We start from the raw sequence: 72,089 nt of genomic DNA on the forward strand, positions 1-72,089 counted from the left end.
GTGTCCTTGACTGGATGATCACTGTAATACAAGTCCTGGGTGACATACATTGCATGGCATCTCATCAGCCTTCCCATGTCAACTGTGGCTCAGTACTGCGTTGCACACATGTTTAGTGTCTGACAATCTGTGTGGCTCACAGGCCTCAGCCTGTTCAATGGCCAATGACTCTGTCCGACTGTTGTTGTGTCTTCTTCACACGTGGGCGGCCTCCAGAGTTTTCATCATGTGTCCTGCTTACTGTCCCATCATCATTTGCAGTGTTGTCACTTGAATCACATTAAGCTGTTGATCACTGTGTATTGACAGGCAGTCAACACTGCCTGTCAATACACAGGTGTATGGTCAGCCTTTTGATACCATGCTAGGCATCCCTGCTTTTGTACTGGGGTGGAGGGGTGCTTGGCTTCTAGATATGGTACACATTGAATGCACAATGCACATGATGCCTGAATTTGACCTTGCACTGCCTTCACATTTCCTGGCACACACCATGGAGTCCTTGTACATGTAGGTAGTGAGTGGCGTACATATTTTCTGCACTGCATAGACCCACTTCCATGGAAACTGCCACCTTTCAACAGGTCTGATCACAGAAGCAATTCAAAGTTGACCCAGCATGCATGCCAGGTTATATGTTGTGTGTCACATGTCTGCCTAATGCGTTTGTTGTCCGTGTGTGTGTGTGTGTTGTGTGCTTCTGACATGTGTAGTGACCTTTTTTCTCTCTATTTTTCAGGTGATGACGCAATGGAGGCGGAGGATGGTGTTGTCATGCCGGACACAGGGTTGTTACCACTACATCAACCCGGCACAAGTTGGGGTCGTGGGGTCGTAGGCCACGAAAACCCCCAAGTGCTACAGTCCATCTTGTCTCTGGCTGCCTATGAGTCCAGCCTTGATGACGACTCTGACGTCCATGTTGAGTTGGATGAGCATCAAGTCCATGTGTCAGGGGTGAGTGATTCTGATGTGGACACTCCTCTGTCTGTGACACCTGCACTGAGGGATCAGACAGTCTTGGTTCCTCCGCCCGTGGTGGATCGGGACACAGGGTCACCCTCCACACCAGTCACTGATGTGCCTGGAACATCACATCGACGGGGGTATGTAGTCATGTAGCCACGGGCGGTGCCAACACAGCGAGGACCCCCGGTCCTTGGGTCCCGCAGGGGTCAAGCCCGGCAACGCGGTCGACACGCGCAACCACAGTATACTGAGTGGGAGCAAGACATGACTGCCAATTCAGAACGGCAGGGGGCAGCAATGGAGAACATCGCTGAGAGCATGGAGCGTGTGGCCCGATCTGTGCTCCACCCTGCTAGGCAGGTGCTTCGCAAGCAGCAGGCGGCACGGTCCACGGCCCGCTAGCTCAGGCTGGGCATGGCGGCCTCAGACAGGGCACGCCAGGCTGAAATGTCGTCTCTGCGTCAAGCAATTGCTGCTCACGCAGAGGCGCACGTGGATGCCCTGAGGGAGGAGTATGCTTCCCTCAAATCCACTCTGGGTGTCCTTATGATGTCCCAGAGGCAGAGGAGAGGTTTGCACAGCTTGAGCGTACCATCTCGGCTGAGCTACAGGCTTGCCGGGAGGTGCAGCAGTTGTCCAGCCAGGCCTTGCAGGATGAACTCTGTGTTAAACGTGCTACCTTGCAAGAGGAAGCACGTGTATCACGTGAGGTTCTGCATGCAGACCTACGTCACATCGCCACACAGAACCAGGCTCACCCATCCGGCAGACTTGCTGCCGACGAGGGGCAAGCTGCGGCTAGGCATGGCCAGGCTACTGTGCCACGTCCTCCTTTCCAGGATGAGCCAGACTCGGACGACCATCTATCTCCCACATAGGTCGGCTGTGCAGGCGTTGAGCCCATGGAGGTTTTTTTTTTGGCTCAGCATCATCGCATGTGGGTGTTGAGCAGCACCCTGTACCTCCCCCTCCTGGGTGCCTCCCCTCCCCCCCCGGGTCGTATGTGCCCGTTTTTGATTTTTCTTTCAGTTTAGTTAGTTAAGTTTCTGTTTGATAGTTACTTTCATTAGGTAATGAAGTTTTTTCATAGTTAGTGTAATTAGTTAATATAGTTTAAAATTGCTTGTCTATTGTGCTTTCATGTGACGGTGCGGTGCTTTGTGGCTTTTGAAGGCATCCACTGTCTGTTCCAGCTGGGCCCTTCAGGCTTGTCTTGTGTATGTGTTTGCTGCTTGGGGTCCTTGACTCACATATGCCACTTCTGCCTCCCTTATCCATGGGCTCGCAAGGATGGTTCGGTGTGACAACCTATTACACAAGGGCTTTGGACTGTCATATCTGTGGCATGTCTGGTGCTGTGTGACTTGTGTTGACACCCCTGGTGGGGATGATTGCGGTGTTATTGTCCACTGTTCAGCTTTTGCTAGATGGGGTGTTTCATGATTAATGTGTACATTCATTGCAATGCATTGTGTAGTATGTTTTTTATCTTTACTGTACACGTGCTTGTTGCAATTCATGCCGTAGATAGTGTGTTCCACACTTTTGATGTGAAAGACGGACTGATGGTGTGATTTCTGATGTAAGTCTCTGACATGGTCCAGTAATGAGATGCCTGAAGAGACACACACAGATGACTTTAATGCATTAATCATGTGTTTCATGCCCTTTCTGCAGGGGGATGAGCCTCCAGAGCACCTTTGCCAGCAGACATGGCCCATTGGACGCTTGAATTCTGGACACGTTTGTTGGTGCCCACATGCACATGTGTGCACATGCAGAGGCACAGGGATTGCAGACCTACATCCTAGAACTGCTGACGTGTTCCAAGGAACTCCAGGCAAGGTGAGCAGCACAGGGGGGCCACAACACAGCAAAGCTTGCACCAGGCGAGTTGCACATGCAGGCTTAGTCACAGCACTGAGGGTGAGCTTGGACGAATATTGGTGTTGAAGCACACACTGCAGCTCAGATGTGTTGGTGGACTGATGGCTGTTGATTGTAAGGTTGACTGGGACACCTGCAGGGGCAGTGGCACATACCCTCCGGTACACCAAGGTCCATTGAGGCACTTGCATCAACCATGTAGCCTTCCGAAACATGGAAAGGGGCAGCTCACAGGGACATACAGCTAGGGACATACTCGGGTGCAGTGCATTTCATTTCCATGTACATGCACTGCCAACTTTGTTTCGGTCATGGTGGAACACGACTTGTTCTGAAGTCATGCCTTGTTATATGGGTCTGTCTGCTTACCCAGGGAACATTGCATGTTGTGTGAATTGTGACACATTGGTGTTCCATTTGCCACGTACCCACCGGCGGCTGACTTACTGCATTGACTGTGTATGACCCATCACAGGGGTAATGATATATATGGGTTCGAAGCATCTACACCAGATTGTCTGTTTGTAGAGTAGTTTGTTGCTATGGGGCATGTTTGGTGGTGTGTTTTTGTGTAATGGGCACGTACAGATTATTGACTGTGGCTCTCTTTGCAGCATTGCAGTGCTCCTGTAACCGGACCTGAGTGTGCGCAGGCAGGAGGCCATCACTCAAAACCAGAGCTAAGTGTCTTGTTGTTTTTCTTTCAAACTGCTCTGCATAGGCTTGCTGGGGTTGGTGCACTTTTGCATGGATGAATGTGTAATTCAATTTGGTATTTTTTTTTCCCCTTATCAACCGGAGTCCTATCCAATTTTAAACCCTGTACCCTCTACCCGGTGTTCCTGCTTCCTGTACCTATCCAAGCAACGTTCCCTAACCCTCTTTCCCCGCTGGGGTTGCAGATGCCTGTGTAAGCCCCAAACTTGCAGGCGCCAAAACCCTAGAGGGGGTGGTTGGTTCGTGCCACGCCTAAGCCTGGACTACAGAAGGCCATGACAATGATGTCCAAGTTTGTTCGGATTGTGTATGTGTTCATGCAGGTAGTACATTTTCGTGCATTCCCTACTTTCATGTGTCATTCCTCCTACCCTCTCATGCCACTCATTCCAGTTATCCAGTGTGCCAACACCTGTCCCGACTGCATATCCCTGACCCTCAATCCCCACCAGGGTCTCAGAGGCCTGTGTGAGTTTGACCTTGCAGGCACCCGGGACACGGTGGGGGTGGTTGTTTCGTGACACTCCCACGCCTGTACACGGCACCTGTGACAGTACACATCCATTCATGATGCATCATTCTATGTTATGTACCACACATGGTTCACATCCTGTTGTGACATTGTTTTACTGTGCTACCTTGGTTGTTACATCATTGTGGTAGTACTTGACCTTTGTGAGGTACTGCTACGTCAAGTCATCTACTGGTTTGTTTTTCTGGCTTGGATTTTGTGATTTTGCGAATGAGGGTGGACTCTGAGGGTGCAGGCACCTTTTTACACACAAGGTGGGAGATGGTGACGAAGGGGAAGGGTGATCCTGTGGCCAGGTGAAATTGAGGGTTGAAAGCTCCATGAACCAGGTGCAGTTGTTCAGTGGGTCATGTCATTTGTGGGGGGGGGGGTTGTTGTTGATAGTTGCCTTGCCCTGCAGTGTGATGGGAACCCTGACATTGTAATGGTGGTATCATATGTACATGTTGTGTTCTGCTGATCAATGCCTGTTCATGTGTTGTGTTTTCCTTTCAGGTGTGAGGGGATAGTTGTGGTTTGACATGCTGGGGTGTACACATGGTGAATGTTCACATGTGATGTGTAGAGGACAATGATGGTCACTTGATTGCACATGCATATGTTGAGTGCATGTCCTTACTGACCCACACACTTGCACTATGATGCACTACATGTACAACCACCCTTGCATATCCACGTGTACAATGTTTGCCTTCTGCTGCCCACTGTGTCCCTGCAGCACATGTTCTGTGACCAATTATGGATCCTGTACATGCCTAATTTGCTTTTTGATGTGGTCTGTCGCTTAGATGTGATGCTCAGGGTGTGCATCACACACAATGGCTGTTCACTGTGCTGTGCGCTGAGCAGTGTGTTGCAGGAGTTGGACACAGCACACAGAAGCTGCAGTGTTGATTTTGCAATGCACAATGTGCATGTAGACAGGCATGCATTGTTATGTTACGTCTACAACTCTTGTAATGCATTTGGAAATGACTTATTTTGGGTGGGAGGTTGTTGGTCAGTCATTTCATCTGATTCCATGTCTGATGCCACTGTACATTTTTGACATGGCAATGTGTACCTTATTGGTACTGTGTTGGTGTATGGGTATTGCCTGCCATGTCATGTTGTGGTTTGGGAGGGTTTGAGTGACATAACAGTGATGGCCATGGCCTGTTTTGCAGGTGTGTGTGATCTCTCTCCGCAGCAGGGGCCTCCCTCTGGAACAGCCTTCCTGCTTCACTGGAACTTAAGGAGAACCATCTCCGGTTCCGGAAGCACCTCAAGACCTTCCTCTTTGCTTCTGCTTTCTCTCTGCCTCTCCCTTGCAAAATTCTTCACTGGAACTGCACTGGATCTGCAACTGGGCCACTCTCACCGACCTCGGTCCCTGGCCCAGCCACTCTCCACTTGCACTGCCTCCCTGGCAACCCCTGCACTGCGGGACTGCCTCTCTATCCCTACAGCCCCCCTTCCCAGCACTTGTCTGCACTTACCTTTGCAGTTGCCACCAGCTGGCCTATTTATTTGTTTTTTAGTCTACTTACCCTGTACTGCACTCCCCCCCTTCCCCTTGCACTTTTCCCTTCCCCCTACCCCTGCACTTGCACAATCTAAATGACACCTGGCCTAGTAGTATTGTTGTCTGTCTTCCCTTGTTCCCCCTCCCTGCCTCATCGCACCTTGAAATACTTGTGTGTAGGCACGTTACAAATGCCATATCATGTCATGTCATATGTGTGCCTTTTGGTCACACAGGATAGCTTGTGTTTAAGTAGCTAGGGATGCAGACAATGTGGCACTTCCATGGCAACTATCTCAGGGTGGTAGGGTTGTGACAGTTGACTGTCTCTTTGTCATCATCGATTGTCACCTGGTGTGTGCCAGGCCTGTGTGCACTCCGCAGGGGTGGGAGTTTAGGTGAAAAATGTGGCCACAAGCTGGGTCCGGACTTTCTCGCCACATGCCCTGTCCCCTCCCATGGGCAGCGCCTGTGCCTGTGGTTGGGGATGTGGGGGCACCACCATGTCCACCGGGATACCCTGCCGTGTTGCAACATTGTGCAGGACACATGCTGCCACAATGATTCTGCACACTACTGGGGGTGCATAGAGTAGCTGCCCGCCAGAGTGGTCAAGGGAGCAGAAACGTGACTTGAGCACTCCGAATGTGCGCTCCACTATGGCCCTGGTTGCAATATGGGCGGCGTTGTATCTTACCTGGGGTGGTGTGGTGGGGTTCCGGATTGGCGTCATCATGTGGTTGCTCAGAGGGTAGGCACTGTCCCCTGGGGAGGTGTAAATGGTTGTGATTATTGGGGTTTGTGTATTTGTGTGTTTGTGTGTGACATGCATGCATGTGCAAGGGCATTTGTACTCACCTAGGAGCCATGTGGCGCCATGCTGCCCAGCTTCCAGGGCCCGGCTCAGGGCGGACATTCTGTATATGAAACTGTCATGGGTGGAGCCAGGGTAGTTTGCATAGACAGAGGTGATGATTCCCTTTGCATCGCATACCACCTGTACATTGATGGAATGCCAGTGCTTGTGGTTTCGGTAGATGTGCTCAGTGGCCCTAGGTGGATGTAGGGCCACATGGGTGCAATCTATGGCACCAAGCACTTTGGGGAAGTGTGCCACACTGAAAAAATCCAGGACAACGGCCTGCCTTTCTGCGGGTGTTCTGGGCATGTATATGTGCCTGCGGACTAAGGGGCGCGCTGTCATGATTGCCAGTACCTGGTGTAGGCAGCGTGACTGAGTGGCCTGTGAGACCCCCCCCCACTATGGCAGTAGTCCGCTGAAATGACCCAGTGGCCAAAAAAGCAGGACATTGAGCACCTTCTCCAAGGGGCTCAATGCTTGGGAGCAAAGGGTGGGGGATGTAAGGTCATCTTCCCACTCCCTGACCAAGTCTAGGATGATATGGGGTGGAAACCTATACCTGCCGTAGACCTGGTCGTCAGGTATCCCAAAAAGGCTTGTCCGTGGTGCGAAAATGCATGCCCTGGCTATTCTCCTCCTCCTGCGGTGTCCCACGATCAGTGCTGCGACAAATGGGGCATTCATCGTAGCTGTATATACGTGTTTGTTGTTTGCGCGCACTTTTATACTGTGCGTGGGGACTCTTCCGCCTGCCTTCGTGTGGCAGACGCGTTGACGCCTGTGTGCGTCTTTTGCCGTGCGCGGGTTTCCCGTATTCGAATCCATGAATACGGGTTGTTCGCGTGCGTGTGGGCGTTCCGTGTAGTTCCTGCAGTACTTCCCCAGTTACGGCTTCTTTTTCACGCGTTATTCCCCATTCCGCGTGTTACGCCCACTGTTCTGCACACTTTGGTTGTGTGCGCCGCGCTATGTGCGCTTTTGCTGTTCGCGTATCGCACGCCGTTTGTGTCCGCGTGCGCCATGTCAGGATTTGGCGCACGGACAGTGGGAAACACGCGCAGCGTCTTCCTTGAATCGCACGCGTGCGCGTGCGCTGGGTTTCTCACGTTTGCGCCACCTTGCGCCTGCTTGCGCTGGGATTTTCGGCGCACGTTTGCTCCATGAATCGACCCCAATATGTCATACTAATGCTTCTAAGGTCCAATGCAAATGGTACCAAAAATAGATGTTAACTTACAGGCTTCACACACGGCCAAGTATCTCTTGGAAATAAAACCTTCACAACAGTAGGTATAATATACCGCAAAGGTGCTGCAATTACTTCAGGGCCCTACACTGCATATGTGAAAAAAGTATTTGGTTTGAATGTAACTATACCTAACTTTCCCAAAAATACAGGTTACAAGCCCATTTAACAAATGCCTTCTTAAAATTCCTTCAACCAAACATTACTTACTAAACTATAGCACAATTATAAGTTAGAATACGCCAGCAGGTATCTAACTACCTCATAATACTCGAAGAACACTTTTGAAACTCAATATAGTTAGAATATGCTAACAGGTATCTAACTACTTCAAAAACACCCTTCATTGCAAAGCACTTGAAAAACGCTATCTGTATTGCTATTTAACAAAACATCTTCTAACCTCTAATGTAGATACAATACGGCAACAGATATCTAAATATGTCAAACATTCCCTTAATAACAACATAGTTCAAACAAACATATTATCACCTTTACACTCACATAACTGTCATTGTTTATTTTGTATCCAGTACAGATTTTTTTATCCAATGACCCAATGATTATGTAATGGCAAAACAACTGCAGTGTGTCATACACTAATGTTGTACCAAACATTGTACTTAAAATGTACTGCTTATGAGGATCTACAAAAGAAAATGTATTTTGAAAACTGTATAGCACTACAGCTACAGTTTTTTTTTCCTAGCCATACTCATAATAATTGTACCTATAATTACAATACACATATTACTATTGTGGTGATTGTGCCCAGTGCACATATTCTGGGGGGTCATTGACCACAACACAATTACCTGTATAACAAGTACGTGTCGTAAACGGTCAACTAAAAACTCACCCCCACGCCCCTGCAATCGAAATAATGTCCTCAGACTCAGTGGCATTTCCGACTCCTTTTTTTACCTATAAAAACAGCTCTACATTACCTTCATTCCACTTTCTCTACCATTTCAATGGTCCTCTTCAGGCCATCAAATAACCCCAAATGTATTTTTCAAGCTGTCAGTTCATGGTGCTGTCTGCAAACTACCACAGTGTCCGCAGACAGCCACTGAACTTTTTTCAACCTACAAAAACAGCCCCATATCATCTTTTTTCCACTTCCCCACCTTTCCCCGCCCCACTTTCCACAAGCAAATGACCCAAAATGTGTTTTGCACACTTTCCCCCCACAGCACTGGTCGTGGTCAGCTGCGGCTGTCCACGGATCCAACATGGCGGGCGTTTCCAAAAATATGACGCACCTCACGCTTTGTATTGTCTAATCAGCAGGTGCGCCCAATATCCGTTGACCCCACGTCACCCCCTGGAACAATTGGAGGCCTGACCGCGGACCAAAAATGAAGTGGGTCTGCAGACAGAACCCAGATATCACTCATTTTATTTTACCTACATTTTGGTCATTTTTTAAAAAAAAACTACTGGACAGATTTACACCAAATACACCAAATTTACAAAAGCCCGCTTTTGGGACCAAGTTGCTGCTCCTGCAAATTTGGTGAAAATCCATCCAGCGGTTTGGGCTGTATGCCTGCGCAAAATTATTTTTCCATTGCATCTATGTGAAAAACCACACATTTTGGGACCCCCCATAACGTTAAACACCCCCTGCCCCCTTAAAAAAAACTCTTTACTTGTCTTGCAAAGTTTTGTGACGATTTGTCAAGGGGGGACAAAGTTATAAGCCGCCCAAAAAGTGCTCTTCCTATGGGTTGAGCAACTTAACCATAACTAGAGGCCCACTGCCGTAGGCCCTTTAATATCAGCATTTATACATGTTAACATGGTGCACTATTTCTGTCTGGGAATGATTTATACCTATTGAATATTGAATTGCTAACCGCCTTTGGTGGAAAAGTGCAGGTTGTTTATTACAAAACACAACCACAAATGCGTTTTTATAATGTTATTACATTTAATTCAGAGCACACATTATGGGCCTGATTTTCAAAACGTTTTCCAATGGGATTGCGGCATTGTAAAATATTTTTGTTAAACAGGCCCTGATAGTATACTGGCAAAAAAAACTGTGATTCAAATGGTTACGATTTTGACATAATGTGTGTGCATGTCTGTGTGAAAAAGCCTCACACTCATTAAACTGTAGCCTTTCAAAGCATAATGTCACCAGTCATATCCTATTAAATGAATAAGAAGATAAATGTTTGCTGCAGGCTACAGAAGAGATCCAAAGCGAAAAAAAAGCAAATACATAGTAAATCTGTCCATTTATATGTCTAAATTGTGAACGATGGCTTTAGCTGTTACTTTGTCAGTTTCTGTTGAATTTTCTTTCTTTAGAAAGCACTGAAAGTCAGCAGGAAGCGTGCCATCTTTGATGTAAACTGGACCCATTCAGGACAACAATTTTAAAGTTAATTACATTACATGTGCAGCGTTCTTTGATAGAGAGTGGAAAGCATCCAGTGAGCAAAAAGTGGGCTAAGAAAGTGTATTAATTAATCTATCAAAGAAACTCCTTTTCCTAGGGATGTGTTCAGAATGTACAAAGACATGAACGCATTCTTAAGGTGGACACGTGCCGAATAAGAGATATCAAAGAACATTTTATGAATCATAGGTGCCTTTAATATGTGTTGCAAAACTAAGGCGACCATTTTATTAGTTATATGTATGCAATTTTTTTTATAATACGATATTTGCTGACAATTGAGGGCCCCTTGCAAAACATACCTTGGTGAGCGGTATTTGTACCACTGGGCAATACAGACTGGCTTGAATGGTGAAACATATAATCTCACACCAGCCGCTGAGTGAAAATGTGCCTGCCAGGAGGTTGGTGGTATCTCCGTGGACCCGCTTGCATGCCCCCTGTCTCTGCAAGACTCGCATGTGACCGCCACAAAATCTGCAAATATTTACACCAGCTGTGAGCAGTCTAACCATCTTTATGGCTAGCACAACATGATGCTATTTGTCAAATTTGAGCTGATTGGTCACTTTTTGCAACATATTTGCCATTCGTTGCGGCTGTCAGTACACTTCATGAAATGTGCTATCCATCCTCAATACATATATATGTGGATCCATTGCACCTCACACCTTATGAGGAAAATGTATACTGCACATGCACAGGGCATGCATTGAAGCAATCAGAGCCAGAAAGGTGGGAGGTGCAAACAAGCTGCCCCAGGTGAGTCAACCTCTTCAACTGCCAAGAATACTGCATGCATATATCATTGGCGATACAGCTTCTGTTACTAGCCCCTAAAACATATGAACACTAAGAGGCAATTTTGAGAAGACAATGGGGCATGCTAAAATGAACATGTCACCCCATGCAATGTTGAGAGCCAGCATGCCTCCTAGCACATGCCTTTCACTCCAAATATTCTCCACCTCATCCAGTAAGAATGGCAGATACTAAATTCTGCAGGTCAAAATACCCAAATCATGTCTTACTATTGTAACCAGGCACATGTTATAATTACATTAGTAAACAAAAGTCCCCAAAATGCCAATACAAGTATGAACATCTGGAATGTTAATGATCGTTATTATCAGTCTGAGACACATAACCAACATGACTAAGTTGATTGCTCCTGTTGCACAATCCTGATCACCAAGGCACTGATGGGGGAACAGGTGTATCTTGAATCCTGTGAGCACTACATACGAGCAATATAAAACACAACGCACTCACCCAAGTAAAATACTTGCAACCTCTACAAAGTCAGGTGACTGCCATAGTAAAACTTTCTGTAATCATGCTCATTTGTAAGATATATATTGGTTAAAGTAACTCTATATTCGCTATGCAGGCAACCCCAATCTAATGATCGCTTCTTATACAGTCCCTCGCCACAGTTTTGTGCAAGTAACAGTCTGTTTTAGCAAACTCAAATGTATTTAATTAAAGAAATCAGAGGTGAAATCCTGACAAAGGTGGTCTCCAGCTTTATGCAGGGTAAGCCACCACAATGTTACTCAATCACAGGCAGCAGGCGCAAAGAAATGAAAATAATCGACCCGCTTGAAACTCACAATTTCTCATACACAAACATTGATTTGCATAATTGATTATCTATATGAAGTTCTAAATTACAATAGGTCTGCTAATTTCACTTCTGCTGCTTCTCAAACACAATTTTAACAATTCATTTGAATTAAACATTTACAAATTATACATAAAGTTACGCTTGGAAATTATGCAAAAACTATGCTTCCCCAGTGACACCAGTACATGCTGAAATCTTAAAACGCTTTCAGGATTCATTCTTCTCATGCAAATCTGGTCTTGCGGACTACTTACATGTGTGGGCAGTTTGCGTTGTGCTTACAAAACTTGCAAAAAAATTCTTCAGGTTTTGAGTTAGGGAAGGAATGTTTTAAATTTAGGATGCACACAAATTCAGCTCAGCCACCCCACCTTAGCAAATGCTTTTCAGATTATATTGAAGAAATATGAACACCCCTCTCATTTAAATTCACATATAAATCTCACTGTGCAATTTCAGAATGATGAGTTGAACAGGATTTAAATTCAAGCTATTTTAATGAGAGTAGAAATTACTCCTTTAAGCTTCTTTACATCCCAAAATATATCCTTAAGTATCTACGGCCTCCACAGGTTATTCATGAATTCTCTAACAGGCTATGAAGCACAGGCCCTCAGTTCACAGTCTGAACTGTCAACTATACCTGTGGAAACACAGGGGTCCAATTTTACTGGACTAGATTTTCAAAGTCAACCTGCACTTCTGTTGTGCAGAAGTTCTTCCAGTTTGACAGTGTGCTTACATCTTAGATGCAAATGGATTTCTTGAACAGAAATCCTACTTAACTATAGTGAGAATCAAAATACATTCCCCACAACAATACTCCTATATTCCATTGGAAATCAGCGCCCCCCTAGCACTCACTCCTGGGACTTATTATGGAAGAGGCTGAAGGGCAAATCCAATTTGCTTCAGGCGATTTGTATACTTACTTCAAGGTGATTATTTTAGTTCATGGAACCAGCATCAGATTGGTGTCTAGTTTCCCCTGGTTTCTGGTCCCCTCGGGTACAGGTGAAAACTGTTGCCACCTACGTCCATCTGCAGAATTGAAATAACATTGTCGTACATGGAACAGCCAAAGACCTCCTTTGTGAAATAGAGCCCATCCACAGTTAATATTTTGGAAGTGAAGTTTACTTAGAAAATTCAGTAATCTCTGCAAACATTAGCGAAAGCCTCACAAACACCAACCTCCTAACAAGCACATGCACAAAAGAAGATGTTTCAAGATGTTCCCAGCTCAGCACCCTTGTGATTGGACAGACAACATGTGGTCCTTTCCAGTCACCTTTTCCAATGTCAGAATGTTCACCTCTGTGCTCACATGTCCAAAATGCCCATGCTTTTGTCATAATTATGTCACATTATGTGATTGACCCAATCGTTCCATTCAGGAAAAGCTAAAGGGAATGGATCCCCTATCTCAGGTGAGAACGTGGCCTACTATTTCACAAATTGGGCAAAAGTGTCTCTTTTAGACATTACATTGTTTATATGACTTAAATACAATTCACAATACAATTAAAGTCACTCATCCAGAAAAGCAGCCCGTTCTATAACAAGAAAGTTAATAGATCTACTTAATTCTAATGAATCCAGAAATGTAATTACCATCCATTTGTCATTTTGATCAGTTCATACAGTTCATGTGAAAAATGAATAAATATTCAAAGGTAGTTATATTTTTGGAGTTAAATCATTGGCCAGAAAAGGCCAGAGTCATTGCTTATATATTTTTCACATATGTTCTTTTGAGTTTATTGAGTAGATTCTGTTTGATTAGAATCCTTTTCTATAAATATGTCTTTTCGCTTGTTTTATGTCCTTGTCTATAACTGCATTTACATATTTGTATGTCCTTGTCTGTAACTGCATTTACATATACATATGATATGTTGTCTTCAAATTAATTGTGTAAATCAACTAGATGTAAGGTTCCTACAAGGTTTTCTAAAAGGTATGTGTATATTTATTCTTTTTTACATGAACTGGTCATTCCATTGGGCCATTCTTCCAGTATGCACTCTTGCCCAATAAATGTATCTTTTGAGACATCACATAAAAATAATCTCTGTCAATCACTTAATTACAACAATATATACATTGTATTGATCAGAATATTTCTACCTCTGTGTTCAAGCTAAACAAAAACATGTTTTCAGTTTATCACTAATGTACTGGTTTTCTATATCATTCATTTGTTGCATGTGACAACACACATTTCACCACCATCCCTGCTTTTTCTAGGCTGCAACTGTCCTTAATGTTACAATAAAACCATATTCTTATAATGAAAATGGTGCTTTCCAAATCATATGGTATTCATTAATTGTTTCTTAAAATAAAATGTATTGCAAGAGAGGAAGAAGCCAGGCAGTAAGCAAACAAGTCAGATTTCAGGAACTGTATTGACTTTGAAGAGAGAAAGAAATAATCTGAGCTAATTAAACACAGATTCAAAGATAATGGATATTCAGATGGTGTACTCATGAGATCAGTAAAGAAAGCACTAAATCAATCCAAGGAACAACTTTTATTCACAAAGATAAGCGAGAACAAACAAACAATCAATGAGGAGGTTAACTTCATCACACAATATTATGTAGACAACAAACATGTATATCATTATCTATCAAACCATTGGAATTGTATTATTACTAGATCAGGAATTGTGTAATTATATTAAAGGCAAATCCTGGTTAATTTATACCAAAGCACCAACTCTGAAGAACAGTCCAATTTTTATGAAATATAAAAATGAAAGCCTTACAAATTGGTTTAGTAAAACAAAGCATCACACAGGATTGTATAGTTGTGGTAACAATAATATGTGCAGTTATGCCAAGAATAATACACACACTTTTGTAACTGTAAACAAATATGTAATGAGAGCCAAACAATGTATGAATTGCCAAAGCAAATTCATTAGAGTTAGAGAGCACATAAGTACATTTGGCAGCAAGGATGTTAAGTTTCCATTGGCATAGCAGTGGCAGAAATGTTTACAGAATGAAGATAAAGCAGTACTTCCATTTTTTGCAATTGAACAAGTGGTATCAAGAGGTAGTGATCGAGAACTTAAACTAAGACTGTTGGAAAAGCGCTTCATATGTTAACTTCCCACACATGTTAACGGACTCAATATGAATGATGACTCCTATGATTGTTTCTAACAGTGCATCTATACATATTGTGGTAACATAAGTAGTCTAATGTATTTTGTTCATCCATTATTTAATAATATCATAACCATATATTTCAATGATCTCACCTTTAGAGTAATTGAATCAAGTTAGTTAAAAGTATGACACAAAGTGTATGGGCATGTCAACGTGCCTCATAGAAATTTGGAATGTTATGTTGTTATGTCTCAGCACATTAAAAGATAACATGGTGAAAAAACATTTTCAAGACAACATGCATTTTAACAATGTTATAATGATTTTGACAACATAACATAATGTACACATTTAAATGGGGAATTTGAAGATGTCATTGGGCCTCATCACACGGACGGCGGTGGACCAAGGTGCTATTAGCACCTTGGTCCATGCCGGTAAAATACCGGCACCGCCTTGGAGGAAAGTGGAATTACCGCCCTATTCCGAGGTTGGTGGGGCGGTAATTCCCCCTTCCTCCATTGTCCTTCCCCATTCCCATTTTTGCCCCATAGTGCATAATGGGAATGGGGAAGGTGCTAATTACAGCACTGCAAATTGCGGTACCGTAATTAGCTCCCTGGTCCCTTTGCGGGTTGGTTTTTAACGCCTGCAAAAAGCAGGCGTTAAAGTCTCCAACCAGCAAAGGGACCTCGTAGTAAGGCAGTAAGGGTTAACGGTCACCGGTATCATTAACAGTGACCGTTAACCCTTACCGCCGTCCGTGTAATGAGGCCCATTGTCTTTTGAAATATAAACAAAAATATAACTTAGTATTTGTTTCCATTCCATTAACCTTACCAACCTTAACAATCCAAGTTATGAATAATGCATCATCATTATGCTAAGATTACTATGACTCATATATAGAACTATAATTATTACCATACAAAAGGGTGCCATGCAAGAAAGCATGATGACGTCATAGGCATTTCTACCGTCACATTATGACATCAATTGCTGTGACATCACTATGCTGTGATGCTATTATAAATACAAAATGCAGCCATTAACCATGTGGCTCTTGCATCGATGAAGCGGAGTGACACAGGAGAAAATGCTCCCCAAACTTAAGGTAAATGTACACCTTTAAACTAGAATAGTGAAAAATAGACAGGGAACTATCAGCGTTGCTAAAACATATGTTAGTATTCTTCTTTCTTGTTTTTCATTTTCATCTTTTCTTTTTTCAAAAGCAAAACATGTATCGACAAATGAGTCAACATAATATGAATTCATTTTAACCTTGATGCTAATGATAATATAACCTTAATATAAAACTTAGTTCAGTAGACTATCACACAAACTTTATTTTTTGGACAGTTTATTAATCTGATCCAAGCTATTAATACTAATATTACTATCCTTTCATTGTTGTAGAATTGAAAAAAAAAACAGAAGCTGTGTGCCTTCAGAAACGAGGACTCTTAATTCGACCCACAAGAGAAATAAATGGGAATGTGTACCTTAAAGGTATACCTTGCAATGCTTAGATTATTGTGGTGAATAATTACACAATATGGTGACTCTCTATTTTGATGATTTTATTATGCTTGTATAATAGATGCTTCAACGTTATAATGATCCTACTTCAGGTCAATCTGAGATATGGATCATTTAAAAATTGTCTATCAAAATTATTGATGCACTGGCCTCCATCCAATGATACTTATTTTAACCCAAGAAGCAAGTCTAACCATAACTAAGTGTGTTAAGCTGAGTTACATAAGAAGGTATAGGGCCTCATTACAAGGTGGGCGCAAAGGGATACCGGGCACCGTTAAGGACATCGGTGCCGGTAATCCCTTTGCGCCCTATTCCGAGGTCCCTTAGTGGGTCCCTTCCTTAACGCTTGGTTTTACCAGGCGTTATGGATGGGGCCCGTTAAGGAACTTCAGAGCTAATAACGTTACCGCAATTTGCGGTACCGTTATTAGCGCCTTCCCATTGAGCCCTATGGGGGCTCAAATGGGAATGGGGAATGGCTTTTTCAATTAGGATTTCCCGGTCCCGCCAAGGTCGGACTGGACCGGTAAGTCCCCATTGAACGGGACCAGACACGGTCCCGTTATTGGTGGTAGTCATGGCGATAGCGCCATGACTACCACCAACCTTGGAATGAGGGCCATAATCTTAGATATAATATGAATATTGAACAACTTTTGTTAACATCTTCAGCAAAAACATCTTAGCTAAATCTATTGTTGGGGGGACTTGTGATGTCTTGACACAATCAGGAAATCAATAATGCATGATGTGAACAACTTTAACAATACTAATTTAACAATGTGTTTCTCTGTAGTTCTATGTTTTTCCTTCTGCTCTGGAAACCTCTGTTTTGGTTCATTACTTTTTCAATGACCTTCTCTTAAAATATAATTAATTAATGTCATATGATTGGGAAAGGTCGCTTTTAATTCAAAGAATGTGATTTTTTGGAAAAGCATAGGACTGTTTCTGCTTTGAAAAAGCATGTATAGCGGTGAAACACATGTTGGCACATGTACAAATTGAATGATGTTTAAACCAGTACATTACACATCAACTAAAACATTTTTTGTATAGCTTGAAAACAGAATTAACATATTCTGATCAATCTAATTAATATACTGTCATTAATTAAATGATAGAACACAGATATATTTATTGGTTAGGAATGCATACCCCTGCAAGAAAACCCTTATTGTATTACTAATTGGCAATAGTTTGGAGTGCAAATTTCAGGAATTGGTGCCAATCTCTATCCCATTGACAATGAATAAATACTTGGTCCAAATGTGCATTAAACACCCTAGTAAGAAATCAAAATAAGTAAACTCTTTCCATTGGCTTGCCTCAGTCTTGAACACTCCATTTGAACACACACTCCCAATCTTCATTGATGGATTATATTGTATATAGTTTTGATATTAGCTTATTTCACTCCTACACTGCTGAAGGCCATGTTGGTTTTATTTCATTATTCATCCTGTCTTTGAGTTACCTGTATATTGGCTCCTGAGTGCCTGTTGGCCTGTTGTTTGACAAAAAGCTATTCACTGTGTGTTCATGTGCACATGTCCCCTGCCATATCCATTACCTTTGTACTCTCATGACAGAATGACCAGCCACTATTCTCACACTCCAACTAAGTATTCTTAGCATTCAGATACCTAGCATTCACTTGTGTCATTTGATCTGTTTGTTTGAATATGGCGCATTTAAGACAACAAGGCAGCAAACCCTCGAACAGGTTTGTACACAAGGGTTCCCCTACATTTACATGTGACAATCAAATTGACATTTCTGACACACATGAGCTTCTTGTCACGAATGGGCATTTTCATGCACAGTATTCTTCCCACAGAATGGCATATCCTACATTGTCAGACCATATTTCAGTCTATTTTAGTGATCCTGACACTGTGTACACAAGCTTTAGCAGCACAAAACAACACACTGTTAGGCTTACTTCTCAAGAATACCTCTGTTGTTGAACCACAAGTTTCCAGTTACACTTTGCAGATTGAATGGTATAATGACACCAACATAAAGAATGAAGGGGGGTCCATGCATAACTACTGTTTTCTACGCTCAGTGTGTAGTATACCCCTCTGTACAAGAACATACTGTACAATCCAATTTTAATAGTTTGATTTAGGGAAACACAGGCAAAGTTGGTAAAAGAAAGAAGAAATCACAGAACCTACAAGCAGTAAATGATACATCGCTAGTGCAGGACCCCGATTCAATGCTACCATACATTCCACTGTGCCTACTGATATCGATGTACAGTTAATGCATGCTATGCTTAAAGATAAGCTTCAGGAGTTAAGACAGGAATGCATTTCTTTACAAGAGGAAAATATCACCTTACAGTCTTTACTGAATACACCTCAGACCGTGTAAAAGGTGCCAAATTCACAGAGCCACATCCAGCTGCAAGGAAAACCTTGCCTAGAGCTTTCCCCGTGATCCTTGCTACAAAAGTACTTCCAGTGTCCTGTCTTCTCTATTCTTGATGAAGGAATTCAAAGACCAGGTTTTGGCTGCAGATCCTGAAGACCTCCTGCTGCAAAATCTTCTTCTATGCTGAGGGACTGTGCTGGCTCAGGTATTTACTTACCTTATGTCTCTTATTATTCCTCTGTAGTTTTGGGGTGTTTTCTGTGATTGGGAGTCCTCTTGTCCTGTGCACCCAGGCCCTTGCTGGAAACCTCCTAGGGTGTCTTCTCTGAAGCCCCTGGACCCTCAACTAACGTACTTGCTCTAACCGTCTTCCTTAGGAACTCTGACTTTTGCTACTTAAGAACCTATCCTGACACTGCCTGCTGGACACTAGACCCTAGTGACCACCCTTCTGCCACTGGGAACACTCATGCTCCAAGATTCCCTCACCTCAAAGATGAGTATCTTAACTTGTTTTCCTCATAAAAGACCTGTGATGCAATAAAGCAAAAGTGGTGCACACGTGTGGCAAAAATGAAATGTTCCTACTGTATTGTGCACTAGACAGTATGCATGTAAATAGTGTGACATGCCCATTTCACAGAAACTTAAAGGGAACACAGGACAATGTCGAGGGAGGAGCGGTAAGTGGGTGGATGGGGAGGGTGACCAATGGACTGAAGACATGCAGGGGTGGGGGAAGTGGAAGGAGAGGAGGAACTGGTGTGGCAAGGGATCCAAGGGTGTCTCTCGGATCATGGCAGCAGGGAGCTGGGAGCAGGGAGCAGGGAGCTGGAGGGGGTCACAGGGAGTCTGGTGGGGTAATATAGGCATTGGTTCCAGGGGAACACACAGTAAAGTCAGCTCCTGGGGGTGGGAAACATGTAGGGGTAAAGGGGAAAAAATGTTGGCAACATCAGAAAACGGGTTGAAGTGGAGATTTACAAGGCACGATCGGCACGTGATGACAAATGGAGGGCACCTGCCAGTGACGGTTGAACGATGCTAGACTGTATGCGGGGTATGCACCAGTCTGGCATCAGAGCTGCCAGAAGCATGGAAACTGCTTTCCTAAACATCCGTGAAGATCTGCTCACCAACCTTTACTCTAACATTCCCTCTGTCATCATCCTCCTCTATCTCTCTTCTGCCTTCGACACTGCCAACCATACCATCCTGCTCAGCCGTCTCCGTGAAAACCTGGGTATCACTGATCAGGCTCTGGCTTGGCTGACCTCTTTCCTCTCAGATCGACCCTCCCAGGTCCAACTTGGGTCCTTCCTTTCATCTATCTTCCTCTCTACCTGTGGTGTTCCCCAGGGGTCTAACCTCTCACCCTGGCTTTTCAACCAATACCTGGCAACTCTCGCCCACTGCATTGTCATTTTCTGGCCAAATTTCCAGTGCTACTCTGACGACACTCAACTCATTTTCAGGCTGCCCTCTGCCACCTCCTCTCCCTCTCTCATCTCTGATTGCCTAACTGCCATTCAAGATTGGTGTGCCGCCAATGATCTTTGTCTGAATGCCAGCAAGACAGAGATCGCCCTCATCTGCACACCTTCACCATCCTTTCCCCTCACTCTCTGGCCGGCCTCCCTTGGCCCTCCTCCTACCCCCACCTGCGAGGCTAAGAACCTCAGGGTCATCTTTGACTCCACCCTTTCCTTCTCCGCCCACATCTCTGAGGTCTCCAAAAAGTCAAATTTCCGACTGCACCTCCTCAGAGGTACTCTGCCTTTCTTCTCCTTCCCCCAGAAGCTCATGGTATCTCATGGTTCTCTCTAGATTGGACTATTGTAACAGCCTCTATCTAAATCTACCTGCCTCTACTCTCCGCCCTCTGCAACTAATCCAGAACAGGACTGCAAGACTTGTCCTTGGCCTCAAGCCCTGGGATCGTATCTCTCCAGCTCTGAAATCTCTCCACTGGCTCCCAGTTCATGCAAGGATTACATTCAAAACCCTCTGCATTGTCCACAAGGCTTTCTGGGGCCTGGGTCCAAAATACCTTCAGCTATCCCTCCGCAAATACCTCCCCTCTCAAGCTCTTTGCTCCTCTACCTAAGAAATGAGCTGGGGGTAGATCTCTGTCTTCCGCTGGGGCCTCCCTCTGGAACAGCCTCCCTGCCACTCTAAAACTTGAGGAGAACCATCTCTGGTTCCGGAAGCACCTCAAGACCTTCCTCTTTTCTTCTGCCTTCGCTCCCCCTCTACCCTGCTGATCTGTTCTCTCTTGGCACCGTGCACCTGGCCACCCTCTGTCTTTTGGGCCCAGGTACCTGCTCATCCTGCCACCCTCCTGCACTGCCTCCGGGCCACCCCTTGCACTGGGGTCTGTATCTGTACCCATACAGCCCCCCCTTTTTATTCCTGCACTTATCAGACCTACCCTGTCCGCTGCCTTAAACCTAGCACTTGCAAATTGCTGGCTGCATTACCACTGTTTTTTGCCTTTATTATTTATTTATTGTTATTTATCTGTTTCTCCTCTGCTTCGCACTTTCCACCTCTCCTCCCTTCCATGCACTTTTCCCCTCCCCCCTCTCCCATGCATTTGCGTGTTCTGAATGTCACTGGGCCTAGTAAGATCACTGTTTTGTTCTACCCTGTTCCCCTCCCTTGCCTTGTCGCGCTCGGAAACACTTGTGTTGGAGCGCGACAGAAATAAAATGTCAATCAATCAATCAAGGCACACTTGCAAAGTCAGAGTGGAAAATATGGACACTATTGGGGGTTCATGGAGCAATTGCAGAGCAGAATGCTATACACCTACACATTGTCTCAGGAGCATAGCTCAGGGGCAATGTACTTGCCTTAGAAACAAAACAACATGGAGCAACACAGGTTTGATCCCTGGATCCGCGCTTAGAAACCTCTGGGTATCACGTTAAAAATAACCGATCATAGCATGTCGCAGCCTGGGCGCCTCTCGGGATTCATCGACCTCAGAATTCGGATTCATCATCTAGAATTGGCAATTGCGAAATATAAGAGATGTTAGAATCGTTTTATGTGAGTGTTCTGTGGTATTACAGTTATTATTGTTATTATTGTTATTATTATTATTATTATTATTATTATTATTATTATTATTATTATTATTTTATTAGAGGGAGTAGTTCATCTTTCCTGCACATATTGTGTCGGACCATGTCTTTGCGCCTCAGAAAACACCAACATAAAATAAAATAAAAAAGTACAATCTAATCTCCCAGTATGCGAGAAAGCCAAAGGGCAGCAAAAAAGGACGTAAAATGAATCGTATGCAGCAAATAATGAGCGAAATAATGTTTGACCTTGGAAAGTCTAATCTCGAAGTCAAAGTTATTGACATCGACTTTTTATTCATTTATTTGTTTTTAGCAGGCGGAGGGGCACTACAGGTTCGCTTCTTGGAGCTTTCCAATTGAAAACCAGCCCCATTCATCCGGCGTTGTCGTCTGGTAAAATACTGCTTCAGTGTGAGAATTGAAGACTTTAGGATTACATCAATTTTCGTTACAATAGTTGTGCTTTATGTTCTACGAATTGTTAAGTTAAATAGTAACAGCGAATTCGATCCATATTTGTATTTACAACAAGCCATACATTTTATGTGGTAAATGTGAAAAATATAATACAATATTTCATGTATCGAAATATAGAAAAAGATGTACGATTCTGCTGTATTTATTCTGAAATGTAGTTTGGCTGGGAGAGTACGGACACCTAGTGGTGAAAAAGCGCAACTGATCGACTGAACTAAAAAATGCCATACTGTCGATCTTGCACCATCTGACTCACCTTTTGGGTTTACCTAATAATTAGATGTTGTGTTGATATGTTAAGTAAGTCATTTAATAATAATAATAATAATAATAATAATAATAATAATAATAATAATAATAACAATAATAATAATAATAATAATAATAATAATAATAATAATTATTATTATTATTATTATTATTATTATTATTATTATTATTATTATTTCTGACCTCTTTCAGTTTCACAGATATTAAAACAATACCTTTGCACAAAATGTACATTTAGCTGAAGTGAGGAATACATTGCATCATCAGTTCAAAAGTTATATGGGTGCTCCAAAGAGTGCAGGAAAATTGAATATTTTTTTTCAGAGGCCGGGTGAAGGGACTTAGACTTAGCTGTCCTCTTTCGGTGAGCATGTTTTAGTTCCAGCATGCGTCACTGTCAAATTCTGTCCATTTCAATGCGCCCACAAACTGTTATATTTACGAAAATTGCATGGGTTAAGGGCCTAAACCAACTGTGTTCCATTTGCCTACATTTTGATAATGTACTCAATGAAAAAACGTGAAAGGAAGAAAAAAACAATTTCGTAAAGAAATTACATAAGAGATATGTGTGAAAGAACTTTGGTTGTGTTACAAGTGCGTCTCAGTGACAAAGAGAGCTACTGTGTATTGAACAAAATAATTCAACCTGTCAGGGGTCCGAAGCAGGACTTGGACTCGTGCGTTTAGGACTCGAGTCTTTAACACGTGTCGTTCTAGTGTTGTCCAAATGCAGGCATTCTGATTGCCTTCACATTTCTTGGGGGGAGTGCCTGTTCTCTTACATGAAAAGTAGCAGACAAACGTGTTCAGGGCAGGCTTTATGCGTACTATTGCTTTTACTGGGATGAGGAATCGATGGGGGGTTCTGAAATCGGCCATGGCCTAAGTATGAAGGGGGAGGAGGGCGTGACGTTGGCAGGACATAATTCCCAGCGGTGTGCCCGCCTCTGTTTTGTTGCTTAATCACAATCATCAACCAACATGGGCAGGCCTTTTACCCAACAGAGATGGTCTTGACTGCCTGGTAAAAAAAAAAACTGCATATGGGGGTTGGCTACTCTGATTAAGAAACAAAAGAAGACGTGGGTGGAGCATAAGGTATCATAACTGTGCTCCCACCTCTCCTTATGTTTCTTAATCAGAGGTACTAACCCCCAAAGGCAGCCCATCCACCCCCAACATAGCTCTGTGTTGAAAATGCTGCCTGAGGTGATCTGCACCTCGGATTAAGAAACCCAATGAGAAGCATGCAAACTGCTATCATACCCCTTGGTGCACCACCTCTACTTTTGTTTCTTAATCAAAAACACTGACCCACACAGGCAGCCCTTTCATCTCACTGCAGAGACTACAGGCCTGATTTAGACAAGTGTTTTACAATGGTGCATCTCATGTGAAATATTTTTTTATAAATCAGGCCTTGTCTCTGTTGTGTTAAAGAGCTGCCTGTGGTGGGTCAGCACTTCTAGGATAAGTGGGGACAACACATCAGAGACCTGATTCAGGAGTCCATTCCTAAGTGGGCTGGGCTCAGCCAATTTGCCCCATATCTCTTAGAGCCCTCATTAGTGCCCTGTGAATGAGGGTGATTTGGTTGTGGACTTTACCTAGCAGTAGTGGAATGAGGTCTCAGTAAACAGATGGCTTTTCCTACCAAACCACTTGCTCCTCTGCGGCCATTTTTCACACGCCTCCCGCTTCCTTTATCATTAGTCTTGACATTTTAAAAAACTCACTTCCCTCACCTGCCGCATCTCTACATTGATGCTCCTCTATTTACATCCGTTCGTTACAATGGCAGCATAGAAATGGAAAATAACTTACTCCCCGAGGTCTCATCACCCTTATCTTGGGTGGATGTGTCTTTATTTCCCAGTATAGTTTGCTCACTCAGACATTATCTGAAAACAAACATTGGCGAAGCCAAAGGTTTTGGCTTTTGTATAAATATGAGGCATTTGCCAGGCACTGCTATTATATGGCCAGGTACTCATACCATTTTGCATCTGCTACCATCAGTGGCTAGTCAATACCACTACGGCAGCGTCTGTTTGAGTGCACCTACCTGGGCCCCAAGGGGTAAGCCTAAAAGACCCCTACCCCCAAGTCTGCTCTGACAGCTGAAATTCACACTTTTTCCAGACGGGCACACCATACAGATGTGGGCCTAGGGTGTCCAAGCAACCAAGGAAAAAAGTGAACCCCATGCATTTCTGAAAAGAGGCAACCCGTGGCAATCCGCAGAGGTCTGACTTGCGCAAATCGGCCCAGAATCTATTACCCAGAACCCCCAGCAATGTCCAAAATGTTGCCAAAAAAATGCATTTTCTGCACATTTCACTCGGCTCACCCACCGAAACACGCTGCCAACAACACATGGCCTACCGTCCCGCATTCCCACAGGTGTCCAATGAAAATGGTACCTCACATTTGTGGGTGCATCTACCTGGGTGCCAAGGGGAAAGCATAAAAACCCCTAACCCCAAGTCTTTTTTGACAGCTGAATTTCACAATTTTTCTAGACGGGCACACCATACAGATATGGGCCTTGGGTGTCCAAGCCATCAAGGAAAACAGGGAACCCCATGCATTTCCAAAAAGAGGACACCCGTGGCAATCCGCAGAGGTCTGACTTGCGCATATCGGCCCAGGATTTATTACCTAGAAACCCCGGCAAAATCCGAAATGTGGCAAAATAAACTCATTTTCCGCACATTTCACTCGGCTCACCCACCAAAACACGCCACCAACAACTCATGGCCTAGCATCCCGCGTTCCCACAGGTGTCCCGATGAAAACAGTACCTCACATGTGTGGTTGCACCTACCTGGGCGCCAAGGGGAAAGCCTAAAAGACCCCTACCCCCAAGTCTGCTCTGACAGCTGAATTTCACACTTTTTCCAGATGGGCGCGCCATACAGATATGGGCTTAGGGTTCCAATCCACCAAGGAAAACAGAAAACCTCATGCATTTCATAAAAGAGGACACCCCTAGGAATCTGCAGAGGTCTGTCTTGCGCAAATCGGCCCATAATTTATTACCCAGAAACCCCAGCAAATTCTGAAATGTGGCAAAAAAATGCATTTTCCGCACATTTCACTCGGCTCACCGACCGAAACACGCCACCAACAACAAATGGCCTACTGTCCCGCGTTTCCACAGGTGTCACAATGAAAACGGTACCTCACATGTGTGGTTGCACCTACCTGGGCGCCAAGAGGAAAGCCTAAAAGACCCCTACCACCAAGTCTTTTTTGACAGCTGAATTTCACACTTTTTCTAGACGGTTACACCATACAGATATGGTTCTACGGTGTCCAAGCCACCAAGGAAAACAGGGAACCCCATGCATTTCCGAAAAGAGGACACCTGTGGGAATCCGCAGAGGTCCGACTTGCATGAAGCGATTTGCGGGCAGAATAACACACAAATCCCATTTTTTTTTGGCGCAAATAATCCATGAATCAGGGCCATAGACACGCCTGACAGCAGTTAACCTTCTCTAACAGGAAGCCAAGAACCACTTGGTCAGCCATTTATAGCAAATGAGACAGAATTAGCCATCACTGAAGTAGAAAACACCATGTACCAGTAAGAAGGATCTGCAGATGACTTTACTATACTCAAATCACAGTTAAACAATGAACAGCATAGCATTTTCCTAGAAGTAACTAAACAAATTGAACATGGTATGCAGCACGAAACTAAAATTTGTACCTGTCAAGACTACAAACCTACACTGCTATATGTAAGTGGTCAAGGTGGTTCAGGGAAAACATTCTTAATAAATATCATCAGCAAGTTCCTCCAACAATTGACAAACAACAAACTGTTGCACGCGCATTGGAGCAAGGGCTTCTTTAAGGGCTGATACTGCTACTGCTGTCCGCGCTGCCCGTGCTCTGAGTTCTATCAACAAGGATTTCTTTTTACTGCATATGAACTTAAAGATCACGGTATATATTTACTTTAACCATTGCAAGTGATACAAATGTTGTTTATCTTCATTTTCTAGTGCCACTGAAAACTCCTCTTCTCCTTCCCATAAACCCATATCAGCAGCAATTCGAGCACATTCACGCATGAGCATTCGAGCAAGGGCTTCGTTAAGGGCTGATGCTGCTGATAGCGCTGGAGGGTGGCGAGGTGGAGATAAGCACTTACTAACATTACGGTATTTTCCTAATCTTTCATATCTAAATTGTCATTTGAATTCATTCAAATATCTGACTGCATTTAAAGTAAATTCTAAGTTACATCATTATAATTTACTGAGCAACAGAGAAAATGGTTTTATTATATACTCTGTTGACAGATATGCCGCCGGCAAAACAAGTAGCAGAGAACATTTTCACAAACCATAACACACCTAGATGTACATCTCACAATGTAAATCGAGTGCGCAATGAAAAATTAGCTGGCCGATTTCGTTCACATCAGATATTGGAAAACTTTACCCAGACAAAATGACGGTTGAATTACCAAATAAAAGTGTTACACTAAAGATAAGTGATGAGTGTTAGGAAAGATTTCATATTTGAATGTAATTTTAAATCATGTGTCAACCCCCAAACTTTTTGCTGCTGTTGTACACCCTGATCTAACCTTTGCCAGAGAAGCGCAGCCCTCAGCCGCACTCCTCTGGGCTTTTGCTCATTTCTTATGGGGAAACTGAATTGCTCTTAAGACAGTCAGTACTGGGAGACTTTGTTTCCCTTAGTCCTTTCCTCATGTTGCAGCTTTTGTGCAACATGTAACAAGAGTGCAATGTAACTTTTTTTTACCACACCCTTGGGTCTCTAGTCATTCCAAAGGCCCTAGAAGCTCTTGCTGGACTTTTTATGAACTGTGCAGATGTGTCACGGACAGGACTGGTGGAAGCTATCGTTTTTCTTATGTATTGATCCGTTTCTTGCCATGTTATCCACGCTTACCGCGTTTGGCACGAATAGGTGGCCTGGCTCCAAAATGTTCATGCCACAAGGTTCTTTGTCCTGTTCCTTGGCCATCTTGCCCCTTCACCTTCCCCAGGTCGAGCCGACCCGGGTCAGTCCTTATTTGGTCATGCACTTTCCCGAGAAACCCAAAGCTTTTGCGGGCTTCTTCTTGCCTTGTGTATGTGCTTTCAGGATGTGGGCTGGGATGTCTGTTCCCAATACACATCCTGGGAGCCAGAGAGTCTGAAGTGTCTTGAATGCCTGGGACCACTGTGGTCCGTGATTGGTCCACGTATGGAGTGAGTGTTTGTGAGCAGATCTCCCATTGGGTCCTCTCTGTTTTGGCACGAAGGGGACTTTGGATAACTACTGCTTGCTCTGTGTCCACGGCACCCTCACACCAAATTTTGTACACTTGGCATTCTCAGGTCTGAAGTAAGTCGAGTGTGCCCGGACCAGAGTAAACACGGTTACTGTGTTGCCCTGCTATAGCAATGACCTGTGCAAGTTTGCTGCACTTCTGACCCCTTTGACCCTGAAGCCTGCTACCGCGGAAACTACACAGTGTCGAGACGTCCTGATTGTCACATTCTAACCTGCCAGCAAAGTGGACTGTACTGACGATGTCTGGGTCTGCCTGCGTCGGGGACCAGTGAGTAGTCCATACCCTAACCGGTGGCCCCTAGTGCAGGAGCCCATTTCTTTTCGAAGTGGCCCCCGAGGGTCCCTTTCCTTTCCACCACTATTGTGAAATAGTGACTCTATCCCGCACTCTCAACCTGCCTCTGCCCGCAAGTGGAGGTCCTGCTTGAATAGTGAGACTTTTTCTTCATCAACCTGATCCACCTTCCTGAGCTGCTAGTGATCCTTGAAGAGACCCTATTTTGTCTGGTGGCACAAGTGCGTACATGTACTAATGAGCATAAGGCTCCTTTCTTCGTATGGCTTGGACTGCCTCTTAGTTAGGTGTATTCTTGATGTGGAACTGGGTGTAAAGATTACTTGTACTGCTTGTTTTCCTCCCCATCTAGGTGGTCTACATATTTCGTGCTTCTTAATCCGTTAGACCCCTCTGGTCTTGTATATATATATTGTGTTGATTGTGATGTGTTGGTTTACTTCAGTATTATTGTGATTCTTTGCTATGGTCTATATTACAAAGGCCTTGTAATAAAGGTGTCTATATTTTTAATATAACACCTGTCTGGAGTAATTTGTAAGTGTCCTTGCTTTGTGTGCTCATTGAGGTCTTTCAGTCACCCTCACCCCTCTTGAGACTTAGTCTTGACCGCCTGCCATAGCTACACTGATTGGTCTGGCTTGTCCAGAGGTTACCCTGTTCAAAGAAACTAGTTTGGCCTTCTGAACCTCTGCCCCTCCGGGTGAGAGTTTAGAAATCCCTCTTAACAAATTGGTGTACAGCGGTGGGATAGGACTGAAGGAATCCAGTTTTGCACATGAGTGAAGGCATTTCGGGTTACTCCTACCAGGACACATAGTGAATTGTCGTAGTATAACTTTTAAAAGGCCATAGTCCTAACTAACAGTATGGAAACAAGTACCTTGTTAACTTTAAATGCTTCAAAATCTGACACATTAAGGAAGATGTGTGCTGAGAGAGGTGTTTCCTCTAAAGGCACAAAAGTAGAAATGACTCAGAGAATCATGGACTGGCAAGAAGCTCAGCTTAGAGCTATAGCTTCCGAGGACAGTGGAGAAGGAGGTGGGGCTGCTCTCACTGGTAGAACTGATGGTTCTACCGCTGCACTGATCCACAGCGACCATGAGGACATGGAGGGTGTAATGTCGAATGTTTCCTCTACCAGTGCTGATGGGGAGGCCATACTTGAATTCAAGAAGCAAGAGCTGCTGTTTAGGCAGAAGGAGCTTGAGTTCTATATGGCCAAACTAAAGATAGAGCAGGCAGAAAAACAAAGAGACAGGGATCAACAGTTGGAACTGGCCAAGCTTCAAGTTGCCAATGGATCCAAGGGTCCTGGACATGGGTCTGGGGCCTCTTCTCAATCAAGGTTTCCAAAGGATCTGCTCAGTGTGTATGAGGAAAAGAATGACATTATGGACTGGCCGTATAGATTTGAGTATGAGTAGATTTGAGTATGCATGTGAAGTTCAACAAGTTGACAATGCTGATAAAATTGCCTGGTTAGTTAGCAGACTGCCCCATTCTGGCTGCAGTGCCATTATGGAAATGTCGAAAGCTGAGAGAGCAGATTTTGCAATGTTGAAGCAAACTCTCATCTTAAAGTTTGGAAAGACTCCTGCCCAATACTTAAAAAGATTCAGAAAGTATAAGAAAAAAGAAGGTGGTATTTGGGTATCTTATGTAACTGAACCCTTAAACAAACTTGACTGGCTGGATTGAAGGTTATAAGGTTTCTACCTTTGAAGGTATGATAAGACTTGTCATGCTGAAACATATTTTTGCATCTTCTTCCCCTGAGCTTAAGCAGCATTTGGCAGATTCAAACGAGATAAAAGCTAGCCATTGCAGCAGATGTGTAGGTGTCACATCAAGTGTCCCATAAGGACAACACTCATCCTGGTAAGCAGGAGGAAGGGAAAAAGTCAAAAGATAAGGAGGGTGGGGAAACTGATAAATATTCCTCCCAAAAGGACCACAATGAGAAACATAAGGGTAAGATACAAGATAACTCACAGGGTAGTGGAGGTCAGCCTCCGAAACAGAACTCTTGTTATAGTAAGCCTCCCTATGTAAACAGTCCCAATGGATCTTGTTTTGCTTGAGCTACTGGCCACGTGAATGCGGATCCCAGATGTATGGTCAAAACCTTGGGGGTCCACTCTGATAATCTGGCCTTCTCCTCCTACGAGGAAGAAAAGATTACTGGAGCATCCTTCTCCTCAAACTCCTTCCCCAGTGGGGTAGAAGCTGAGGTAGTTTTAGTTTCCCTGGGTTCCTGGGAGCCTAATGTCTCAGAGGCGTATGCTAGGATTCCAGATAACACCAAGCACTTCTTTAAAGACAGTGTGCTGATCAATGGAGTACATACGTAGATACTCCAGCTCTTAGGGATAGTGGGTGCAGTCGAACTGTAGTGGATTCTACCTTGGTAGACCCAGAGGAAGTTTCCAGAGCTACTCTGATGCCCACTAAGTTGGCTGATGGCCCACCTCTCATGTTCCCAGTAATACCTGTAAATCTCACTATCAATGGTACAGCAGTCAGGATTCCAGTGAGCATTCAGAGGAGTGTCCCAGGAAAGGTCCTGTTGGGCAATGATCTCTGAGCTTTAGGGCTTGTGGGAGACACCGTTGACAGACCCTGCACAAGGTCTCAAATGAGGGCAACACTGGCCAAGACCAATGCCCTGCCCCAGCCACAGGGGAAACCCAAGGCTAAAGGAGTCAGAAAAGTAAAAAGAGGGAAAGAAAATATTCCTCCTAACTCACCTACCACTGAGGTGGAGGTAGTTGGTCAATCACCCGGACCTGAAGAGGAGGCAGTGATGCCTGAAGTATTTGACACCAATGACCACCCTGAACTAAACAATGTTTTAGTAGAAGGTGGTCCTGACAGGGAAGAATTCAGTAAAGGCCAACATGAGTGCCCATCTCTGGCAGGCCTAAGGAGACAGGCCTGCTCCCAGCTTGAGGGTGAACCTCCTGGGAAGCATTAGATTTATTGGGAAGGTGGGCTCCTGTATAGTGAGCCTACAGAGTCTACAGAAGGAGACCATAGGAGGTTTGTGGTTCCCCTTGCTGTAAGACCCTTCCTCCTCCAGCTGGCACATGAAGTGCCCCTTGCTGGTCACCTTGGTATTAAGAGGACCAAGCAAAGGTTATCCATGCACTTCTACTGGCCCATGATAGGGGTGCAAGTAGAAAGTCACTGCAGGAGTGGTGCCTCCTGCCAGTTATCTGGTAAGAGTGGTTCAACAATCCAAGCTCCATTGGTACCACTCCCAGTTGTGGGGGTACCATTTGAGAGGGTAGGGATCAACATAGTCGGTCCCCTTGACCCCCAAACAGCCTCAGGCAATAGGTTTATCCTGGTGCTGGTCGACCATGCCACCAGGTATCCTGAGATCATCCCATTGAAAACTGTGACTGCCAAGTCAGTTGCAAAAGTGTTACTTGGCATCATTACGAGGGTTGGCTTCCCTAAAGAAGTTGTATCTGACTGAGGCAGCAACTTTATGTCAAAGTATATGCAGGCTATGTGGAAGGATTGTGGGGTCACCTATAAGTTTTCTTCCGCATACCTCCCCCAGACCAATGGTCTGGTGGAACAGTTTAACAGGACCTTGCAAAGTATGATTGGGGCTCTGGAAGAACCTCAAAGAAGAAAATGGGACCTTCTTTTACCATGCTTACTGTTTGCCTACAGAGAGGTACCACAAGAGGGTGTTGGCTTCAGCCCCTTTGAACTTCTTTTTGGTCACCCAGTACGGGGACCCTTTGCCATAGTCAAGGAGGGATAGGAGAAGCACACTCCCCCCATTACTACCAACATAGTAGATTATGTGTTGGGGCTCAGAAAAAGGGTGGTACTCCTGATGGGTATAGCTAGTGACAGGTTGAAGGCAGGACAAGCTCTGGTAAAACATTGGTATGACCAGAAAGCTTCCCTCATCAACTTTACCCCTGGTCAGAAAGTCCTGATCATGAATCCCATAAGGCCTAGGGCTTTACAGGATAAATGGTCTGGCCCTTACACAATGGTGGAGTCACTGTGTGAGGTCAACTATTTAGTGGACCTTGGAAGGCCTGGACAGGCTCCAAAAGTGTTCCATGTAAATAGGCTGAAGGCTTTCATCCCAAGAATTGAAATCGCAGCACTCTTATTGGCTTCAGATGTTGAGGAAGAGGAGTCTGAACCTCTTCCTGACCTACTCCAAAGCAGTCCTTCAGATAGCTCCATTGATTGTGTCCGAGTGGCCCCTCACCTGACTTCTGATCAACAGGCTGAGGTGAAAAGTTTGCTTAGGCAATTTTCCCCCTGTTTTCACAGTCCCCTGGTTTGACACCTTGGTGCAAACATAACATAGACACAGGAGACAGTGTACCTACCAAAAGTAGGGAATACAGAATGTCAGACAAAGTACGGTCTTACATTAAGACAGAGGTCAACAAAATGTTGGATCTTGGGATGATTGAACCCTCTAGTAGTCCTTGCTCCAGCCCTGTGGTTTTGGTTCCAAAAGCAGGTACTTCTGAATTGAGGTTCTGTGTGGATTACAGGGCTCTGAATGCTGTCACCAAGACAGATGCACACCCCTTGCCTAGAACAGATGAGCTGGTGGATACCTCGGGCGCCTCCAAGTACCTCTGCACTTTTGACCTCACTGCTTGTTATTGGCAAATAGCCCTTGCAGAACATGCCAAGGAGAAGACAGCTTTCTCAACTCCAGAAGGCCTTTACCAGTTCAGAGTAATGCCTTTTGGGTTGAGGAATGCACCTGCCACCTTCCAGAGGCTTGTGAATCAATAGTTGAATGGGTTGGACGAATTCTGTCTTGCATATCTGGATGATATAGCAGTTTTCAGTGCCACCTGGGAAGACCTTGTGAAACACTTTGGGATTGTGTTACAGGCTCTTCAGAAGGCCCACTTGACCATAAAGGCCAGTAAGTGCCAGATTGGACAAGGCTCAGTGGTTTACCTTGGACATGAAGTAGGTGAAGGGAGGATACCGCCTCTACCCAGTAAAGTACATGCAGTACAAGACTGGCCTACCCCCACTACACAGACCAAAGTGAGAGCCTTCTTAGGACTCACTGGGTATTACAGAAATTTCATGGCAGACTATGGCACCATAGCTGCCCCTCTGACTGCTCTCACCACTCCATAGAAACCCAAGAAGGTAACTTTGACTGAAGAGTGTGAGAAGGCCTTCAATGGCTTAAAAGACTCCTTGTGCCAGGCCCCTGTGCTCAGGGCCCCTGATTACCAAAGGCCTTTTATTGTGCAGACAGATGCCTCTGAGACTGGGATAGGAGCTGTACTATCACAAGTATATGTGAAGGGTAAGGAGCACCCTATTGGTTTTATTAGTCGCCAGCTTAAGGACAGAGAGCTCAGATGGTCCACAGTAGAGAAAGAATGTATCTCTGTTGTGTGGGCCCTACAGAAGCTGAGGCCCTACCTCTATGGGACCCACTTCACTGTGCAAACTGACCATAAACCCTTAAAGTGGCTAATGAAAATGAAGGGAGAGAATCCAAAGTTGCTTAGGTGGTCCATAAGTCTGCAAGGCTTTGACTTCACTATTGAGCATAGACGAGGTGTCCAACCTAGCAATGCTGATGGGTTGTCCAGAATGCTTAACCGACCTGAACACGAAACTCATCCAGGGGTGGATTAGTTCCCCCTTGTCCTGGGAAGGGCGAGTGTTAGGAAAGATTTCATATTTGAATGTAATTTTCCCTCCATGTGTCAACCGCCAAACTTTTTGCTGCTGTTCTACACCCTGATCTAACCTTTGCCAGAGAAGTGCAGCCCTCAGCTGCACTCCTCTGGGCTTTTGCTCATTTCTTATGGGAAACTGACATGCCATTAAGACAGTCAGTACTGGGAGACTTTGTTTCCCTTAGTCCTTTCCTAATGTTGATGCTTGTGTGCAACATCTAACAAGAGTGCAATGTAACTTACTTCATGCACCCTTGGGTCTCTAGTCATTCCAAAGGCCCTAGAAACTCTCCCTGGATTTTTTATAAACTGTGCAGATGTGTCACGGACAGGACTGGTGGCAGTTATCGTTTTTCTTATGTTTTGAACCCTTTCTTGCCATGTTATCCACGTTTACCGCGTTTGGCACGAATAGGTGGCCTGGCTCCAAAATGGCCATGCCACGAGGTTCTTTGTCCTGTCCTTTGGCCATCTCTCTCCTTCACCTTCCCCAGGTCGAGCTGACCCGGGTCAGTCCTTATTTGGTCATGCACTTTCCCACAAAACGCAAAGCTTTCGTGGGCTTCTGCATGCCTTGTGTATGTGCCTCCAGGATGTGGGCTGGGATGTCTGTTCCCAATACACATCCTGGGTGCCAGAGAGTTTGGAGTGTCCGGAATGCCTGGGACTACCGTGGTCCGTGATTGGTCCACGTATGCAGTGACTGTTTGTGAGCAGATCTCCCATTGGGTCCTCTCCGTTTTGGCGCGAAGGGAATTTTGGATAAGAGGAGGCTGAAAACACCACTACCATGTCGATCTCCTGAGTTCACATGAACAAAGGATAAAGAGCCAAGTATCCTGCAACAAGAAGCCAAGTCAAGGAACCGCTGGTGACCCTCTGGAAGGTTTGGCACCCTGAGCCCGCTGTTGTCCTGCGAGACCCCTCTGCATCTGATCGTCCCAGAAGGTCTGTGAAGATGCATCGACCCATTGGAATAGTGGGACCAACTATACTCAGCACCTTCATCAAACCCTGCGAGTAAGCTTCTTCGGAAGTGTCCCTGGGCCAACCAGTGGGCTGACCAGCTTACGCAGGACGTTTGCTCTGTCACCGTCGGGGTTTCGAGGAAGCCCTTGAAACTTGGTATACTGCTTGCTCTGTGTCCACGGCACCCTCACACCGAATTTTGTACACTTGGCATTCCCAGGTCTGAAGTGAGATGAGTGTGCCCGGACCGGAGAAAATGCGGTTACCGTGTTGCCCTGCTGTGGCAATGAACTGTGCAAGTTCACTGCACTTGTGACCCCCTTGACCCTGAACCCTGCTACCGCGGAAAACTACCTAGTGTCGAGACGTCCTGATTGTCGCATTCGAACCTGCCAGAAAAGTGGACTGTACTGGTGTACTGGTGAAGTCTGGATCTGCCTGCGTCGGGGAATGGTGTGTAGTCCATACCCTACCAGTAGTCCATACCCTAACCAGTGGCCCCCGAGAGCCCCTTTCCGTTCCACTGCTATTGCAAAATAGCAAATCTATCCCGCACAAGTGGAGGTCCTGCTTGAATAGTGGGGACTTTTTCTTCATCAACCTGATCCACCTTCCTGAGCTCCTAGTGACCCTTGAAGAGACCTTATTTTGTCCAGTGGCACAAGCGCGTCCAAGCTTTATTCTTTGTAGGGCTTGGACTGCCTCTTAGTTAGGTGTATTCTTGATGTGGAACTGTGTCTAAAGATTACTTGTACTGCCTGTTTTCCTCCCCATCTAGGTGGTCTACATATTTCGTGCTGCTTAATCCGTTATACCCCTCTGGTCTTGTATATATATATATATATATCGTGTTGATTGTGATGTGTTGGTTTACTTCAGTATTATTGTGATTCTTTGCTATGGTCTATATTACAAAGGCCTTGTAATAAATGTGTCTATACTTTTAATATAACACCTGTCTGGAGTAATTTGTAAGTTTCCTTGCTTTGTGTGCTCATTGAGGTCTTTCAGTCTCCCTCACCCCTATTGAGACTAAGGGAACGATTCATGGAACAAATGTGTGCTGAAAATCTCAGCGCAAGCCGGCGCAAGCTGGCGCAAGCGTGAAAAAGCAAGCGCATGCGCACGATTCAAGGAAGGGCCTGCGCGTGTTTTCCCCAGGATGTGCGCCAAATCCGTGCGTGGCGCACATGGGTGCACACGTCATTGCAACATCCCGAAGGTCGTGCGCGACGCACATAGGGAAAGCGCACAACGTCTGCGCACACACCACAAAGGGGGTGGGACACTGGCGTAACATGCGGAATGGGGAACAACACGTGAAAAAGAAGTACTGGGGAAGTACTGCAGGGAAATACACGGAACGCCCACACGCACGCGAACAACACTTATTCATGGAATCGAATACGGGAAACCCACGCATGCCAAAAGACGAGCATAGGCGTCAACATGTCTGCCACATGAAGGCAGGCAGAAGCGTCCCTGCGCACAGTATAAAAGTGCCCGCAAACAACTAACACGTATATCCAGCTATGATGAATGCCCCATTTGTCGCAGCACTGATCGTGGGACACCGCAGAAGGAGAAAAGCCAGGACCGCATTTTCTTTCCCCGGACCAGCCTTTTTGGGATGCCTGACAACCAGTTTTATGGCAGGTTTAGGTTTCCACCCTGTATCATCCTAGACCTGGTCAGGGAGTGGGAAGATGACCTTACATCACCCACCTTGTGCTCCCAAGCATTGAGCCCCTTGGAGAAGGTGCTCAATGTCCTGCATTTGTTGGCCACTGGGTCATTTCAGCAGACAACTGCCATGGTGGGGAGTGGGTCTCACAGGCCACGCAGTCACGCTGCCTACACCAGGTGTTGGCAATCATCACTGCGCGCCCCTCAGTCCACAGGCACATATACATGCCCAGAACACCTGCAGAAAGGCAGGCCGTGGTCCAGGAATTTTACAGGGTGGCACACTTCCCCAAAGTGTTTGGTGCCATATATTGCACCCATGTGGCCCTACATCCAACTAGGCCACTGAGCATATCTATCGAAACCGCAAGCACTGGCATTCCATCAACGTGTAGGTCATTTGCGATGCGAAGGGAATCATCATCTCTGTCTATGCAAACTACCCTGGCTCTACCCATGACAGTTTCATATACAGAATGTCCGCCCTCAGCCGGGCCATGGAAGCTGGTCAGCATGTCGACACATGGCTCCTAGGTGAGTACAAATGCCTGTAAACATGCATGCATGTCACACACAACCAAATAAACAAACCCCAATAATCACAACCATTATCACCTCCCCAGGGGACAATGCCTACCCTCTGAGCAACCACATGATGACGCCAATCCGGAACCCCACCACACCACCCCACGTAAGATACAATGCTGCCCATATTGCAACCAGGGGCATAGTGGAGCGCACATTCGGAGTGCTCAAGTCATGCTTCCGCTTCCTTGACCGCTCTGGCGGCCAGCTACTATATGCACCCCCAGTAGTGTGCAGGATCATTGTGGCAGCATGTGTCCTGCACAATGTTGCAACACGGCGGGACGTCCCGGTGGACATGGTGGTGCCCCCACATCCCCAACCACAGGCATTGCCCATTGGAGGGGAAATGGCACATGGCGAGGCAGCCCGGACACAGCTTGTGGCCACATTTTTCACCTAAACTCCCACCGCTGGGGAGTGCACACAGGCCTGGCACATACCAGGTGACAATCGATGATGACAAAGAGACAGTCAACTGTCACAACCTTACCAAGCTGAGAATGTTGCCACGGAAGTGCTACATTGTGTGCATCCCTAGCTACTTAAACATAACCAATCCCATGTGACCAAAAGGAACACATGCAAGGTGTGTATCACCCCTCCTGCAAAACAGGCCATCACAATCCCTGGTATGTCACCCAAACCCTCCCAACCCTCATCACCCTTGTCTGCCATACCATGACATGGCATGCAATAGCAAAAGGCTAACGCAAGACCAATAAGATAAAAAGTGACATGTCATAATGTAAACTGGCACGAGACAACGATGCCTGCCATGGAATCAGATGAAATGACTGACCAACAACCTCCCACACATACAAAGTCAGACACAAATGGTTTCCACCAGTCGTAGCATGAACACAAAACTGAATGCATGTTCACATGCACATTTTGCACCACAAAATCCCCACTCCCAAACCCGTGTGCTGATTGTGTCTCCTGCAACACACTGCTCAGCACACAGCACATTGAGCCGCCATTGTGTTGCAGATAAACCTTGAACATCACATGAAAATGACAAATCAAATCAATATCCAAATGACTCATGTACAGGATACCCAAATGGTCATAGATCATGTGCTGCAGAGACACAGCGGGCCTGAGATTGCAATCTGTGTGCACCTGTGACCATGGAAGGGTGGTTGTACGTGTGGTGGATCATTGTGCAACTGGGTGTGTCATTATGGACATGCACTCTATATATGCATGTGAAATAAAGTGACCCTCAGTGTCCTGTACACATCACATGTGAACATTGCCCATGTGAACACCCCAGCAGGTCAAACCACACCAATCCCCTGACACCTGAAAAGCAAAGACAACACAGGAACAGGCATTGCCCAGCACAACACATCATGTATATAGTACCCCACTATTACAATGTCAGAGTGCCCAAAACACTGTAGCCCAAGCCAACTGTCCAACAACAAAAGGCCCTCCCTCATTCACACATCACTGTGACCTTCTGAACAACAGAGTCTGTGGAATGTGCCTTCTTCCTTCAATTCTAAATTGATATAGGATCACCCTACCCCTTGGTCTCCATGTTCCAGCTTGCGTGTAAATAGGGTCCAGCCCCCTCAGAGGCCACCTTGACTGGTAAAAATACCAAATCGCAGAGAACTCCAAGGAGCCAAACCCACAAACCAGGGAAAAATCCAGTAGGCACCAAAAAATCCAGGACGAGTCTCCAGTAGATGACTTGAAGTAGCAGGAAATGTCAAAGCACATGCACAAGCAGAATGATAGAACAACCAAGGTAGCACACTTCAACAATGGTCCCACAGGATGGGTACCAATTACAATATATAACATACAATGAGGATGCAACAACTGATGGGTAGTGTCACAGCTCCAGTGCCCATGCGCAGGAGTGGCACGAACCAACCACCCCCTCCGTGGTCTTGGCGCCTGCGCGGTCAAACTTACACAGGCCTCTGAGACCCCGGCGGGGAAGGATGGTCAGGGATTTGTTGTTTGGACAGGCATTGGTATGCAGGATAACCGGAAAGAGGGGCAGAAGAGGGGAGTTGGATTGGCAAGGGAAAGTAGTCAGAATACAAAACACTAACATTCACAATAACACATACTCAATCTGAGAAAACATGTTCATCATGCACATTGTACCAAATGCGTCAAATGCAAGCCAATGAGTGACTTATCTCTGGGGTGAGTGCTGGCCTCCTGCGTGCGCAGTCTCAGGTCTGGTAACAGGAGCAGTTCAATGCTGCAAAGAGAGCGTGAGTTACTAATCTGAATGTGTGTCAACAGCACACACACACAACACCATCCATGCCCCAAAGTAAGTGACTCCTCCACAAACAAACACTCCTGTCTGCTGCTTTGTACCCATATTTGTGTGTTCTGGCAGCCGCGGATTACAATAGGTAGTGCAGGTGGCAATTTGCACATGCAAATGATATGCACTGCACACAAGTCTGTGCCTCACAGGGTTTCCCTGTGTGCTGTATCAGTTCCTGGCTAGGAACGCTAGTGCCCTAATAACTCCGCTTCAATGGTGCAGGGGGTATTCGAGGATATGTTCGATGGACCCTGCATGTGCCCCTGACAACCTGTAAAGCCACTTAGCATTTGTTCCTCAATGCATATCAGCTGTACTGTGTGCTTCTCCAACAATGCCTGGCAAAGCACCCCAGCACTGGTGATAGTTAGCATGCATGTGCAAGTGGCCTGGTGGAAGGTTGGCTGCGGTGTGGGCACTTGTACTGCTCACCTTGCCTGGAGCTCCTGGAAACATATCTGCTTCTGTCGGACGTTTGAGCACAAGCCCTGTGCTTCTGCTCGTGCACACATGCACACGTCTGCTCCACGGAATGTGGCCAGTCATCTAGATTACTCGTCCCTGTGTCTGCTGGTAAAGGTAGTGTGGAGGCTCATTTCCCTGCAGAAAAGGCAACAAATATATTAATAAGGCTTGAAAGTTCCCTGTGTGTGTGTCTCCATGCTGGTTGTCACTTGGCCAGGTTACAGACCTACATCCAAACTCCTCCCACCATCAGTGTGACTTTGACAGGCCAAGGTGCAGGCTACTGGCTACAACATGAAGGGCATCAAGCACATATACAGGCAAGAAAATAACATACATCACAATCCACATCAATTAATGGGGACATCAATCACATACTCAAACTGATTACAGACATGGGGTGGATAGAATGCTACAAATCCCCGCTAGGGGTGTTAACACAAGTAGTATAGCAGCAGACAGGCCACAGTTATGACGAAAGTCCAAAGCCCTTGTGTAAAGATTTGTTACACCGAACCATCCTAGCAAGCCCATGGATAAGGGAAGCACAAGTAGCATATGTGAGTCAGGACCCCAAGCTGCAAACACATACACGAGACAAGCTTGAAGGGCCCAGCTGGAAATGACAGTGGATGCTTTCCAAAGCCACAAAGCACCACATCATCACATGAATGCACAATAGACAAACGATATTAAACTATATTAACTAATTAAACTAACAATGAACAACCTACATAACCTAATTAAAATAACTATCAAATAGTCAATGTTAACTAACTAAACTAAAATCAAAAATCAAAAATCGCCACATATGACCCAGGGGGGGGGCACCCATGGGGGGGAGGTACAGGGTCACCTCAACACCCATATGCAATGATGTTGAGACAAAAAAAAACCTCCATGGGCTCAACGCCTGCACAGCCCGACCTGTGTGAGAGATATCTCGTCGTCCGAGTCTGGCTCAACCTGAAAAGGAGGACGTGGCACAGGAGCCTGACCACGCCTGGCCGCAGCTTGCCCCTTGTCGGCAGCAAGTCTGCCGGACGGGTGAGCCTGGTTCTGTGTGGTGATGACACGTAGGTCTGCATGCAGAACCTCCCGTGATACGCGAGCTTCCTCTTGCAAGGTAACATGTGTAACATGGATTTCTTCCTGCAAGGCCTGGCTGGACAACCCTCCCGGCAAGCACGTAGCTCAGCCGGGATGGTACGCTCAAGCTGCTCAAACCTCTCCTCTGACCGCGCCCTCTGGGACATAAAGAGGACATCTGATGGACTCATACTGAGCCCTCAGGGCCCCCATGTGTGCCTCTGCATGAGCAGCAATTGCTTGATGCAAAGACAACATTTCAACCTGGCGTGCCCTGTCTGAGGCCGCCATGCCCAGCCTGAGCAAGCAGGCCGTAGACTGTGCCGTCCGCTGCTGGAGAAGCACCAGCCTAGTAGGGGGGAGCATGGACTGGGCCACATGCTTCATGCTCACAGCGATGTTTTCCATTGCTGCCCCCTGGCGTTCTGAATTGGCAGCCATGTCTTGCTCCCACTCAGTATACCTCGGTGGTGCACGGCCACCGTGTTGCTGGGCTTGACACCTGCGGGACCCAAGGACCGGCCATCCTCGTTGGGTTGGCACCGCCCGCTGCTGCACGACTACATGTCCCGTCGACGTGATGGCCCAGGCCCATCAGCGACTGGTGTTGAGGGTGACCCTGCATCCCGATCCACCACAGGCGGAGGACCCACCACTGTCTGGCCCCTCAGTGCGGGTGTCGAGGACAGAGGAGTGTGCACATCAGAATCACTCACCCCTGACGTATGGATCTGATGCACATCCAACTCGACATGGACGTCAGCGTGGTCATCTGAGCTGGACTCATTGCCAAGATGGTCTGTAGAACATGTGGGTTCTCGTGGTCTGCCACCCCACGACCCCCACTTGTGCTGGGTTGCTGTTGTGATAACAACCCTGTGCCTGGCATGACAACACCATCCTCCTTTCTCCATTGCGTCATCATCTGAAAAGTAGAGAGAAAAAAAGATTAGTTCACATGTTAGAAGCACACAACACACACACACATGGACATCACACTGACAGCCAACACATGAATCAGACATGTCACACACAAAAGAGAACCTGCCATGCATGCAAGGTCAACTTGACATTGCTTCAGTGAGTAGGCATGTAGAAGGGTGTTATACGGCTCAGAAGTGGTCGATGCAGTGCAGAAAATGTGTACGTTACTCACTATCTACATGTGCAAGAACTTCATGATGTGTATCAGAAAACGTGAAGGCAGTGCAAGGTCAAGTTCAGGCATCACATGCAATGTGCATGCAATGGGTTGCATGACGACAAGCAAACCACCCCTCTCCCTAAGTGGAAATGCAGGTATGCCTTGCATTGTATCAAAAGGATGACCAGAGACCTGTGTATTGTCAGACAGTGTTGACTAGCATCAATTGCATCATCTGAGTCAACTGACAACAAAGCAGATGATGATGGGACAGTAAACAGGACACATGATGAACCCTCAGTAGTACACCCATGTGTGCAGAAGACACTACACCAGTTGGCCAGAGTAAGTGGGCCTGAAACAGGGTGAGGCCTGTGAGACACACAGACTGCCACACCCTAAACATGTGTGGGATGCAGGACTGAGCCACAGTGGGCGTGGGAAGGCTGATGAAATGCCATGAAATGTAGGTCACCCTGGACACATACTACAATGATCATCCAGTCAAGAACACATAGGGGCATGCATGGAATGCACATGGAGCATGAATGGGCACTCAAGTCCCTGTGGAGCATCTGCCATCTGCACAGTCCAAGTGAGACACTCTGCATCAAGGACAAAGGATGTACCCCACTGCAAGTGTCTGGCAGGTTGGCTGGTGGAAGTTAGCATGTACACAGGAGTCATGAACAGGCCATTGCTTTAGAGCAAAATTATGCACACCAGTCAAAAGGTGAAATTGGGGTCCAGGGGGGGTGGAGGGGCAAGGGAGCATGCCTACGTGGAGCACCCGCATGCAGGCAGAGGACACATGCACGTCAGTCATGCTATGACATAGTCCCAGTGCTGAGAGGAAGGACACCCCAGGCTACATGCAGAAAGGCCAGTGAGCTGGAACATGGACTGGAGGGGCATCGAGGTGACCAGCATGTGAGTAGGGTGCAAGTGTGGTGATGAGGACAGTCCCCGTCTGCTCCACATGTCCACCATCCTGCAGAGCAGCCATGCATGAGTGAAGCATTGCATTACTTGCACATCTCAACCATGTACACATGACATGTAGTGGCAGTCATGCACAACACATCACACAAGTAAAACACACATGCCCTCGACAAACACCCAGCAACACTCACTGGACTGGGCATCAAAGTCCTGCATCTCTCCCACTCCTTCGACCAATTAGGGGGTGTGAACTCGGCAACGAGTGACTTGTGCGGAGTGAGGTCTCCCTCCTCAGGTGCCGGCCCACTGCCAGTCACCAAAGTCATGTTGTAATTTGAGGCACGCTTTGCCTTAGCGCTGTGTTTGAGGTCATTCCAACGCTTTTTCCACTCTTGCGCTGTGCGCACCTCATGGCCGAATGCACTCACATGTTCGGCAACTTGCTTCCAGTGGGTATCACGATGGGCAGCCATAGTTTGACAATTAGGCCCCACTAGCATGTCACGGTTGTGGTTCCGCACGTAGTCCATGAGGAAGTCCAGTTCCTGCGCACAGAAAGGCTTTTTCCTCGACGTGCAGGAGGTTGTGGCTGTGTGTGGGATCCCAGCCTGTGTTGCAGGTGCAACGTTCCTCCTCTTGGACGCTAGACCGGACCCTGGCAGGCAATTGCCGCCCGGATCAGTATTGGCAGTGGCGCTGGTGGAATGAGCCGAGGGAGTGGCAGGTGGAACATGGAGTGAAGCCCCGACTTGTGTCAGTGGCTTCTGGGTGCCCTGGAATGGACCCTGTGTAGCAACATCCGCTGTGGCAGGGTAATAGACCGTGACTGTCATGGTTGGTAGAATCATAACCGGGGTGTTGTTGGCTGCATCTGCCCCTGCACTTGCCAACTGTTAGGAAAGATTTCATATTGTAGGTAATTTTCCTTCCATGTGGCAAACCCCAAACTTTTTGCTGTTGTTTTACACCCTGATCTAGACTTTGCCAGAGAAGTGCAGCCTTCCGCCGCACTACTCTGGGCTTTCACTCCATTCTTACGGGGAAACTGACATGCCCTTAAGACAGTCAGTACCGGGAAACGTTGTTTTCCGTAGTTCTTTTCTCATGTTGCAGCTTTCGTGCAACATGGCACCATAGGTCACTGTAAGCTAAGTTACTGCACTCTTGGGTCTCTAGTCATTCTACATGCCCTAGAAACTCTCGATGGATTTATAACGAACTGTGCAAGTATGTCATGGACGGGACTGGTGGCAGCAATAGTTTCTTTGTGTTTTGAACTCCCTTTTGCCCTGTTAACCGCGCTTCTCGTGCTTGGCCAAAATGGGTGGCCTGGCTTCCAAAATGGCCAGACCACGAGGTTCTTTGTCCTGTCTGATGACCGTCTTGCCCCTTCACCTTCCCCAGGTCGAGCCGACCCGGGGCCATCCTTATTTGGGCATGTACTTTCCCGCGAAACACAGATGCTTTTGCAGGCTTCTACAGCCCTGTTGTGAGCCTCCAGGATGTGGGCTGGGATGTCTGGTCCCAATACACATCCTGGGTGCCAGAGAGTCTAGTGTGTCTTGAATGCCTGGGACCACCGTGGTCTGTGATAGGTTCACGTATGATGTGAGTGTTTTGTGAGCAGTTCTCCCATTGGGCCCTCTCCGTTTTGGCCTAAGGGAACCTTGGATAAGAGGAGGCTGGAAACACCACTACCATGTCGATCTCCTGAGTTCTCACAAACAAAGGATAAGGAGCCAAGTATCCTGCAACTAAGAAGCTGAGTCAAGGAATCGCTGGTGACCCGCTGAGGGTTTGCACCCTGCACTGCTGTCGTCCTGTGAGACCCCTCTGCCTCTGATCGAATGAGAAGGCCTGTACTGGCGCTTCAACCCATTAGAATAATGGGAACAACTATTCTCGGCACCTTCACCAAATCCTGTATATAAGCCTTCAGAAGCGTCCCTGGGCCATCCAGTGGACTGACCAGCCTCACAGGAACCTTGCTCTGTCACCGCTGCCTGGCTTACTGCTAACACTGTGTCCTCGGCACTCTCACACAATTCGTACACTTGGCATTCCCAGGTCTGAAGTGAGATGTGTGCTTTGGGACTGGAATACCTGCGGTTGCCGAGTTACCCTACTGTGGTAACAAACCTGTGCGTGTTCACTGCATTTGGGACACCCTCGACCCTGAAACCTGCTGTCGTGGAATCTACACAGTGTCAAGACATCCTGCTGATCGCACCTGAACCTGCCAGAACCGAAACGGAACCGGAGAAGCCTGGGTCTGCCTGCATCGGGGACCGGTGAGTAGTCAATACCCTAACCGGTCACCCTCCCGCAGGAGCCTGTGGCTTTCCATCACTGTTTTAAACAGCAATCCTTTTCCACACTCAAGCCCTGCTTCTGCCCACATGTGGAGGCCGCTCTTGAGTAGCGGGGAATTGTTCTTCATCGTCTTGTTCACCTCTCTGAACTGCCTGATTTCCCTGAACAGACTCTCATTTGACCGTTGGCACCCGTGTGTGCAGGTACTTTTGAGCACAAGGCTCCACTCTTCGTAGGGCTCGGACTTCCTTCTAGTTAGGTGGCCTCTGATGTCGAACTGGGTCTAATGATTACTTGCACTGCCTGTTTTCCTCCCCATCTAGGTGGTCTGAATATTTTGTGCTTCTAACTCTTTAGACCCCTTGGTCTTGTATATACATCATATTGATTGTGATGTGTTGGTTTACTTGAGTTTTATCGTGATTCTTTACTATGGTCGATGTTACAAAGGCCTTGTAATAAATGTGTCTATATTTTTAATATAACACCTGTCTGGAGTAATTTGTAAGCGTCCTTGCTTTGTGTGCTCATTGCGGGCTTTCAGTCACTCTCACTCCTGAGACCTAGTCTTGACCGCCGCCATCGCTACCCTGATTGGTCTGGCTTGTCCAGAGGTTACCCTGTTCCAAGAAACTAGGCTGGCCTTCTGAACCTCTGCTCCTCCAGGACAGAGTTCAGAAATCCATCTTAACAAATTTGTGTACAGCGGTGGGATACGGAAGGTGTTGTTGGCGTTTCAAGTTATTCCTACCAGGATAAGTAGTGAATTGTCGTAGTATATAAGAGGCCATAGTCCTATCAAACAGTAGGGAAACAGGTACCTTGTTAACTTTAAATGCTTCTAAATCCGAAACATTGAACAAGATATATACTGAAAGAGGTGTTTCCTCGCAAGGCACGAAAATGGAAATGATCCAAAGAATCATGGCGTGGCAAGAAGCTCAACTTGACGCTATAGCTTCCGAGGACAGTGCAGAAGGAGGTGAGGCTTCTCTCACTGGTAGAACTGACAGTTCTGCCGCTGCACTGGTCCACCGCGACCATGAGGACAGGGAGGATGAAATGTCCAATGTTTCCTCTGTCAGTGTCGATGGGGAGGCCATGCTTGAATTCAAGAAGCAAGAACTGCTGTTTAGGCAGAAGGAGCTTGATTTCAATATGACCAAATTAAAAATCTAACAGGCAGAAAAACAGAAAGACAGGGATCACCAGTTGGAACTGGCCAAGCTTCAAGTTGCCAATGGATCCAAGTGTCCTGGGCATGGGTCTGGGGCCTCCTCTCATCCACGGTTTCCAAAAGATCTGCTCATTGTGTATGAGGAAAAGAATGATATTATGGGCTGGCTGAATACATTTGAGTATGCATGTGAAGTTCAACAAGTTGACAATGCTGATAAAATTGCCTGGTTACTCAGCAGACTGCCCCATTCTGGCTGCAGTGCCATTATGGAAATGTCGAAAGCTGAGCGAGCAGATTTTGCAATGTTGAAGCAAACTCTCATTTTAAAGTTTGGAAAGACTCCTGCCCAATATTTAAAACGATTCCGAGAGTATAAGAAAAAAGAAGGTGGTACTTGGGGATCTTATGTAACAGAGGCCTTAAAAAACTTGACTGGCTGGGTCGAAGGTTATAAGGTTTCTACCTTTGAAGGTATGATAAGTCTTGTCATGCTGGAACATATTTTTGCATCTTCTTCCCCTGAGCTTAAGCAGCATTTGGCAGATTCAAAGGAGATAGATCCTAAGAAGCTCGCCATTGCAGCAGATTTATGGGTGTCACATCGAGTTCCCATAAGGACAAAACTCATCCTGGTAAGCAGGAGGAAGGGAAAAAGTCCAAAGATAAAGAGGGTGGAGAATCTGATAAATCTTCTTCTCAAAAGGGCCACAAAAAGAAAAATAAGGGTAAAACACAAGAGAACTCACAGGGTAGTGGAGGTCAGCCTCCAAAACATAACTCTGGTTATAATAAGCCTCCCTATGTAAACAGACCCACTGGATCTTGTTTTGCTTGTGGAGCAACTGGCCACGTGAAGGGGGATCCCCGGTGTAAGGTTAAACCTTTGGGGGTCCACTCCACTAATCTGGCCTTCTCCTCCTATGAGGAAGAAGAGATTACAGGAGCATCCTTCTCCTCAGACTCCTTCCCCAGTGGGATAGAAGCTGCAGTAGTTTTAGTTTCCCTGGGTTCCTGGGAGCCTAAAGTCGCAGAGGCTTATGCTAGGATTCCAGATAACACAAAGCACTACTTTAAAGACAGTGTGCTGATCAATGGAGTCGATACTCCAGCTCTTAGGGATAGTGGGTGCAGTCGAACTGTAGTGGATTCTACCTTGGTAGACTCAGAGGAAGTTGCCAGAGCTAATCTGATGCCCACTAAATTGGCTGATGGCCCACCTCGCATGTTTCCAGTAATACCTGTAAATCTTACTCTCAATGGTACAGCAGTCAGGATTCCAGTGAGCATTCAGACGAACGTCCCAGGAAAGGTCTTGTTGGGCAACAATCTCAGAGCTTTAGGGCTTGTGGGAGACACTGCTGACAGACCCTGCGCAAGGTTTCAAACACGGGTAGCATTGGCCAAGACCAATGAGCTGCCCCAGCCAAAGGGGAAACCCAAGGCTAAAGGAGTAACAAAACCAAAACGAGGGAAAGAAAATATTCACCCGCACTCACCTACCACTGCGGTGGAGAAAGTTGGTCAACTGCCCGGACCTGACGAGTAGGCGTCGATACCTGAAGTATTTGACCCCAATGACCATCCTGAACTAAAAGACTTGTTAGTAGAAGGGGGTCCTGACAGGGAAGAGTTCAGTAAAGGCCAACGTGAGTGCCCATCTCTGGAAAGCCTAACGAAGGAGACAGGCCTGCTCCCAGCTTGAGGGTGAAGCATCGGATTTATTGGAAAGGTGGACTCCTGTATAGTGAGCCCATAGTACCGATCAAGAACTGTTTGCTGTGTTTGCCGGCTGCGCTGACCTAAGGATCGTGCTCCACCACATTGAAATCATTTTGCCAGCACACGAGGAGGTCGTCTGCTCCTGCAACACAGACTTTTTGCCTGACTTCCTGCCCTCAAAGCGAGGTGACTGTTTACACCTTTAATTTTCTAATCACAGCTGAACACGCTGTTTGAGCCCGTCACATAGTAATTCACATGCTTTAACACTCCCCTAGTGTGCCCAACTGCCTACTGTGTGCCCAACTTGTGTGCCGAACTAGTCAATATTTGATCACTGGCACTAGGAAGGCACCAAATTTAATTTGCTCACGGGAGAGGGAGAGGGTCCGTCTTGGTCTATCAACTTGCCCATCTAAAATATACCTCTCACTTGCATTTCTGTTCAGGTCACTTCCGGATTGAAGCTCCGCCTCCTGGGGCTCTGACGTGAATCCCTGAGAGCATAACATCACGCCTGACCGCACACCGCGTGCGCACCGCAGAAGTACCAATCAAGTACTGTTTGCTGTTCGCGGCTCGCGGTGCAGCGGTCAACGAGATTGCTCTCAACTACGAGGTATTAGGGGTTCTCATTGTTGATGGGTTCTAAATGTGATATTTGTTTGTGTTAACTAAGTAAACAAATGCTATTGTTCCTTACAATCACCACAGTGTTAAAGGCTCTGTTGAGCATCTGATCTGTCTTTCACGTGCTTTGCTTAGGATTGGATGCTTTTGAAAGTGCAGGGTGTATTTATCACCCCACCTTTTTTTTGTGACTGCATCTATACTTAAAAGTCCCATCTATTTCATATCCAAACACAGTTCACAAAAAATATTGTTGTGCTCCTAACTACACTTACCTGCTAACTGCCTAGAAACATGTCTTCGCGATTACCTAGCGGGTTAAAAGAAACAATAATCATTCCAAAAAAAAGGAATATTGATGCCACAATGGCTAAATTGGATATACTCTATGGGACACATAAGCCTGGTGCAACTGAAAATTCATTAAGTGCGAGTGTAAGTGCGCACAAATGCAACGTCAAAACCTTGAATGCAAGGCTAAGTTCTCTAAGCGTTTCAGAATCTGAGATAAATCATGATCTAGCTACCATTGAAGACACTAATATAGGCCCGCCTTCTGACATCTCAATTCTGGCACCAGTAGTATTGATGGAATTGGAAAAATGGATAATTCTATCTGATGGTCCATCCACTCCCGTTACAGTGTGGCCTATTGGAAAACATAAGGTTCATCTTCACAGTGAGCCCTCTGGCACTGTGACTCTAGAAGTCCCTCCACCTTATCTAGACCTAGAAGACTTGGCTAGTAAATTGGAGAACGCAGACTTATTTAATGGAACTACTGCATAGAGAAAAGAGGGTGGTATTTGTTCATCACCTGATCTTCAACACTTCTCTCAAGCAAAATCTATTAATGATGAGAACTTTCAACCTAAAGTCACCTCCAAAAGAGAAGATCTACAAATCTTTGAAGCCTCATACCCGGTTGTATCAAGGATCTTAAATCTCCTCGACAAGGGTCATGAGTATACTCACTACGAACTTCGGGACATAAAATCTGTTCTGCATGAAATCTCCGCAAAATTGAACAAACTGGAGGGATATATATTTGCCAACAACTATAAAAAGGAAAAGGGGTGTCACTCACCCACGATTCTTGAAAAAACTACCCGTACTGCAGCACCCCAAACTGAAAGCATACCAAATGACATCTATGCCTTCTCAAAAAAAAATGTGGGCCCTCCAATCTTCGAATTTCAATCGTCGTTTGCTCAGACGGTTACCTCAACAGGAAATATAGGAACTATCCAAATTTATACCCACGTACAGTTGTGTCAACTTATATCGCAGCATGCAGAGAAAATTGACCAGCTATTCTCCTTAAACCACTCAAAAAACAGGGAAGTTTCAATCGAAGACGCAACTAATGTAACTCATCATAGTATGAATCCGACTACAACTCTAGACAGCCCTTCTGTTCTAATTGAAATAATAAATGAGCAAAGTGCTAAGGAGCCTGAAAAAATCAATCTCATACCAGCGGAGGAACCTCCACATCCAGAAGTCAAAAATCAATTTCTATCACGAAAACAAAAAAGATTGCATATTCGAGCTTTGAATAGATTAAATCTGTGCAATGCAAAAATGCAGGATGCACAAGAATGCAATCAAAAACAAAAAAATCAAACTCAAAAACAATTGTCAAGTGGGGACACAAACACAAAAGATAAACAACCACCAAACAAGGCCAACAATAACAACTCTGCCATCAGTCCAACTCATGAGATGGGTATTGACATGGAAGAACTCTCACTTGAAAGTCGACTCGCACTACAATTACAATCGAATTTGGCTGGAAAGAAAGGAGAAAATGATCCTCACGTGACTGAAAAATCAATTACAGATAAGCAAATAGAACTTGTGCCCTCATTACCCCATTTACAACAATTGCTTTTATCAGTATTTTATAAACCTATTCCTAACAAAAGAATGATGGAACGGGCAAATATGGACTCAGATACTCAGTTAAATCTGGTCACTGTGTCCCTGGAATCAAAATCCCAAATGCATATTCCTGCTACTGTTCGCGAAGGAACTACAAACACTCTGCAACCAGAAAAATACACCCAAGCTTCACCTCAACAGACTTTTCCACGAGAAATAGAAGATACCAGAGCAACAAAGAGATCGCTCCCATCCACTCCTCCGGAAGTCATAAGAAGCAATTCACCTCCAGTGAAGGAGCCGATGAAAAATTGCAAAGGCAACACTCCGAGGAAGGATCCAACTGTTAGGAAAGATTTCATATTGTAGGTAATTTTCCTTCCATGTGGCAAACCCCAAACTTTTTGCTGTTGTTTTACACCCTGATCTAGACTTTGCCAGAGAAGTGCAGCCTTCCGCCGCACTACTCTGGGCTTTCACTCCATTCTTACGGGGAAACTGACATGCCCTTAAGACAGTCAGTACCGGGAAACGTTGTTTTCCGTAGTTCTTTTCTCATGTTGCAGCTTTCGTGCAACATGGCACCATAGGTCACTGTAAGCTAAGTTACTGCACTCTTGGGTCTCTAGTCATTCTACATGCCCTAGAAACTCTCGATGGATTTATAACGAACTGTGCAAGTATGTCATGGACGGGACTGGTGGCAGCAATAGTTTCTTTGTGTTTTGAACTCCCTTTTGCCCTGTTAACCGCGCTTCTCGTGCTTGGCCAAAATGGGTGGCCTGGCTTCCAAAATGGCCAGACCACGAGGTTCTTTGTCCTGTCTGATGACCGTCTTGCCCCTTCACCTTCCCCAGGTCGAGCCGACCCGGGGCCATCCTTATTTGGGCATGTACTTTCCCGCGAAACACAGATGCTTTTGCAGGCTTCTACAGCCCTGTTGTGAGCCTCCAGGATGTGGGCTGGGATGTCTGGTCCCAATACACATCCTGGGTGCCAGAGAGTCTAGTGTGTCTTGAATGCCTGGGACCACCGTGGTCTGTGATAGGTTCACGTATGATGTGAGTGTTTTGTGAGCAGTTCTCCCATTGGGCCCTCTCCGTTTTGGCCTAAGGGAACCTTGGATAAGAGGAGGCTGGAAACACCACTACCATGTCGATCTCCTGAGTTCTCACAAACAAAGGATAAGGAGCCAAGTATCCTGCAACTAAGAAGCTGAGTCAAGGAATCGCTGGTGACCCGCTGAGGGTTTGCACCCTGCACTGCTGTCGTCCTGTGAGACCCCTCTGCCTCTGATCGAATGAGAAGGCCTGTACTGGCGCTTCAACCCATTAGAATAATGGGAACAACTATTCTCGGCACCTTCACCAAATCCTGTATATAAGCCTTCAGAAGCGTCCCTGGGCCATCCAGTGGACTGACCAGCCTCACAGGAACCTTGCTCTGTCACCGCTGCCTGGCTTACTGCTAACACTGTGTCCTCGGCACTCTCACACAATTCGTACACTTGGCATTCCCAGGTCTGAAGTGAGATGTGTGCTTTGGGACTGGAATACCTGCGGTTGCCGAGTTGCCCTACTGTGGTAACAAACCTGTGCGTGTTCACTGCATTTGGGACACCCTCGACCCTGAATCCTGCTGTCGTGGAATCTACACAGTGTCAAGACATCCTGCTGATCGCACCTGAACCTGCCAGAACCGAAACGGAACCGGAGAAGCCTGGGTCTGCCTGCATCGGGGACCGGTGAGTAGTCAATACCCTAACCGGTCACCCTCCCGCAGGAGCCTGTGGCTTTCCATCACTGTTTTAAACAGCAATCCTTTTCCACACTCAAGCCCTGCTTCTGCCCACATGTGGAGGCCGCTCTTGAGTAGCGGGGAATTGTTCTTCATCGTCTTGTTCACCTCTCTGAACTGCCTGATTTCCCTGAACAGACTCTCATTTGACCGTTGGCACCCGTGTGTGCAGGTACTTTTGAGCACAAGGCTCCACTCTTCGTAGGGCTCGGACTTCCTTCTAGTTAGGTGGCCTCTGATGTCGAACTGGGTCTAATGATTACTTGCACTGCCTGTTTTCCTCCCCATCTAGGTGGTCTGAATATTTTGTGCTTCTAACTCTTTAGACCCCTTGGTCTTGTATATACATCATATTGATTGTGATGTGTTGGTTTACTTGAGTTTTATCGTGATTCTTTACTATGGTCGATGTTACAAAGGCCTTGTAATAAATGTGTCTATATTTTTAATATAACACCTGTCTGGAGTAATTTGTAAGCGTCCTTGCTTTGTGTGCTCATTGCGGGCTTTCAGTCACTCTCACTCCTGAGACCTAGTCTTGACCGTCGCCATCGCTACCCTGATTGGTCTGGCTTGTCCAGAGGTTAACCTGTTCCAAGAAACTAGGCTGGCCTTCTGAACCTCTGCTCCTCCAGGACAGAGTTCAGAAATCCATTTTAACAAATTTGTGTACAGCGGTGGGATACGGAAGGTGTTGTTGGCGTTTCAAGTTATTCCTACCAGGATAAGTAGTGAATTGTCGTAGTATATAAGAGGCCATAGTCCTATCAAACAGTAGGGAAACAGGTACCTTGTTAACTTTAAATGCTTCTAAATCCGAAACATTGAACAAGATATATACTGAAAGAGGTGTTTCCTCGCAAGGCACGAAAATGGAAATGATCCAAAGAATCATGGCGTGGCAAGAAGCTCAACTTGACGCTATAGCTTCCGAGGACAGTGCAGAAGGAGGTGAGGCTTCTCTCACTGGTAGAACTGACAGTTCTGCCGCTGCACTGGTCCACCGCGACCATGAGGACAGGGAGGATGAAATGTCCAATGTTTCCTCTGTCAGTGTCGATGGGGAGGCCATGCTTGAATTCAAGAAGCAAGAACTGCTGTTTAGGCAGAAGGAGCTTGATTTCAATATGACCAAATTAAAAATCTAACAGGCAGAAAAACAGAAAGACAGGGATCACCAGTTGGAACTGGCCAAGCTTCAAGTTGCCAATGGATCCAAGTGTCCTGGGCATGGGTCTGGGGCCTCCTCTCATCCACGGTTTCCAAAAGATCTGCTCATTGTGTATGAGGAAAAGAATGATATTATGGGCTGGCTGAATACATTTGAGTATGCATGTGAAGTTCAACAAGTTGACAATGCTGATAAAATTGCCTGGTTACTCAGCAGACTGCCCCATTCTGGCTGCAGTGCCATTATGGAAATGTCGAAAGCTGAGCGAGCAGATTTTGCAATGTTGAAGCAAACTCTCATTTTAAAGTTTGGAAAGACTCCTGCCCAATATTTAAAACGATTCCGAGAGTATAAGAAAAAAGAAGGTGGTACTTGGGGATCTTATGTAACAGAGGCCTTAAAAAACTTGACTGGCTGGGTCGAAGGTTATAAGGTTTCTACCTTTGAAGGTATGATAAGTCTTGTCATGCTGGAACATATTTTTGCATCTTCTTCCCCTGAGCTTAAGCAGCATTTGGCAGATTCAAAGGAGATAGATCCTAAGAAGCTCGCCATTGCAGCAGATTTATGGGTGTCACATCGAGTTCCCATAAGGACAAAACTCATCCTGGTAAGCAGGAGGAAGGGAAAAAGTCCAAAGATAAAGAGGGTGGAGAATCTGATAAATCTTCTTCTCAAAAGGGCCACAAAAAGAAAAATAAGGGTAAAACACAAGAGAACTCACAGGGTAGTGGAGGTCAGCCTCCAAAACATAACTCTGGTTATAATAAGCCTCCCTATGTAAACAGACCCACTGGATCTTGTTTTGCTTGTGGAGCAACTGGCCACGTGAAGGGGGATCCCCGGTGTAAGGTTAAACCTTTGGGGGTCCACTCCACTAATCTGGCCTTCTCCTCCTATGCGGAAGAAGAGATTACAGGAGCATCCTTCTCCTCAGACTCCTTCCCCAGTGGGATAGAAGCTGCGGTAGTTTTAGTTTCCCTGGGTTCCTGGGAGCCTAAAGTCGCAGAGGCTTATGCTAGGATTCCAGATAACACAAAGCACTACTTTAAAGACAGTGTGCTGATCAATGGAGTCGATACTCCAGCTCTTAGGGATAGTGGGTGCAGTCGAACTGTAGTGGATTCTACCTTGGTAGACTCAGAGGAAGTTGCCAGAGCTAATCTGATGCCCACTAAATTGGCTGATGGCCCACCTCGCATGTTTCCAGTAATACCTGTAAATCTTACTCTCAATGGTACAGCAGTCAGGATTCCAGTGAGCATTCAGACGAACGTCCCAGGAAAGGTCTTGTTGGGCAACAATCTCAGAGCTTTAGGGCTTGTGGGAGACACTGCTGACAGACCCTGCGCAAGGTTTCAAACATGGGCAGCATTGGCCAAGACCAATGAGCTGCCCCAGCCAAAGGGGAAACCCAAGGCTAAAGGAGTAACAAAACCAAAACGAGGGAAAGAAAATATTCACCCGCACTCACCTACCACTGCGGTGGAGAAAGTTGGTCAACTGCCCGGACCTGACGAGTAGGCGTCGATACCTGAAGTATTTGACCCCAATGACCATCCTGAACTAAAAGACTTGTTAGTAGAAGGGGGTCCTGACAGGGAAGAGTTCAGTAAAGGCCAACGTGAGTGCCCATCTCTGGAAAGCCTAACGAAGGAGACAGGCCTGCTCCCAGCTTGAGGGTGAAGCATCGGATTTATTGGAAAGGTGGACTCCTGTATAGTGAGCCCATAGTACCGATCAAGAACTGTTTGCTGTGTTTGCCGGCTGCGCTGACCTAAGGATCGTGCTCCACCACATTGAAATCATTTTGCCAGCACACGAGGAGGTCGTCTGCTCCTGCAACACAGACTTTTTGCCTGACTTCCTGCCCTCAAAGCGAGGTGACTGTTTACACCTTTAATTTTCTAATCACAGCTGAACACGCTGTTTGAGCCCGTCACATAGTAATTCACATGCTTTAACACTCCCCTAGTGTGCCCAACTGCCTACTGTGTGCCCAACTTGTGTGCCGAACTAGTCAATATTTGATCACTGGCACTAGGAAGGCACCAAATTTAATTTGCTCACGGGAGAGGGAGAGGGTCCGTCTTGGTCTATCAACTTGCCCATCTAAAATATACCTCTCACTTGCATTTCTGTTCAGGTCACTTCCGGATTGAAGCTCCGCCTCCTGGGGCTCTGACGTGAATCCCTGAGAGCATAACATCACGCCTGACCGCACACCGCGTGCGCACCGCAGAAGTACCAATCAAGTACTGTTTGCTGTTCGCGGCTCGCGGTGCAGCGGTCAACGAGATTGCTCTCAACTACGAGGTATTAGGGGTTCTCATTGTTGATGGGTTCTAAATGTGATATTTGTTTGTGTTAACTAAGTAAACAAATGCTATTGTTCCTTACAATCACCACAGTGTTAAAGGCTCTGTTGAGCATCTGATCTGTCTTTCACGTGCTTTGCTTAGGATTGGATGCTTTTGAAAGTGCAGGGTGTATTTATAACCCCACCTTTTTTTTGTGACTGCATCTATACTTAAAAGTCCCATCTATTTCATATCCAAACACAGTTCACAAAAAATATTGTTGTGCTCCTAACTACACTTACCTGCTAACTGCCTAGAAACATGTCTTCGCGATTACCTAGCGGGTTAAAAGAAACAATAATCATTCCAAAAAAAAGGAATATTGATGCCACAATGGCTAAATTGGATATACTCTATGGGACACATAAGCCTGTTGCAACTGAAAATTCATTAAGTGCGAGTGTAAGTGCGCACAAATGCAACGTCAAAACCTTGAATGCAAGGCTAAGTTCTCTAAGCGTTTCAGAATCTGAGATAAATCATGATCTAGCTACCATTGAAGACACTAATATAGGCCCGCCTTCTGACATCTCAATTCTGGCACCAGTAGTATTGATGGAATTGGAAAAATGGATAATTCTATCTGATGGTCCATCCACTCCCGTTACAGTGTGGCCTATTGGAAAACATAAGGTTCATCTTCACAGTGAGCCCTCTGGCACTGTGACTCTAGAAGTCCCTCCACCTTATCTAGACCTAGAAGACTTGGCTAGTAAATTGGAGAACGCAGACTTATTTAATGGAACTACTGCATAGAGAAAAGAGGGTGGTATTTGTTCATCACCTGATCTTCAACACTTCTCTCAAGCAAAATCTATTAATGATGAGAACTTTCAACCTAAAGTCACCTCCAAAAGAGAAGATCTACAAATCTTTGAAGCCTCATACCCGGTTGTATCAAGGATCTTAAATCTCCTCGACAAGGGTCATGAGTATACTCACTACGAACTTCGGGACATAAAATCTGTTCTGCATGAAATCTCCGCAAAATTGAACAAACTGGAGGGATATATATTTGCCAACAACTATAAAAAGGAAAAGGGGTGTCACTCACCCACGATTCTTGAAAAAACTACCCGTACTGCAGCACCCCAAACTGAAAGCATACCAAATGACATCTATGCCTTCTCAAAAAAAAATGTGGGCCCTCCAATCTTCGAATTTCAATCGTCGTTTGCTCAGACGGTTACCTCAACAGGAAATATAGGAACTATTCAAATTTATACCCACGTACAGTTGTGTCAACTTATATCGCAGCATGCAGAGAAAATTGACCAGCTATTCTCCTTAAACCACTCAAAAAACAGGGAAGTTTCAATCGAAGACGCAACTAATGTAACTAATCATAGTATGAATCCGACTACAACTCTAGACAGCCCTTCTGTTCTAATTGAAATAATAAATGAGCAAAGTGCTAAGGAGCCTGAAAAAATCAATCTCATACCAGCGGAGTAACCTCCACATCCAGAAGTCAAAAATCAATTTCTATCACGAAAACAAAAAAGATTGCATATTCGAGCTTTGAATAGATTAAATCTGTGCAATGCAAAAATGCAGGATGCACAAGAATGCAATCAAAAACAAAAAAATCAAACTCAAAAACAATTGTCAAGTGGGGACACAAACACAAAAGATAAACAACCACCAAACAAGGCCAACAATAACAACTCTGCCATCAGTCCAACTCATGAGATGGGTATTGACATGGAAGAACTCTCACTTGAAAGTCGACTCGCACTACAATTACAATCGAATTTGGCTGGAAAGAAAGGAGAAAATGATCCTCACGTGACTGAAAAATCAATTACAGATAAGCAAATAGAACTTGTGCCCTCATTACCCCATTTACAACAATTGCTTTTATCAGTATTTTATAAACCTATTCCTAACAAAAGAATGATGGAACGGGCAAATATGGACTCAGATACTCAGTTAAATCTGGTCACTGTGTCCCTGGAATCAAAATCCCAAATGCATATTCCTGCTACTGTTCGCGAAGGAACTACAAACACTCTGCAACCAGAAAAATACACCCAAGCTTCACCTCAACAGACTTTTCCACGAGAAATAGAAGATACCAGAGCAACAAAGAGATCGCTCCCATCCACTCCTCCGGAAGTCATAAGAAGCAATTCACCTCCAGTGAAGGAGCCGATGAAAAATTGCAAAGGCAACACTCCGAGGAAGGATCCTCCTACAACGAATGTATCTATGGAGCAAAAGATGCATGACAAGCCAATGTCAACCATCGTGGGATGGATCAGTGATCCAGAAATAAATGGAGACCAGGACTTAAATCGATCATTCATGCTACTAATGTTCAAAAAGATTCCAGCCTTGCGCACACTTGTCTCTAACAACATTATCTGGATAAAGCTTCCATCCATAAAAAAACACAGGATGGTGTTTGAACTGCAGTCCCCTATAATCACGGAACTGATCTGGAATCACCAAAAGGAGCTAAAAATGTTGGGACTTGATCTTACTCAAATCCAAACGATCGAGGAAGCGAAGATCTTTAATGAGACCAGGTTGCCAACTGAACAACCCTTAAACAACTAATTATTGCCAACCAATGCACAATCTGTATCGGAAACGGCAATTTTGGAACAACTAGTTGCAATCTCTGCCATGTCCAAGGATTTGTCTTGGCTACCTGCACTAATGGGGGCACGCAAGGAGACATTGACAGCCGACCACTCATGGTAGCAAAAAGTGTCTACGAGTACTGTCTTGGAATTCTTGTTGGCTGTTAAATTTGAAAAGATGGGCATCTAGATATACTCCCCATGAAATTGTAGATATTGTGCTTTGTCAAGAGACGATGGCTGTTAATAAACTTGAAATTAGAGGGTTTGTCGCATACTCAACACTTGCCACACGGGTCTCTAAAGGGAGACCATCAGGGGGAACTACCATCTTAGTAAATACAAGTCTGGTATATGCTCTGTTCTTAACATGCTCTTCTCCTTCTTATATTGCGATTGTAATTGAATTAGGGACATGCCAAGTGGAGCGCGTCCTGATAGTATCAATGTACTACAATCCCCTAGCTACTGCAATGGTATCATTAATGAATGAGCTTGATCTCCTGCTTGATGAAGTATTGTGTAAATGGCCTGACATAAAAATAATTTTGGGTGGCGACTTCAATTCCAACTGTTTGCAAAATCCCGCTAACGAATCCAAAACACACATACAAAATCAATCCTTGATCAATAGGAAAAGGGGTATATCTTTTCAACTTTTCTTCACTCGATGGAATATGAGATTGTTACCTTTTCTCGTAAAAGAGAATTTATTCACTTGGACTAGAAATAACAGGAAATCGTGTATCGATTACATTGCAGTGATGGTGGAATTGGCCTCCAGGTGCACTGGAGTGGAAACGGCCAAGATTGACCTGAGTGATCATTGCATATTATATACTGAATTTCAACTAAGCATTTTAAATTTGAGTCAAGATCCACTTAATATTTTCATCCGTGAGGATAGGCCAGGTGCTTCCTTACGTTGGAATGCTAAAACATGTATAAAATTAAATACAATGATCAACAATCTCTCAAAAAACTGCATGAATGAAAAGGAGTGTATTACAAAGGGGATTACTTTAACAATGCAATATCGAAGCATCATTACAATAGCCCTTACACATCTTGCAAAACTTGCACTAAAAGAAAAAGTAAAGCCCCCAGAAGTTGACCTGCTAGCTTTAAGTATTGCAACCTTAAAAAAGCAAAAAACCTATGAGATTGCTAATTTGTCAAAAATGGGATTGCATGAATTTGAACATCAAAAAGCAAAAAGGAAGATCTGTAATAAATACCATAATCACATCAAAAATTATAGAATCTTTCTTTACCACACTACCAATCAAACAATGATAGGAGCATTGTGTGCACATGATAGGAGATCCACTTGGGCCCTCCTAAGGGGGAATGAACATTCAAGAACCACTGAGCAAACCTCTAGCATAAGCGCTGAAACATGGATGCAATACTATAAGGAGAAATTCGCCTTACCACAAAGATTCTTAACGTCAATGTCTAAGTTCGAACAATACTCAGTTAAGAATCATAAAGGGTGGCCCTTAGAGGACATTACTTGGGCTCTCACTAAACTTAACAAATCGAGAGCACCATGGCCTGACTGTATTCCGCCATGTGTGCTAAAAGAAAATATGAAACTATGGGCACTGATGTTAAAACTTCAATTTGATGAGATTATTACCTCATCATGTGTCCCTAAATCATGGCTACAATCGATTATAGTGCCTATCCATAAGAAAGGACCCAGATCAAATCCTGGAAACTTTCGACCCATCGCCTTGATTGATGCAATCACAAAAACATTTGCAATATTACTATTGCAACAGCTGAATGAAAACATAAAGCTTCGAGCCATCCTATCTCCATTTCAGATAGGATTTCGTTCCAGGATGGGAACGGCCTTGAATGCAACTGTTCTGGATCATTTAATTGCTCAAACTAAAATCCCCAATGCAGAGGCCCTATACATGGCATCTATCGACTTATCAGCAGCTTTCAACTGCGTAATAAGAAATCTACTGTGGAAAAAACTTGAAGAAAAAGGTATACCACAAGATCTAATTGCATTGTTAGCCAAACTACATCAAGGCAGATCATATCTAGTCCGCATTAATGCATCTGGTTCTACTACTGTCCCGATTCCAACTGAGGTGGGGGTTAAGCAGGGCTGCAACTTGGCGGCAACCCTGTTTAACCTCTACCTTGCGGACATCGAACAAATATGGACAACTGAAATAACATACCCAGCGAAACTGGGACACTTGAGAATTCAGTGGATCACTTTTGCTGATGATGTCCTAATCTTTGACCGAACTCCCTATGGCCTCCAAAAAAAGCTTGCAATATTTGCCGATTATTTATACCAGCATAATCTAACCTGTAATGTCGAGAAATCAAGCATCTTCATTCTTCACAATATGAAGAAAAAAATATCCACTATGCAATGGACAGTTAAGGCAATACCTATGCCCATCAATGCAAATATGAGATACCTGGGGTATGATGTAATAGATTGTCCAACTAAAAAAACATGGTTCTCAAATCTAAATATAAAAAAGCTGTTCTAATTACTCAGATGCGTATAGTATTTATGAAGCACTGCAAATTCTCCATAGAACCACTCTTACAGTTCTACTTGTTGAAAGTGGAAGCTGTTCTTTTATAAGGGTTGGACTTGTGTTTGTGTAATATTGATTCAATTCTGGATCAAATCCAGGGGCAAATGTGGAAGGCTGTATCGAGGCTACCAAATGCATTACCAAATTGTATCCTAAGACAGGAACTGGGTATTTCTGCCTTGTGTGATGCCGGAAATGCATCTGAGGGACAGGGCCTCTGAATCCTTGTCCTTTTTCTGTTTTTACCGTGTGTTCTGTCATGTTTTCTGCCCAGGAGTCCATGAGGGACTCCTGGCAGTGCAGCTCTCTTTTGGTTTGGTGAACAGACCCATGGGATACCCTTATGGCACCCATGGGTAGGGGTACAACCATGTGCCCCTAGTGTATGTTTTTGGGCACCTGTGGGTGGCCCACAGAGCAGGGTATGGGCTGGTGGCAGCTCCATGCTAAACTTGACAGGTGCTCTGGGTGTCCTCCATTTTGGGATACCCAGGCCCTGCCATTGGGATCAGTTGATTCCTGATAGAAACAAGATGGCCCCTGTGGCCTCTTGCTTTCTATTGCCTGTTGTCTTGTTTTTCCCAAAGTCCTGGGAAGCCCTGGCTCTGTCCCTTCCCCCTGGCTGGCTGTTGGGTGGAAGTTCCATATATGGTGTTGTTGTGAAGGCCCAGCTAGACTGACTGGAGCCTTCCCAGTGACTGTATGTTATGGGTACCTCCTGTGGGTGGGACCTGGGTGAATGGAGTGTGTGACCAATATACACTTCTTGTTGTGGTTGTCTGGTTTCTGGCATGTGAGAAAAAGACTGAGACAGCCCTGCCCGAAACTGGCCTGAATGCAGTGTGTAGTGTTGAATGGCTGGGTACTTGTCCCAATCCACATTCCTTGTTGTGAGTGTCTGAAAGGGAGGAGTGTGGCCTGAATGCACTGTGTGCCTGATTGGCTGACTGACTGCATGAATGCCCTTCTGTGTGATTGGCTGCTGTGTGTGTGCCAGCAGTGTGGATGAGAGACAGAATAGTATATCTGGGGACCTCTCACCACTGGAAATTGTTCAGAAGCATTCAGAAGCTGAGTCTCCACTCAAGAGTAACTGGATTTGCTGATCCTCGACGTCCAGCTGGAAGAAGAAGACTTGCTGTGGCATTTGCTTCGACGGAACTGAAGGTTGTCGAAATCGTCGAGGACTGACCCGAGAGAGGACCTGGCTAGGCGCCCTCTTCCCGTGCTCCGAGGGACCATCGAGCACCGCTGAATCTTCGCCGAAGCTCCCTGGACGCCAGACCATCGAAAGGCTGCCGACCGGAGAAGGGGACTGCCGAGGAGACCGAAGTAAAGCACCCGGACATCGACGCTGTCGAAGTCCATTGCCGTCGACCAGGGTTCGCAGGTCTGTGCAACCGCTGGAGGCCCGTCGAAGTTGTGTTGCCCAGCCGTGGGAACCACTTGACGCCGAGCCGCCGACGACCGGAGCCGTCCGCTCCTTGCCTAAGAACATTTGACTCGAAGGACTCCCTCGTCCGCACCGTCGACCGCTTTTGTCCTGCCGGAGAAAGTCGAGGACGACCAACGCGCCGAGGAGAATCCGCCGGTGGGTTTCCCGCCACCTCACGACCCCAAAGACTCGAGCGACTCGACGCCCTTGCTGGGCTCCCGTCTCTACAATCTTTGCGGTCCAGAACTATTGTCATCGAGGTGCCCCGCACACCTCCGCCTTGCAGGACGCCGACGCCCCGACGCCGACGAGCACCGCTCGGACGAAGCGGCCGCCTCTTCGACATCGTTCTACCTCGTTTGTCGACGGACGTTCGACGCCCCGTGCCTCCCGCTTGAAAGGGAAGGCATTCAAGAAGGGCCGTCGATTCCCCGTCGCCGAACCCCGAGGTCTTCGACGTTTCTCGACGCCTCTCGACGATCCGTGACTCCTGCTTTAAAGGGGGTCATTCCAGAAGGATCTGTCGACGCCTCTTCGAAGAACTCGACTCCACCAGGTACATTGGGGGGGTAAAAACATTGTAGGAGAGAATAAGACTGTTGAACAATATATGGACTGGGCTTGTGTTATATCTCTTTATTTTACAGGTTGCCCAGGTGGGGGGATCTCCACACAGAACTGTGTCCAGTGGTAGGGGCCAGTATTCTGCCTATTGTTTCAACCCTCTGTTATCTCTCCTCTCTCTATTGCTGGTTTCCTTCCTATTGATCTGTGTGCTATTTTAACAGTATTGTGAATGCACTGTTATGAGGTCTAATATTAGTGGTACCACTTTAGAATTGTAGATATTTATCATTATTGGTTTTCCTGAGCACAAAGTGCGTTGTTGTGATAAGTGTACATAACCCTTGAATATTAATTATATAAAGACTGTGTTTTCAGTAATACAGTGTGTGGACATTCCTTTGTGGGGGCTTGGGGGATACACTGTACTTAAGAACCAGCCTGCATCACCTCCTGAGAAGCTAGGCCTTGATTGCTCGTCCATAGCTACCGTAATCGAGAATCTTGGCTGGGGTCTTCTGTGCCTCTCCTCTACCATATAGAGAGCGGAAGTACAGACCCCCCCACCGGTCTTGACAAGCTGGTGGCAGCGGTGGGATGCTTATGGTTTTAAGACTCAGTGTATAACCGTGCCACTTACAAAATATCCGCACTTTATTAGATTAAGGTTTGGGTGTGTACCAAATAACTGCATTACAGGCAATGGAGCCCATTGCAAATGGTAAATTGACTCGGATGAGCTTAGAGGCTCTCCAGAGTGCTTGTGAAGCCAGGGAGTTAGACTTTGTGGATAAGTCTAGGGCTGAGCTGATAGCTGCCCTGGTGGACTACCAGACTGATGGTGAAACCCTTGATGAAGGGGGGGATGCAACCAGTGAGGACTCTGCCCCTGGGGTTGTCGCTGAATCTGTTTCTGGGAATGCCACCATTCCTGCTGCCTCTGTTCCCAACCCCAGCAATTCCATGGAACTTGAGTTATTAAGGATGAAATTGGCCTTTGAATATCGCAAGTTGGAAATAGAAGCTGAGCTTAAGAAAGAGGAGCTGGCACAGCAAGTGGAACTCAAGAATAGGGATCTTGCGCTCAAAGACAAGGACACTGAATGTCAGAGAATCCAGCTAGAGAGAGCTAGAGTGGAGACTTCAGCTAGACCAATTGAGAGTGGCAGGTCCCCAGCCACCAAGTTTATGAAAGATTTGGTTGGTGTGTTTGTGGAGGGTTCAGATATCCTCCAATGGATTGAAGCGTTTGAAATGGCTTGTGCAATTCATGATGTAGATAAAAGAGATTGGGCTAAGTGTTTGTTAAGCAGAGTGCCTCAAACTGGATATGACTGTATTCTGAAGCTGAGTGTGGAAGAAAGGGGTCAGTATGAGTGTATGAAGTCTGCTTTGATTGCCAAGTTTGGCAAGACACCTACCCAATACCTTAAAAGGTTCAGGGATTTTAAGAAAAGAGAGAATGTGTCTTGGGTTGACTGGGTGAGTACTGCGCACATGAACATGATGGGGTGGATTGACGGTTACAAGGTGAAAACTTTTGTTGAGTTGTCCCACCTCTTGTTTTTTGAGCATTTTTCTGAAGCCTGTTCACCAGAGCTGCGTCAGTATGTGGCTGACCAGAACATTTTGGACCCCTTTAAGCTGGCTAGGTTGGCTGACAAGTGGGTCTCCCACCGGGTGTCCCCTAAGGACTCCAGTGGGAAGGACAAGGACAAAGAAAAGGGGACCTCTCAGAAAGCTGAGGAGTCCCAAAAGCAATCACAGTCGGGTAAACCAAAACCTTCCTCTCCTAAGACCCAAAAATCTAGTGGGGATAAGTCCTCTGTGGGTGGGAATAAGAGTAGTGGTCCACCTGCTGCAAAGCAGGTTCCCAGTGGTTCCAGTACCGTACCCCGCACTCCTGGCACTTGTTGGGATTGTGGGGCTCTGGATCACAAAAGGGGTGACCCCAAGTGTAAAGGTAAGCCACTTGGAGTACAGGCTGTCAGCCTGACCTACCCTTACCCCGTGGCTGAGGTGGAGGCCACTGTCCTCCCCTCCTCTACAGGAATCACATTTGGTGCTCCGGTAGAGATTTCCTTAGTGTCCCTTGGGGCCTGGGACCAGTACGCAGAAGTACTGGCAACTATCCCGCAGAACACCCGTAGGTTTTTGAGAAGTGTCCTCTTGAATGGCCAGCCTTCTACTGGTTTGAGAGACACTGGGGCAAGCATGACAGTGGTGGACAGGACCCTGCTCAAGCCAGAGGACTATGTAGGTGCTCCTCTGAGAACCACCAGGTTAGCTGGTGGGCCTCCCAAATTATCGCCTGTAGCCCTAGTCACACTCATGATTGGAGACAAGACAGCAAAGCTTCCTGTCCTGGTTCAGGACAATGTCCCTGCTAACATTCTGTTAGGAAATGATCTAGTAGAGTTGGGGTTGATCTCGGATGGTCTTCCCATGACTGCTGCTGCAGTCACTAGGTCACAGGTGACACCGGGTCTGGCTGTGAGTCAGGTACCCGAGCCAAAGGCGAGGCCTAAGGCAAGAAGAAGGAAGACCAAGAAGGCCACCTCTGTGGAGGGAACACCTTCTCTTCCTGCTGTTCCGACAGCACCCATTGGGATCCATGCTCCGGACGGGCTGGGTCCAGTGGAAAACCCAAACTCAACTCCTGTGGGAGAAGAGACAGAAGACTCTCCTGTGGGAGAGGTTCTCAACCCGGAGGATCATCCCGACCTTCAATGCTTGTTAGCTGAAGGGGGACCCTCCCGGGCAGACTTCTGTAAGGGACAGAGAGAGTGCCACTCTCTCGAGGGCCTGAGGAAACAGGCCCTGTCCCAGGCACAAGGTGAAGTGCCTAGGACATTCAAGATTTATTGGGAGGGTGAGCTCCTTGTTAGTGAGCCCACTAAGCCCGAACCTGGTGCCCGCAAGAGGTTGGTGGTACCCCAGGTTTACAGGCCCTTCCTACTGCAGTTGGCGCATGAGGTGCCCTTGGCTGGTCATCTTGGGACCAAGAAGACTAAGCAGAGGCTCTCTGCCCATTTCTACTGGCCACGGATGGGAGTAGAGGTGGAGTCCCACTGCAGGACCTGCCCAACTTGTCAGTTGTCTGGCAAGACTGGAGGCAGGGTCATTGCCCCACTGCAGCCATTACCAGTGGTTGGCACACCATTTGAGAGGGTGGGCATCGACATCGTCGGTCCCCTTGACCCTCCCACTTCAGGTGGACATCGGTTCATCCTGGTCTTGGTAGATCATGCCACCAGGTACCCTGAGGCAATACCCCTTCGGACTGTTACTGCCAAGGTGGTTGCCAGGGCTCTCCTGGGCATTTTCACCCGTGTTGGATTCCCCAAGGAGGTTGTCTCTGACCGAGGATCCAACTTCATGTCTAGTTACATGAAAACCATGTGGAAAGAGTGCGGGGTAACCTACAAGTTCTCCACCTCTTACCACCCCCAGACCAATGGTCTGGTTGAGAGATTTAACAAAACTCTCAAGGGCATGCTAGGTGCTTTGGAAGAGCCCCTAAGGAGGAAATGGGATCTCCTCCTGCCATGCCTGCTGTTTGCTTACAGAGAGGTACCTCAAGAGGGTGTTGGTTTCAGCCCCTTTGAGTTACTCTTTGGACATCCCGTGAGGGGGCCCCTCGCCTTGATCCGAGAAGGCTTGGAAGCCACCCCTCCAGGTCCCGCCAAGCAAGTGGGGGACTATGTGTTAGGCCTCAGGCGGAGGATGACACAAATGATGGGTCAGGCAACAGCAAATCTCAAGGCCAGCCAGGAATTGAACAAGTACTGGCATGACCTTAAAGCTTCGCAAGTGGATTGGACTCCGGGACAGGAAATCCTTGTGATGGAGCCTACCAAGCCTAGAGCTTTGGCAGACAAGTGGACTGGACCCTTCAGGATCATCTCCAAGATGGGCGAAGTCAATTATCTGGTTGACATGGGAGCCTCTGGGGTAGCCCCCCAGGTATTCCATGTCAACAGGCTCAAGCCTTTCCACAGGCGAGCAGAGGTCTCATGTCTCTTGCTAGCTTCAGGGCAAGAAGAGGATGAGAGTGAGCCCCTTCCTGATTTGCTGCATAGCAACCCTCAGGATGGCTCAGTGGAGGGAGTACAACTCTCTCCCGATTTGACAACAGAGCAGCAGAGGGCCTGCAGGGCTTTGCTCCAGCAGTATGCCTCTCTGTTTTCACTGACACCGGGCCTTACACCGTGGTGTAAGCACGAAATTGACACTGGTGACAGCGTGCCTGTCAAGAGCAGGAGCTATCGTATGTCGGATACCGTCAAAAACCACATCCAGGCTGAGGTCGCCAAGATGTTGGTCCTGGGTGTTATTGAACCCTCAACCAGTCCCTGGTCCAGTCCAGTGGTCCTTGTCCCCAAGGCAAGTTCCCAGGCGGGTACCAAGGATTGGAGGTTCTGTGTGGACTACCGAGGAGTCAATGCCGTCACCAAAACTGACGCGCACCCATTGCCCAGGGCTGATGAGCTCGTGGACACCATAGGTGCTGCCAAATTTGTGAGCACCTTTGACCTTACCTCAGGCTATTGGTAAATAGCTCTGACGGACCATGCCAAGGAAAAGACGGCGTTCTCCACACCTGAGGGACTCTACCAGTTTAGGGTCATGCCCTTTGGGTTGAAGAATGCCCCTGCCACCTTCCAGAGATTGGTCAACCATGCGCTCAGTGGGCTGGAAGCCTTTTGTGTGGCCTACTTAGACGACATTGCCGTCTACAGTTCCACCTGGGAAGAGCATTTGACACATCTGGATAAGGTGTTGCAGGCCTTGAAAAGGGCTAACCTCACTATCAAGGCCACCTAGTGCCAGATAGCTCAGGGGAAAGTTACCTATCTTGGTCATGAGGTAGGAGGGGGTCAAATCCAACCTCTCTCCAGTAAAGTACAGGACGTACAGAACTGGGAGACTCCCACTACTCAAACCCAGGTGAGAGCCTTTTTGGGCCTCACTGGGTACTATCGCAATTTCATGGCAGACTATGGAACCATAGCTGCACCCCTGACAGCTCTAACTTCACCCAAACAGCCTAGGAAGGTTAATTGGACTGAAGACTGTCAGAGGGCCTTTGATGGCTTGAAAGAAAGTCTGTGTAGGGCACCTGTGTTGAGTGCGCCTGACTACAGCCGACCCTTTATCGTCCAGACGGATGCCTGCGACACCGGAATTGGAGCTGTCTTGTCCCAGTTAGATGACAAAGGGAGAGAACATCCTATCATATTCATCAGTAGACAACTCAAGGGTAGAGAACTTAGGTGGGCTACTGTTGAAAAGGAATGTTTTAGTATAGTTTGGAGCCTTAGGCGTTTTAGGCCCTACCTTACGGGGTCCACCTTCAAGGTCCAAACAGATCATAAGCCCCTGAAGTGGCTTATGCAGATGAAGGGTGAGAATCCGAAATTGCTCAGGTGGTCGATTAGCCTACAAGGGCTAGACTTCACCATAGAGCACAGACCAGGGAAGAGTCACGATAATGCAGATGGCCTTTCCAGAAGGTATGTTGACCGTCTGGATGAGGGTGTCTATCCCGTGGGAGATTAGGCACCCTCCACCTCAGTCTGGGGGGGGCGACTGTGATGCCGGAAATGCATCTGAGGGACAGGGCCTCTGAATCCTTGTCCTTTTTCTGTTTTTACCGTGTGTTCTGTCATGTTTTCTGCCCAGGAGTCCATGAGGGACTCCTGGCAGTGCAGCTCTCTTTTGGTTTGGTGAACAGACCCATGGGATACCCTTATGGCACCCATGGGTAGGGGTACAACCCTGTGCCCCTAGTGTATGTTTTTGGGCACCTGTGGGTGGCCCACAGAGCAGGGTATGGGCTGGTGGCAGCTCCATGCTAAACTTGACAGGTGCTCTGGGTGTCCTCCATTTTGGGATACCCAGGCCCTGCCATTGGGATCAGTTGATTCCTGATAGAAACAAGATGGCCCCTGTGGCCTCTTGCTTTCTATTGCCTGTTGTCTTGTTTTTCCCAAAGTCCTGGGAAGCCCTGGCTCTGTCCCTTCCCCCTGGCTGGCTGTTGGGTGGAAGTTCCATATATGGTGTTGTTGTGAAGGCCCAGCTAGACTGACTGGAGCCTTCCCAGTGACTGTATGTTATGGGTACCTCCTGTGGGTGGGACCTGGGTGAATGGAGTGTGTGACCAATATACACTTCTTGTTGTGGTTGTCTGGTTTCTGGCATGTGAGACAAAGACTGAGACAGCCCTGCCCGAAACTGGCCTGAATGCAGTGTGTAGTGTTGAATGGCTGGGTACTTGTCCCAATCCACATTCCTTGTTGTGAGTGTCTGAAAGGGAGGAGTGTGGCCTGAATGCACTGTGTGCCTGATTGGCTGACTGACTGCATGAATGCCCTTCTGTGTGATTGGCTGCTGTGTGTGTGCCAGCAGTGTGGATGAGAGACAGAATAGTATATCTGGGGACCTCTCACCACTGGAAATTGTTCAGAAGCATTCAGAAGCTGAGTCTCCACTCAAGAGTAACTGGATTTGCTGATCCTCGACGTCCAGCTGGAAGAAGAAGACTTGCTGTGGCATTTGCTTCGACGGAACTGAAGGTTGTCGAAATCGTCGAGGACTGACCCGAGAGAGGACCTGGCTAGGCGCCCTCTTCCCGTGCTCCGAGGGACCATCGAGCACCGCTGAATCTTCGCCGAAGCTCCCTGGACGCCAGACCATCGAAAGGCTGCCGACCGGAGAAGGGGACTGCCGAGGAGACCGAAGTAAAGCACCCGGACATCGACGCTGTCGAAGTCCATTGCCGTCGACCAGGGTTCGCAGGTCTGTGCAACCGCTGGAGGCCCGTCGAAGTTGTGTTGCCCAGCCGTGGGAACCACTTGACGCCGAGCCGCCGACGACCGGAGCCGTCCGCTCCTTGCCTAAGAACATTTGACTCGAAGGACTCCCTCGTCCGCACCGTCGACCGCTTTTGTCCTGCCGGAGAAAGTCGAGGACGACCAACGCGCCGAGGAGAATCCGCCGGTGGGTTTCCCGCCACCTCACGACCCCAAAGACTCGAGCGACTCGACGCCCTTGCTGGGCTCCCGTCTCTACAATCTTTGCGGTCCAGAACTATTGTCATCGAGGTGCCCCGCACACCTCCGCCTTGCAGGACGCCGACGCCCCGACGCCGACGAGCACCGCTCGGACGAAGCGGCCGCCTCTTCGACATCGTTCTACCTCGTTTGTCGACGGACGTTCGACGCCCCGTGCCTCCCGCTTGAAAGGGAAGGCATTCAAGAAGGGCCGTCGATTCCCCGTCGCCGAACCCCGAGGTCTTCGACGTTTCTCGACGCCTCTCGACGATCCGTGACTCCTGCTTTAAAGGGGGTCATTCCAGAAGGATCTGTCGACGCCTCTTCGAAGAACTCGACTCCACCAGGTACATTGGGGGGGTAAAAACATTGTAGGAGAGAATAAGACTGTTGAACAATATATGGACTGGGCTTGTGTTATATCTCTTTATTTTACAGGTTGCCCAGGTGGGGGGATCTCCACACAGAACTGTGTCCAGTGGTAGGGGCCAGTATTCTGCCTATTGTTTCAACCCTCTGTTATCTCTCCTCTCTCTATTGCTGGTTTCCTTCCTATTGATCTGTGTGCTATTTTAACAGTATTGTGAATGCACTGTTATGAGGTCTAATATTAGTGGTACCACTTTAGAATTGTAGATATTTATCATTATTGGTTTTCCTGAGCACAAAGTGCGTTGTTGTGATAAGTGTACATAACCCTTGAATATTAATTATATAAAGACTGTGTTTTCAGTAATACAGTGTGTGGACATTCCTTTGTGGGGGCTTGGGGGATACACTGTACTTAAGAACCAGCCTGCATCACCTCCTGAGAAGCTAGGCCTTGATTGCTCGTCCATAGCTACCGTAATCGAGAATCTTGGCTGGGGTCTTCTGTGCCTCTCCTCTACCATATAGAGAGCGGAAGTACAGACCCCCCCACCGGTCTTGACACCTTGTCAGCGAGATATCATTGGCGGCAGTTAACGAACTATGGTAAGATGCTATTTCCGCCTCCCCGAACACTCTATGAGGAATTCTCAATAATGATAAAAAATCGGGCTCCAAACTCATTGCTTGTCTTTTCAAATCTGATGATTAGCAAATTAGATGAATGTGGATTAAAACCACTAGATCTTGAATTTCGCTCTGCTACGGTAAAGAAACGCCTATATGAGTATGATTGGTCAATCACAGTGAGGGATATGTCCTCAAAAAAATTATATGTGGAGGCGGCTAAATTTGCCACATTGAGAATTCCGTTAAAGCCATACCTCAAAAAATTTCCGGCGAAAGAGTACCGGGACTTATATCTGAGATTCAAGCTTAATTTGCTACATACGTTTGAAACGACTTGCAATTGGAACAATCACGACTTGTCGAAAAAATACCTTGGTGTAGATTTTGTCTAGGAAATGACTGCTTGGAAAACCTAAAACATCTAACCATTTACTGCGCGCATTTCGAAGCCTTAAGATATTCTCTTAATGGTCCCGAGATTTTGGGAATGATGCATGAAGCAAGGGAATGGAGCTGGAACAGGTTCATGTGGGGATACTCATTCAGGGTAGTTGTATCATTATGTAGGTTTCTCGAGAAATTAGTTTTGGAATTGCACTCAAAGGAATCTCAATACTAAAGAGGTACCATTTTTTATGTACCGACAAGATGTCA

This window comes from Ambystoma mexicanum, chromosome 3p, assembly GCF_040938575.1.
Source record: "Ambystoma mexicanum isolate Mex_15411 chromosome 3p, UKY_AmexF1_1, whole genome shotgun sequence".
NCBI classification, from domain to species: Eukaryota; Metazoa; Chordata; class Amphibia; order Caudata; family Ambystomatidae; genus Ambystoma; species Ambystoma mexicanum.